The sequence below is a fragment of the Eulemur rufifrons genome, chromosome 30 (assembly GCF_041146395.1).
Source record: "Eulemur rufifrons isolate Redbay chromosome 30, OSU_ERuf_1, whole genome shotgun sequence".
Taxonomy (NCBI): Eukaryota; Metazoa; Chordata; class Mammalia; order Primates; family Lemuridae; genus Eulemur; species Eulemur rufifrons.
In genome coordinates, this window is record NC_091012.1 from 14,003,688 (window position 1) to 14,075,776 (window position 72,089).

The following is a 72,089-nucleotide window of genomic DNA, read 5'->3' on the forward strand; positions in this document are numbered from 1 at the left end:
GCTTTGCTCTAAAGTCTGGTTTATCTGATATTAATCTATCCCCTCTTGTTTTCTTTTGATTAATGTTTGCATGTGTATCTTTTTTTAGCATTGACTTTTAGCCTGTGCATGTTTTTATGTTTGAACTGAGTTTATTGTAGACACATCTAGTTGGATAACTTTTTAAGTCCATTCTGCCAATCTTTATGATTTGATTAATGCATTTAAACTTAAATTTAATGTAATTAGCAATAATTTAGGGCATATGACTGTCACTTATGTTAGTTTTATGTTTGTTGCCTGTTTTCTTTTCCTGCTTTCCTGCCTACTTGTTTAACTTGTTTTTGTATTGTAATTTCAATTTGAATCATCTATAATGTGTTGGACTATATCTCTTTGTATAGACATTTTTAGTGATGTGTCCAGGTATAACACTATACATACATAACTTATCATAGTTCACCAGTGTTGATATTTACAAGTTTGAGCAAAGTAAAGAAACTTTATCTCTCTTTAAGTCTTTTACCCTTTTTTATTTATAATAAAATAATGTTAAGCATTTCCTCTATATGCATTGAGTACTACATTGAATAATGTTATAATTTATTTTTAAATGTTAAACATAATTTAGAAAATTCATGGGAAGAAGGAAAGTCTATTATTTTACATGTTTTATTCCCTCCTAATATTTCATGGTTGCCTCTTTTTGTTTTGTTTCTGTTCCAAGAACTTTTTAAAGTTATTTCTTTAGTTAGACCAGCTCATGGTAACTTCTCCGTTTTTCTTTATTCAAGATGTCTTTATTTTTTCTTCATTCTTGAAGAATATGTTCTCTGGATACAAAATTCTGGGTTGACAGTTCTGTTCTTTCTACGCTTGAAAATGTTTTGCCAATTCCTTTTTGTTTCCATGATTTCCATAGTTTTCATGGTTTCCATGAAAGCTGTCATTTGATTTTTCTCCTTATGTAAGGTGCCTTTTTTGTTGTTATTGCTGCTTTCAAGATTTTATTTTGTCTTTAGTTTATCAGAAGTTTAATTGTGATGTGTTGTGGTATGGATAAGTCTGGGTTTTTCCTCTAGTTTTGTGGGTAGCTTATGGAATCTATTGGTGTGTGCATATATATATGTGTGTGTGTGTATATGTGTGTATTTTTTTTTTTACTAAACTTGAGAAGTCCATAGTCATTCTTTCTTTGATCACTTTTTACTTTTTCAGCCTTCCCTATTTTTTTTTTTTTTTTTTTTTGCCTTCCCTATTTTTAACTCTCTTTTCGGAACTCTGATAATATGGATATTAGATCTTTTGTTTTAGTTCTATAGACCTCTGAGTCTCTGTTCATTTTTAAAAGTCTATTTTCTGTTTCTCTCTTTTTAGGTGGGTTAATGTCTATTGTTCTATCTTCATGTTCCCTGATTATTTCCTTTATGCTCTCTATTTAGTTGTTTAGCCCATATAATGTTTTATATATATATATGTATATATAAATACATATATATTAAGTGTTGTTAAAATTTTGGGTGTTGCATTTTACACTTCTGATTTTTTTTGAGTCTTGCTCTGTCACCATGGCTAGAGTGCAGGGGCATCATCTTAGCTCACTGCAACCTCAAACCCCTGGGCTCAAGCAATCCTCTTGCCTCAGCCTCCCAAGTCAGTAGCTGTGAGTAGACTACAGGTGTGAACTACCATACCAGACCAATTCTGAAATTTTCATTTAACCTTTCTATCTTCTATTTTGTTCTTGAGATTTTTAAAATTTCTTTGTTGAGGATTTCTTATTCTCATTTATTTCCACTGTGTTTGTAATTGATCCTTGAATCAATTTTGTGATAGCTATTTTAAGATCCTTGTCACATAAATCAAATGCTTGTGTTATGTCAGGGTACACATCTGTTGGTCATGATTTTCAGGTCGTGATTTTCTTGTTTCCTTGTACTCCATGTGATGTATAATTGTATCCTAAGTGTTTAGTTATTGTGTTTTGAAACATTGTATTCTATTAAAATCCTCTGTTTTACCAGATTTTCTCTGGTATCGCACCACTGGAGGAAGAACAGACTGTCCACAAAGAAAGGGAAAATATTTCTGGCACATTGACAAAATAACTTTGTCTAGCATACAGAGAAAATTTTTACAAATTTTGATATAGATACAAACAAAAACATTTTGGCCAAAGATATTGTGAACTAAAATACAATCTTAAGCTCCCCTCCCAACTGAACAGACACACTCTTGGCCAAAGGGACCACAGAAATACCTTAGAACTGATTTCCTGGCCATGAAGGGAAGGGACGTAAAACACTCCTCAGATCATAAGACACTAAATTATTAAAAGAACCTAAGACCATGCAGGGCAAAGATTAAAATTGCCTGTAAGCCATAAATTTCTTTAACAGATCACTTGAATCAGTATAGTATGGCTGGTCTCCGATTAAGGAACTTGCTTATGTTAAATTAAAACATTTCAAGCCTTCAGACAAAGCTTTATTTCTTTAACCAATTACAAATCAAAGAATATTTGAACCTACCTATAACCTGTAAGCTGCACCCCCTACCAAAGCAATGCACACCTTCTATGTATTGATTTAGGATTTTACCTGCAGTATCTGTCTTGTATAAAGCCAAGCTGTAACCCGGCTGCCTGGCCACCTCAGACACATTTTCTCAGGACCTCTTGAGGCTCAGTCACACAGAGTTGTCTTGGAATAAACCTCTTTAAATTATTTTATGGAGTTTGTTTTTTTCCTATTAGCAATATAAAGATACCCCTCATAAAAGAACATATATCAATTATCAATAAACACCTAAGAACGTGTTGAACTTCGTCATTCTTTAGTGAGTTTCAGATTTTAAAATGATAATAGAGCTAGCTACATGCCACTAGAAGGGTTAAAATTAAAAATATTTGCAACACAAAATACAGGTGATGATGAGGAATAATGAGAGCTCTCATACATTGCTGGTGGAGGGTACAATGTACAACTACCATGCTGGAAAACTATCTAGCAATTTGACCTCCAATATAAGCTAGTTATAGGCTCACATAAAGTCAAAACATATTTCCAAAAGACTTGTATGGTAATGTATATGGTGACTTTGTTCATATTGGTCATGATAAAAATAAATAAATTCATTGGAGGCCATTAGTCTGTGGTGGTTTCAATGCCCTAGGTTCTTGTATAAGCAAACTGAAATGCAATTCAGTGTAAATGGTCATATTCTAGGCCATCAGAAACTATGAACTAACTCCTAACTAGGAACTTTCCACTAAGCTTAACAAACCAAAAACTACCAACTAAACTCTAACTAGGAAATTTCACACAAGCAATTGCCCTAATTAACCAATCAAATATTTTCTTGCCTTGCTTCCACATTCACCTTATAAAATCCTCCCTCCCCCTGCCATGTTCCTTCTTTGGAACTCCCAAACTTCTTGTAGTTTGGAGCTGCCCAATCATGAATCACTGAATGCTCAAGTAAACCCTTTAATATTATAATGTGTCTCATTGTAATTTTGAGCAGTTTGGATGTCAGAGAGGTACTCAAAAGAAAACCCTGATGACGACCCCTGGGAGCAATGTGGGACCTCCAAGGCTACCTATTGAGGCCCTTGTGTTCACTGCTTTCTGACTGCACATCTGAAAGTCCCTGCCAGTAGGATGCTCTTGGACCCAAGCTCCACAACTTTTTGCCAGAACTCTTTGCTTCTATTTGAGCATTTAAAAAATCTGTATTAGTTTCAGAGCTGGACTAGTTCAATAGAAACTGGACTGTGTTCATGAAGAGGCCTCAGGTAGGTAAGGTTTTGGGGAGACAGGGAATAATGGCTTCATCTGAATCCAAGGAGTCTAGGATTCTAATGGGAATACCCAGACCCTGTGTTTTTTAGAAAAATGGGTGAACATTACCAAAGACAACAGAATTACAGTGACTACCATGGGGAGGTTTTAACCTAAACAAATTTATACACCAATAGGGCCCATTGGAAATCAAGAAATCCTGAACATGGCAGACACAATCTACTTTTGTAAGGGTCCACTCTCTACACCAGGAAAAGAGGAGGAGTAAATCACCAAGAAATGGAGGAAGTGTTGACTTACATCTACATCACAAAACTTAACCTTTGTTTAAGGTATTTTTTTTAGTCTTCTTATATTAACAGGGCCCTTACCTATACCTTTTGTTTTCTTTTGACAAATGACTACATTTAAGCTTGAAGTTTATGCTCTGTGAGTTTGAGATGTAAATTTTCCATGCTGTCCCCTCTAGGACCTGAGAGATATCTCTTTGATATGCAAATTTGAGAGGAGATGTCTCATCAGAAAAATAGAACAATTTGGAAATTGGGCAAATAAAAAATTGTAAAAGTCTTTTCCACAAATACTATTGAAAAGCTTTTGCCATCTGGGCAGGTAATTTCATCTTCATCCATCTGCCAGAAACATGATTCAGTTGCAAATATTCTTTTATAAATTGCTGAGTTCTTTATTACTCCACCTCGAATGTGGCTAAAAATTTAGAATGAAAACTCTAAGACCTGTTCCTGTTGGTGTGTTCATGTATGTCTATGTATGTATGTACGTATGAGGGCTGTCCAGAAAGTATCCAGCCATTGTTAATATAATGAGAACATATTACATGGCTCCGGACAGCCCTTGTATGCACAATATTTTTTACCTATGGATAATATTTCTAAGATTAAATTTAATAGAACTTTATTTAATTATTTTAAGGAAAAGTAAGTGTTTATATAAATTAAATATTTATAAAACTCTTAGAAAAACAGAAAGTAACTCCAATATTTCTCAAGTTTGCCTGGTCTGAGTAATCTTTGGTCAATAAAAGCTGGTTTAAGTCTGGTAGTTTAATTAAAACAGGCATTCTTCAGAGTTGTCAGCATTAAATATAATGCAGATACACAGCATTTATTCTACCTTGGTTTACTAGTAAAATATGTTCATATTATCTCAACTGGATGCTTAAGATTTATTATAAAACTATGATTTCATCCTAAGAACAAATGAGAGGCTATCCTAAAGGGGAGAATTTTTCTTTAAATAAATAATAATTGGAAGGCCATTAGGCTGAGGTGGCTACAGTGCCTTTGTAACTGTAGGACCACTCAAACTGGCCCTGCTCTTTTGATAATAGAATGTCAACTTATGGTGTAGGTATACCAGAGCCAAAACTGCAAGTCATGTTGCCTGGGCATGTGCAACAGAGAAAGCTTTGGCCTCTAATGACACCCACAACCAATGTTTCCTCCCCACAGAACAAAGAAGACCAGAACATGACTGAACCTTGAACTCTGGAACCCCTTCAGAAGTGAGGAGTCTGTTGACCAGGAACATCTTGTGCTAAAATATCTGCCTCAACATTCCTTACTGTAAATGGTCAAATTTGAAGCCCTGCAATCAGACCCTGCCAAGCCAAAATTCCTAATACTATCCCTTGTTAAAACTTGTCCCAGACCCCCCACTTGAGGAGACAGATTTGAGCTGTGCCTCCTATTTCCTCAATGGTCATCCTTACAACAAAGCTTGCCTTTTCTCAAAAGCAGGTGTCATAGTTATTGGCTTCTAAGCAAGGTGGGCTGTGACCTCATCACTCTATAACACCATGAGTTCCTATGTAAGCAAACTAGAACCCAGCTCAGTATAAATGGTCACATTCTAGGATTATACAAAATCACCAGCAAACCTCTAACTTGGGGCATTCCCAAATAATGCAACTGAACCGCTTTAACCAATCAAATATTTTCTTTGCTTTGATTTTATGTTCACCTTATAAAGCATTCCTCATGCCTCTTTGTTTGAACCCATTACCACTTGACGTCTGGGGCAACCTGATTGATAAATTGTGAATGCTCAAGTAAACTCTTTAATATTTTAATGTGCCACAGTTTGTCTTTTAACAGTCAAACTTGTAAACCATTCAAATGTACTTTAATAAGAGAAGAGATAAATACTATGGAACAATAATACAATGGAATACTACTCTGCAAAAAAGAATAATCAATAGACACACACAATATGCACATATCTTCTAAGATTGCATTTCACGAAAGGAACTGGATGTTAAAAAGCACATATTGTGTGTGTACCTTTCATGTGTTCATTGCTTCAAAGACAGATACATAGATACAGTCAAAAGACAAGATTATAACAAACTTAAAGATGCTTGGCTTTTGTTAGTGATTATAGAATTGAGCAATATCTCATGCTGTAATATAATGTAGAATGGGTGTTCCAATGAGCTAAGAAGTGGAGGTTGGGTTTTAGGCAGAAATTGGCTTTAAAAAGAGAAGAAACAAAGAAAACACAGATTGGTCATTTCAAAGTTTCTTTCCTTCTAAGAGTAAAACAGAGGATACTTCTTCATCATGCTCTCTAAGGTAAACTGGGCCCCTTCTGCTTGGTTGCTATGAATTTCTGTTTGTTTGTTTGTTTAAACTGGACCATGTCAATTTGATGAGTGACTTCATTCTGATTTAGTCTGGTCTGTTGGGGCCTAGTGTAGGAATCTGGTCCATAGTGATGGCCCATCATAAATTTCATTTAACAGTATATACACATACACATATATATATACATGTTTCAAGAACAAGCAAATTAATTTAGATTGAAATAAGAATGATATTTTGGCCAGGCGCAGTGGCTCATGCCTGTAATCCTAGCACTCTGGGAGGCTGAGGCGGGTGGATCACTCGAGGTCAGGAGTTCGATACCAGCCTAAGCAAGAGCGAGACCCTGTCTCTAATAAAAATAGAAAAAAATTAGCGGACCAACTAAAAATATATAGAAAAAATTAGCCAGACATGGTGGCACATGCCTGTATTCCCAGCTACTTGGGAGGCTGAGACAGTAGGATTGCTTGAGCCCAGGAGTTTGAGGTTGCTGTGAGCGAGGCTGATGCCATGGCACTCTACCCCGGGCAACAGAGTGAGACTCTTTCTCCAAAAAAAAAAAAGAATGATATTTCAATATTTTTTTAGTAGGGGTGAAGGATTATCTGGAATGAGACAAAAGAGAATTTTCTGGGGTGATGGATAGATTCTATACCTTTATTAGATTGATAGCTACATGAGTATATAAATTTCTCAAAAGTTACTGAATTACATACTTTTGATTTGTAGATTTTATTATGTAAAATTATTATATAAAAAATTACAGTGCTAAGAACTTACTTGCATTATCGATGTAATATAACCCAATGATAAATGTCTCTTTTTTCTGAAAGTATACAAAAAGACATTCAAATCATGTGAGTTATATGGAAAATATATGAAAAAACTTATAGGGTAAAAAAATACAATAACCTCATTAAAATTGAGCAAAATACATGAACAGAAGTTTTTCAAAAGAAGGTAGACGAAAGGCCAACAAACATATGAAAAAAATGCTCAACATCACTAATCAGGGAATTGCAAATTGAAACCACAATGAGATATCACCCCTGTTAAAAATGTTTTTTATTAAAAAGCCCCACCACAAAAAATAGATGCTGGCATGGATGCAGAGAGAAAGGAATGCTTATATGCTGTTGGTGGAACTGCAAATTAGTACAACCTCTATGGAAAACAACATGGAGATTTCTCAAAGAATTACAAGTAGACCTATCATTCTATCTAGTAATGCTACTACTGGGTAACTATCCAAAGGAAAATAAGTCATTTTATTAAAAAAAAATACACCTGCACTCAAATTTTTATTGCAGCACAATTTGCAATTGCAAAGATGTGGAATCAACCCAAGTGCCCTTCAATGCGTGAGTGGATTAACAAAATGTGCTGTATGTATACCATGGAGTACTATTCAGCCATAAAAAGGGTGAATGAATGCCTTCTGTAGCAATTTAGATGGAACTGGAGACCATTATCCTAAGTGAAGTATCTAAAGAATGGAAAAACAAACACCACATTAACTCTCAAATAAATTGGAACTAATGGATGGGCACACATGTGCACAGAGGGAGGTAAAAGTCACTGGAAATCAAGCAGGGAAAGGGGCAAAAACCTACTTAATGGGTACAATGAACATTATTTGAGTGACAGGTACACTTATAGCCCTGACACAAGCAGTACCAAAGCTATAAATGTAACAAAAATTTTGTATCTCCTTAATATTTCAAAATGAATGAATGAATGAATGAATGTAAAGAGGCTTGGCCCTGGGGCAAGGTAATTCACTTTTCTATGGATTAGTTCACTCATTTGTAAAATGGGGATATTAATATTAATAGCAATTGCCTTATAGTGTTATAAATATTAAATTAGTATTGTAAAACTCTTTAAAGACACTCTGGCACATAATAAGTGCTCAGTAAATATTAGCCATCGTCATCATTATTATTATAAAATAAATAAAATATATGGAAAACCTTATGGGGTTAAAAAAAAATGCACCACTTCTCTTTCTATTGCCAATCACACCTTCATTGCATTTTGCATTATTTAAACTTTGATATACATATAGATAGATAAATAAAGATAGGTATGTATATATATAAATTCATAAATAGACAAATACATTTTGTTAAAAATCAATTAAGAAACATTGCTGGCTGGGCATGGTGTCTCATGCCTGTAATCCTAGCTCTCTGAGAGGCCAAGGCAGGCAGATCGTTTGAGCTCAGAAGTTTGAGACCAACCTGAGCAAGAGCGAGATCCCACCTCTACTAAAAAATAGAAAGAAATTAGCTGGGCAACTAAAAAAATATATATATATTGCCTGTAGTCCCAGTTACTTCAGAGGCTGAGGCAGGAGGATTGCTTGAGCCTGGGAGTTTGAGGTTGCTGTGAGCTAGGCTGACACCATCGCACTTTAGCCCGGGCAACAGAGTGAGACTCTGTCTCAAAAAAGAAAGAAACATTGCTGATCTTGGTTTGCCTAATTTGATCTTCAGAGTCTTGAAGAGACAGTTAGATGCTATTAAATAAAATATTATGTATTAAAATTACTTGGAGAAAAATAGAAAAGTTTATGAAATTTATAAATATTACATAAGGAGACATATAGCCACAATTTAAATGTATAAACATGCACTATTTATCAAATTAAATAACACATGATCATGAAGGTCTGATAAAACAATCCACATTTTTCACTAAACAAATAGTAAAAGCCCTTTACACAATATGTTTAAGGAAATGTTTTCTGTTTTTCTCTGTTATGGGTTCTAACTCTTCTGTTAGTTTTGATTGATCAAGTTCTGCATATGTAAGCCCATCTACTACATCATATGAATAAGGCTGTTCATTTCCATTATATTTGGACCTATTTGAAAACAGTGTTATTTTCCTTGGTTGGCCAGTGGTTATTTTTTACTCTAAAGTGACATGACTTTATTACAGTATTGTTTATAAAAGTTATACTCTGGAATTCTTTGAAATGTGCTGGCTGACTTTGTGCTTAATCACGGACAATGGCTCTTTTGTGATAAGTTTTATAACTCTGATGCAAATGCATGTTGCTCTCTTAGACTACATTCCTCTACAATTAGGGTAGAGGAAAGGGAACTTTGAAATAGGTCTTGCACTTAATGATAAAAGAAAGTAAGCACTACAAAACCAGTGCCTACCTCCAAAGTGAGGTATCACAAGAATGGAAGAATAGGCACCACATGTACTCGCCATCAAACTGACACTGATCAACACTAAGGTGCTCACATGGTAGTAATATTCTTTGGGGGTAGGGAGTTTGGGGGTGAATAAACTCACAACTAATGGATGCAGTGAGCATTGTAGCAGGGAAGGGCACATCTCAAATCATGGTTGGGATGTGGCAGAGTCATAACATGTAACTAAAATGTTTGTACCCCCATAATATCCTGAAATAAAAAAAAACAGTGCCTAATGCAAAGACTGACAGAAAACCTAGAGAATCTAATGTATTCATGGCTTTGTTAATATAATTCATAAGCAAGAAATCTTCATATTAATGTAATGGGTGAAATTGATACTCTTTAAAAGTAAAATTTACCACTGAAACAATATAGTCCATTGCATATCAATGTTACATATGCTTATTTAATGCCAAATTGTAGTTTGTTTATGTTACATCTAAATTTGTTATTTAGTATCTTGATGCTTCTGTTATGAGGCCTTTGAAATGCTATGCATACTTTTCATATGATTGTCCTATTTTACATGTGATTTTTTGAATATTAATTCACCTCAAACCTTATTTGGCAAAATAAGGGAGTAAACTAAGCTTATAAAGATGATATCGGAATGATATATTTTGGTAATTATATGAAGTCAACAGTCAAATGGCAATGGTAGCATACCATCTAGCCTCTAATGACTTTCTCTCTTCTCTTTATTATTTAGTTGTCATTTCAACCACAGCTTCTGTGTCAGTCTCTAAAAGAGATCTCTGATGCCCAGTGTTTGATGCATCCCTTCATATGTGATTATGGGTATTTGATGCTTGCCTGTGTCATTCCTTGCATAGTGTTAATTAAGAGATTAGGCTCTACAGTGTTGACTTCATCAACTGGAGTTTAAATCCTCATTCCATTAGGTTCTCTCTCTGTGTTCTTGGGCAAGTTATTGAAACTATTTCTCAGACTCTATCTTAAAATAATGACATGAATATCCATTCCCTAAGTTTATTTTGAGGAATAATTCAGCAAATATTTGTAAAATATTTAGATTATTATTTCCTAAGCACACATTAAGATTTTAATCATTTTACTTAAATATCATAGTATTGACCATTTCTTTTTCTTAAGTCTGTCACACAAGATTGACCTTTTCAAATATATGACCTTTCACTTAGGTAGCCACAAAATGCAATAAAGCAACACACATAGTAAATACTTAATCATATTTTAAATGAATAAGAACATACATTCTTTCTTAAAGTAATCTAAATTGTAGTACATTAAAAAGTATCTCATAAAAGGTAGTTTTTTTTAAACCAAAGATTTCTATGCATCAATATGGGATTATGGGACTGCAGAGGCAAGAATTGAAAGATTTAGCAATTCTTGAATATTTAAAATATTTTTATGTATATTGACCAATTTTTATGCAAAAAATTAATCTTACCTTTTATACACATGAAAAAATTAAGTACTCATAAAATATTGAATAGATTGAGCATATTTTTAAAGAGTTCTAATTTTGATTTCTTCACAGTAATTGTTTCTCAGTTTTTATGTTTAATGTGAAATTTATCAACTTGGGTTGGATTATAACTTTTGACTGGCAGCCAAAAAGATCATAGATTACCAGGTTTCATGAAAATGGAATAATCTGGGCACTGAAACTTATTCTTAGATGAAAACTTCATAGAATATACAAATGTTTGCCAGTAATGCCTATATAATGTTTTGTTCATATCTTAAGATATTTTATTTTTATTTTTTTTTATTTTTGAGTCAGAGTCTCACTCTGTTGCCCAGGCTAGAGTGCCATGGTGTCAGCCTAGCTCACAGCAACCTCAAACTCCTGGGCTCAAGCAATCCTCCTGCCTCAACCTCCCAAGTAGCTGGGACTACAGGCATGCGCCACCATGCCCGTCTAATTTTTCTATATATATATATAGATAGATAGATTTTTTTAGCTGTCCATGTAATTTCTTTCTATTTTTAGTAGAGGCAGGGTCTCACTCTTGCTCAGGCTGGTCTCAAACTCCTGAGCTCAAACAATCCACTTGCCTTGGCCTCCCAGAGTGCTAGGATTACAGGCGTGAGCCATGGCACTTGTTTTTGGTACCATGGCCTAAAATCATACCATGTTAGAGACAGCCCACTAACTTCATGTTTAGCAACAGCCCTCATCTGCTCTACTGGCTACATATCAGCCCTAGAACCCAAATTAAAATCACAATAACTTTCTTTTCCAGGCCAACAAATCAGATTTAGAGGGTGGAAGAAATTGGCCAGTGAAAAGATGCTATGCTAAAGTCTTACTACAATCCTTAATTATCTTAACTACAGCTCATACCAAGTAGGAGCAAAGAGAAGAAAGATTTCAAGTGCCATCCTACAGCAGTTGCCCACATTTAGGATTATGAAACCACAACTTTGTCAAGACAGCGATTCGCCTTCTATGACTTTTTCTCTCCACCCATTCCCTTTCTAACATTTTCCAACACTAACAGGACAAGAGCCAAAACAAAAATTATCTACTGGGTAAGTCAGATGGTAAATTACTGCTAATGGACCTTGTCATGAGCATAATGGACCTGAATGATCATTATGATTCTAATAAGTAAGGGATCTTTTGCCCAGGTTTTGTTTTTTGGTTTTTTTAAAAAAAATTATTAGGGGTACAAAATAGTTGTATATATTTATGGGGAACATGTGATGTTTTGACACAGCTGATTTTTAAATATCTAGTTGATTTTTAAATACCCAGTCCCTGAGCATGGGTAAAAATCCCACCCAAACGCATCTCCACTAAATATAACTTTCACTATGTGTGAAATTGTGTGCTTGTCTACATTAGAAAGAAAATTTGGGTCAAAGAAATGTCTACCACCTTTAGTGCATGTTCAATTCCATACCACACCAATAAAGCAAAATCACAATAAAGTTTTTCACACAGAGAAAGAGAAAAAAAGAATGTGAAATAGTTTTTATTATTTTATAGAAACAGAAAAGAAAATAGTCTTGTAATTTCTTTCTTATTGTTCCAAATTTCAACTGATGATATTGGTAACATATTTGAAAATTAAATTATAGAATTAAAAAGATACCCAAATATAATTATAACAATGTTTGCTTAATTCATTTGAAAATTTGATGTACCATATGCTGCTGTCTAACTTATCACAGATATTTCCAATTTTTTTAATTTATGTATTTTGGAGATGCCCCCACAGTTTTCTCACCTAATGAAAAATTGTTCAACTTGTTATACAATAAAGAATATTGATAAACCTGAAAAGTGGAGTTCTCCAAGATCAGGTATAAATTTATTCTGTTTTTCTACATTGCATCTTGGCTAAAAAAAAAAAAAAATACATATATATGAAAAGGTAACTTTTATCTTACCAGGCAAAGTTTTCATAAATCCAAGGAATTTAGAATCAGAAAATTTCATATAAGTTCCTCCTCTGGCAATTGGTAAATATACATATTTGGACAGGTCTCTGCTGCACTTTCATAAAAAAATAACTGACAACATTGAGTTTTTCACTATATTAGGTGACAAAATGTACATGAATGTCTACATGCCTGACATGGGGTAGGTCTTCAAATTGACAGGTATCTAAAACAAAGCATAAACAAACAAACAAAAGCAAAAGAACATCTTAATATAAGTATTTAGGGACAAAGGTGTTAGAAAATCCCATGTGAAGAACCCCATCATATGGCACAGATTGGGACCGTCCAGGCTTCTCAATTATCTCTCCATTTTCTTTTTTATTAACTTTTTTTTTTTTTTTTTTTTGAGACAGAGTCTCACTCTGTTGCCCAGGCTAGAGTGAGTGCCATGGTATCAGCCTAGCTCACAGCAACCTCAAACTCCTGAGCTCAAGGGATCCTCCTGTCTCAGCCTCCCGAGTAGCTGGGACTACAGGCATGCACCACCATGCCCGGCTAATTTTTTCTATATATATTTTTAGCTGTCCATAGAATTTATTTCTATTTTTAGTAGAGATGGGGTCTCGCTCTTGCTCAGGCTGGTCTCGAACTCCTGAGCTCAAACGATCTGCCCACCTCGGCCTCCCAGAGTGCTAGGATTACAGGCGTGAGCCACCGCGCCTGGCCTATCTCTCCATTTTCTGATGCATCTGTTGTTCAGCCTGTCTAGTCTACACCCCCGTTTGTCTTTAACTTGTGATCTATATCATGGAGAAAATTAGTCTTGAGGTATTTATCTTTCTCCTTAACTTGAAAATCCATGCACAGATCTTTATTTTGACATATGCTTAGCTTAGGTGACCACTGCCTATCACTGGAAAATGTTACAACTTGTTAACTGGCACCCCTACCTCCAGTCTATTGTCTTCAAATCCCACATCACTAAAATCTAATCTTTGCCCTTGACCAGAGCGGTGTTTCAAAATGCAACTCTGGTCCTATCATTCCCCTTCATAAAACTTTTAATAGTTCTCCATTGCCCTACAAATACAATCCAATCACTTAGCATAATACACAAGCCCTCTATAAATTGTCTTTTACTCTTTTTTCATCTATAACATCTTCTCTCCCTCTATGCAATATATTCAACTAAATAACATGCAGGGACTAGAATGAGTTATGCCGTGTTTCTCTCTCAGCTCAGTGTCTACTCATCCCTTTTGTACATTTTCATCTACTTAACTCTTACTTCTTGTAGGGTTGGCTTAAACATTTTTCCGTTTTTAAAACTGGATTCAGCGTCTCTGATACGTATTATCACAACATCTTCTATCATGCTAGAACATATGCTATACTGCAATAGCCGATTTTCTTTTTTCTACCCTCCAACAGACTATAGAGGTTTTGAAGGCAGACACAGTATTTGATAAGCATTTAGGGCTCAATAAATATTTGTGAATTAGTGAGTTTGGGTTACAGAGAAATATGTACTTGGGCACTACTGTGCTGTTAGTCCTTATGAAAAAACTACTAGCACAGAACCTTCTTCTGAATAAGTTAATTAAGAAGGGTCATATTTGTTTTTGTACGAAATAGGAAAGTATGACTTACTATTTGTTTTTAAGATATATTTTGCAAGAAATATCAAATATCTTACCATTCATATGACAGCTCAGTTTAGCACTATCTGAAATTGCTGTTGAGCAGAGCAAAATTTTAAATGCCATAAAAGTATAAAATGTTGACATATAAATTCTTTATAAACTCATACACAGAATAAGAAAAATGGACTGCTTAGAAAAATAACAATTGCCTGAGAGAGTCCAGTGGATCCACTTCTAATGAGTTAATGTCTATAAGCACCCTGCATAAAAATTGGCTTATATAACTGCTTTATACAATTGAAATATATTTGCAAATGCTCTAACTAGCAGTTGTAAAGTGTTAGCTTCTTGACCTCTTTAAAAATAAAATTGATTTTGTTTTATAATTTTACTTTGGCTCAAAGCATCTAAAATTTTTCTTTGGTGTTTTGTTTTTCTGATAAATTTCACAATAAAACATATACATATTTCAATATGTTTGTATAGGAGTGTATATATATGTTAAACTATGTATATGCAGTGTATGTGCATATACATATAAAGTTAGTTTTTAGAATTAATAAAATTTGTTGACATCTTAATAATTTGACATTAAAATGTTTCTTGCAAAAGAAACTGACAAAGAAGTAAAATATAAATTTTGAGAACAAATATTAAACTTCTAATCTACTTGAAAGGCAACCAAATTATACAACATTAAACACTTGGGATAAAATTTAGGAGCAAAATGTAGAAAACACAACCAACAGGGACTTATAGAGGACTAATTTCCCATCCCCCCAACAAGAAACTCAAAGGAAGGTGAATCCTTGAATTAGTTTTCTAGTTCAATAAAGTCAGAATGAATGATTTCCCTTGCCTTTTCCTCATGATAACATGTTCTTGTCTGCAGACAAAACATTCATCTTGAAGATCAGAGTGAAGTGATAAGCATTCAGTGAAGACATCTGGTCCTTTAGCTGAGGAAGTAAAATCTTTCAGAGGGTCCCAAGATATCCCGATGCATCTCATTGATAAGGATTGTTTCTTAGGTCATAGCTAGATGCAAATGAGATAAGAAAAGTCAGCATTTTTAACTTTTTTCAAGAGAATGTCTTTCAGCACAATTGCAGTATTTTAACCTTCTATATTCTCTCTCATGTTTTGCTTGATAAATAAATAGTACAAAATCCTGGTGAACCAAAAGATGACTGGTGGAGACTATTGAACACATGAGACATGAGGAGAGGCAATGCCTGCTGCTGAGGCAGCCACCACTGGGGAAACAGGATGAGCCTCGGGTGAATGCACCCCCTCCCCACTGGCTATTACATTCCAAGTTGCTCACAGTAATCTGGTAGGGCTGGATGTCAGACTGCGGAGTTGAGTAGATTTTAAGATACATAACAAGGGACACCCTTGCTCCTCCCTTGGTAAGATTATGAGCTGCTGTGCCATACTGTAACTCACTGCCAGCTTAGTTTTTATGGTTGATGGTAGCACCTATCCCTCCTTTGATGGAGGGGCTGAAATACAAGAACTTTGGATAGACTAAGTCAGTAATAAAATTCTCCACATCAACAATCATTGTTGGGAAAGCAACAGTCCTTCCAGGATATATCAAAGACCTTGGATCTAAATCTTGCAGTTGACCAAGATTGGTTGTCTAAAGGGCTGAGCAATAATTTGTTTCAGTAGAGTGTTGCAGGAGGCCAATCTTCTTCTGAGAGGCCAGGGTGCAGGGGATAAGTTAATTTTAAAGGAAACAATAAAACAATTTAAACATTATATTTTTAAATGTCAGTTTTCTAAAAAAAATACTTTAACTGATTTTAATTATATTACTGTACACCAAACATGAATACTGGTACATATAAAAGGTTTTGTGTTAAAATTGCTCAAAATTTCATCTGTTTTGATAAAATTTTTAAAATGTATTGCAGAAATGCATAAAAATTATACTTCTGGTTTCTATGAAAGTTAAAAGCTTGTATATTGGAGAAATGAAATAAATCATGCTACATTGAGAAAATGTAAAAGAGAAAAGGAAAGTAACATTTTGTTATACAGCATTAGTTTAGAATTAAAGTCATCTTCCTTTACTGAGACACCAATATATTTTAATTTATGGTATGCATTTTATATCACTATTATTATGATTAGTTATCAAATAATCACTATCATAACTATCTAACTAGTTACTAAAAACTAACTTTTAAAATGTTATTAAAATGGTTGTTCTCCTATAATTTAACTAGTTCCTAATAATGTTTGTGTCAATCTTAATTCAAGTCTCCAGTTACTCCTTGAAACTTTAACAAAAGTATATATAATTAATTCTGGTTTTGCATATACATTACAAGAAGCATTAAATTTCAGTGACATTCCCTAGAGAAATATGATCTTTATTATCTTAGCGTAAATCAAAATGGCCACTAAAGAAGCACCGTTAGTCATTACCTCCTATATTTAATAACTTGAGGAGATGTAACTACAATTTTTAGTTCAGGATGTAATGCTGACATGTCAAGCATTATTTCCTCAGAAATTTTTTATTTTTAATTGCATAATAGTATATTATCAAACTTTATTGCTTTTCCTAAATCATCTTTTTCAGTCAATAATCACCGATACAAAAATGTGATATTTTGATTACTGTCCTCTTAGCTGCCCCATGTGAAGCCCATAGCTGATCCTGGCTGTGACAGAAGACTCACATCATTCCTACCAGAGCATTTGGTCTGATCTCAATAATTAGTTTGTTTCCTTTGTTGATTAATTCCTCCTTTTTCCTGAAGTGGAATTAGAAAAGAAAATTGAACTATGAAAGGACTGGTTTATAAAAATGGTGTCTTTCCTACTATCTGATCTGAAAGCTGTGTGCATCACTATTGAGGTGGTATCATTTAAAATATAATGTCTTGAGCCCAGAAAGCTAAGGGAGAGGACCCTTAGTTCCGTCAACTCACCAAGGCAACTGATATTGTTTAAAGTCTCTTAGTTGCCAAATTGTCACAAACTCACTAATGTTTCTTCTTCAAAAATGCATTACCCAGTTACCTTTTTTTTTTTGCTCTATGGTGACAATAATCCAAAATGATCTACCACCAAGTCATTGTAGATCCTTGAAATTGTAGTTTTATCTCTGTATGTTTCTGTTTCCACTTCCAGCAAAAGAAAACAAATAAAAAATTAAAACACTTGGATATGCTCTTTAAAAAAAAAAACTAAATCATATTTTTACCTTTAAAATTCTTGAATGATAAAAAATTTATTATTTTAACCATTCTTCAGTGTATTTTTTTTTTTTTTGAGACAGAGTCTCACTTTGTTGCCTAGGCTAGAGTGAGTGCCGTGGCGTCAGCCTGGCTCACAGCAACCTCAAACTCCTGAGCTCAAACGATCCGCCCACCTCGGCCTCCCAGAGTGCTAGGATTACAGGCGTGAGCCACCACGCCCGGCCTTCTTCAGTGTATTTTAAGTGCATTTACATAGTTGTACAAATATTATCACCATCAATCTCCTGGGCATTTTTTATCTTTTCAAATGGAAACTTGGTCCCATTAAACAATAATTCCCATTCACTCCTTATTATAGCCTCTGGTAACCAACCACTAATCTACTTTCTGTCTCTATTAATTTGTTCTACATAAGCGAAATCATGTAATAATTGCCTTTTTGTTTGTGCCTTATTTCACTTAGCATAATGCTTCCAAAGTTCATCTATATTGTAGAATGTGTCAGAATTTTATTTCTTTTAAAGGCTGAGTAAAATTCCATTGTATCTGTATATTGCACCACATCTTGTTTATCCATTCATATGTTGATGGACACTTGGGTTGCTAGAAGTTTTTAATTTTAGTTATGTCCAACTTATTTTTTTTCTGTAATGAATAGTGCCATTTATGCTGCATTTAAGATGTTATTGAGAATCCAAGATCATCTAGATTTTCCCTCATGTTATCTTCTAGGATTTATAGTTTTATTTGTTTTATATTTATTTCTATCATCTATCTTGAGTTCATTTTTGAAGGGTATAAAGTGTTTGTCCACATTTTTTTTGCATGTGGATGTCCAGTTGTTCCAGTATTACATTTTGAAAAGTCTATCCTTTCTCTATTGAATTGCCTTTGCTCCTCTGTGGAAGATCAGTTGACTATAGTTATTTAGGTCTATTTCTGGGCCTTCTATTCTCTCCCACTGATTTATTTGTCTATTCTTTTGCCAACACCACACTGTCTTAATTATTGTAGTTTTATAGTAAGTCTTCGCATTCAGTGTTGTCAGACATCTTTGTTCTTCTTCAATATGTGTTTTCTATCCTGGCTTTTTTGCCTCTCCATATAAACTTTAGAATCAATTTGTCGATATACACAAAATAACTTGCTGTGGTTTTGATTGAGATTGTGTTGTACTCTAGAACAATTTGCTAAGAATTGACATTTTAACGATGTTAAATCATCCTATCCATGAACATGAAATGTATCTTTTGTTTAGTTCTTTGATTTCTTTTTCTCAGAGTTTTGTAGTGTTTCTTACATAGATCTTGACATATTTTGTTGATTTATACCAAGCATTTAAATTTTTAGTGCTTATGTAAATGGCATTGTTTTCATTTCAAACTCTAATTGTTCATTGCTGGTACACAGGTAATGAATTAATTTTTTATATTAATCTTGTACCCTGCAGCCTTGCTATAATCACTTATTAGTTCCAAAAGTTTTTTTTTTTTCTATCAATTCTTTGGAATTTTCTATATAGCCAATCAATCATCTGGGAAATGACAGGTTTTTTTTCTTTCTGCAAAATCTATATATCTTTTATTTCTTTTTCTAATCTTCAACAGTCCCTGGTGGTCTAGTGGTTAGGATTCCGCGCTCTCTCTTTTTCAGATTTTTTTGTATTAACATTAGCTAGAACTTCCAGGGCAATGTTGAATAGGAGTGGTAAAAGGGCATAAACTTCCTTGTTCTGGATATTAGTGGGAAACCATATAGTTTCTTACCATTTAGTATGATGTTAGCTAAAGGATTTTTGTAGATGTTCTTTATCAAATTGAGGAAATTTTACCTCTATTCCTAATTTGATAAAAGTTTTTTCATGAATGGGTGTTTTATATTGTCAAAGGATTTTTCTGCATCTATTAGTGTTACTGTGTGATTTTTCTTATTTAGCCTGATGGTGTGATGAATTACATTAATTGATTTTCCAATACTGAACCAGCGTTGTATATCTGGAACAAATCCATTTATTCATGACTTATAATTCTTTTTATGCATTGTTAGATTTGAATTGCAAAGTTTTCTTAAAGATTTTTGCACCTACATATATGAGAAATATTGCCCTTTTGTAGTTTTCCTTTCTTGTGAAGTTTTTCTCTGATTTTGGTGTTAGGATAATGCTGGCATCATAGAATGAGTTCTGGAAGAGATTATAAAGTATTAGTATAATTTATTCCTTAAATGTTTGATAGAATACATCAGATAACCTATCTGGTTCTGGTGCTTTCTGTTTTAAAAGGTCAATAATTATTGATTTTATTTATTTAATAGATATAGGTACATTCTAATTATTTATTTCTTCTTGTATGAATTTTGGCTGATTGTACCTTAAAAGAAATTGATCCATTTTTATCTATTAATAGATTATCAATTTGCTAAGGATGAAGTTGTTCATAATATATATGTTTTTAGTGTCCACAAGATCAGTAGTGATGGTCCTCCTTTAATTTTTATACATGTCCACTCTCTTTTTTTCTTAGTCAGTCTGGCTAGAAATGTATCAATTTCACAGATCTTTTCAAAGAACTAGCTTTTGATTTCATTAATTTTCTCTATGAAATTACTGTTTTCAGATTTATTATTTTTTTTCCTGTGGGGTTGTTTTTAGATGTTTGCACTATTCTATTTCTTAACTTGGTGATTGTATAAATTTATTAAACTAGCCAATTAGTTTGCATGCACTTTTCTATATACATGTCATATTCCCAAGAAAAATTGTTAAAAATAATATGGCCTGATACTGGCATAAGTGCAGGGACACAGACCAGTGGAACAAAACAGAAAATCCAAATATAAAACCATCCTTATATACACACTTAATTTTTGACAAAGCAGGAAAGAGCATACTCTGGGGACAAGAATCCCCATTCAATAAATGGTGCTGGGAGAATTGGTTAGCCACATGTAGAAGACTGAAACAGGACCCACAGCTTTCACCTCTCACAAAAATCAAATCACGGTGGATAACAGACTTAAACCTTAGGTGTGAAATGATTAGAATTCTAGAAGAAAACGTAGGAAAAACTCTTACAGATATTGGCCTAGGCAAAGAATTTATGAAGAAGACCCCTAAGACAATCACAGCAGCAACAAAAATAAATGAATGGGACATGATCCAATTAAAAAGCTTCTGCACAGCCAAAGAAACAGTCAGGAGAATAAACAGACCACCTACAGAATGGGAAAAAATTTTTGCATACTACACATCAGATAAAGGACTGATAACAAGAATCTATTTAGAACTCAGGAAAATCAGCAAGAAAAAATCAAACAACCCTATCAAAAAGTGGGCAAATGACATGAATAGAAATTTCTCGAAAGAAGATATAAGAATGGCTAACAAACATATGAAAAAATGCTCAACATCCCTAATCATCAGGGAAATGCAAATCAAAACCACAACGAGATATCACTTAACCCCAGTGAGAATGGCCTTTATCAAAAAATCCCAAAACAACACAAGTTGGCGTGGATGTGGAGAGACAGGAACACTCATACACTGCTGGTGGGACTGCAAACTAGTGCAACCCCTGTAGAAAGCATTATGGAGATATCTTAAACAGATTCAAGTAGACCTGCCATTCGATCCAGCAATCCCATTATTGGGCATATACCCAAAGGAAAAAAGGTCATTCTGTAACAAAGACACATGTACCCGAATGTTTATAGCAGCACAACTCACAATTGCAAAGATGTGGAAACAACCCAAATGCCCATCAATACATGAATGGATTAGTAAACTGTGGTATATGTAAATCATGGAATATTACTCAGGTATAAGAAATAATGAAGATACGACATCTCTATGGTTCTCCTGGAGAGAGTTGGAACCCATTATATTAAGTGAAGTATCGCAAGAATGGAAAAACAAGCATCAGATGTACTCACTAGAAAATTGGTTTCCCTGATCATCACCTAAATACACATCTGGGAACGATACCAACCGATATCAGACTGAGGTGGGGATGGGGGGAGGGGATGGGTGTATTCCTACATAATGAGTGCATTGCACACCGTTTGGGGAATGGTCACACTTGAAGATGCTGACTTGGGAAGAGGGGGTGGGGAGGGGAGGGATATATACCTACATGATGGGTGCAACGCGCACTGTCTGGGGAACGGACACTCCTGGAGCTTTGACTTGGGGGGACAGGCGGTACATGGGCAATGTATGTAACCTGAAATTCTGTATCCCCCATAATAAGATGAAATAAATTAAAAAATTGTATATTGAAAAAAAATATGGCTGAAGACGTGATAACTTAGCAGCGCCACAGAGATTAACAACTGTCATCAGATGGGTATTCAAGTAAGAAGCAGGGCGGCAAGGGGCTTGGGCTATGGCATAGCAGGCGATGGCTGAGAGGCCTTGGTGAACCCGGACAGGGCACACGGGGTGGAGGCGGCCGCTGAGCCCGGTGGAGCCGTCTGGGGCCTGGTGAACACAGCCCTGTGCACTGTCCTCCATGCGTTGTATAATTATTTGGGGGCAGCGAAGAGCCCAGCTTTCCAAACGCGTTTTTTCGCTGGGCTGGGCAGCATGCCCGCCTACATCCCGGCCGCCCAGAGCGCCGTAGCCGCCGTCCCCACCTCCGCCTCGGCTTCCAGCCCAGCTGCCACTGCAGTCCACGAGGCTGCTGCGCTCCACAGCCCAGGAGGCCGCCGCTTCCGAGCGCCACTCGCCTCCCGGGGGCCTCCAGCCCGCCCAGGCACCTGCCTGCCGGCCTTGGGGAGCCAGGGAGGCGTCTGCTCGGGAGGAGCCAAGGCGGAGCCCTGTGCAGGCTGCTCTTGGCCATGGAGTGGGACCAGTTCCAGGACCTGCGGAAGTACTAGGACCTGGAGAAGACTCACCTGCTGCCCATTCTCTACTTGAACAGCGTCGTGGGACCTCGCAGCACGCTGAGGCCTCCACCTACAAGTGCTCCACCTATAGCGTCCTGGCCACCATGTACTCAGGCTCGGGGAGCAGCAGCTCCCTCAGCAGTCTGGGCACCACAGGGAAGGCGCCGTCCCCACCCCAGCCCCTCACTGTCCTGCAGTTGAACGAGAAGGTAAAAAACTTCCCATCCAGCTTCCCCTGTGACCCAAGAGAGAAGAAGGAGCTGCACAAGTCCCTGCCTTCGCAACGCACGGGCGGCCTTCGACAAAAGGTCCGTCGCAGGCTGAATCCCCACTAGGAGAGGGTGAGGATCCAGTGCACACTGGTGCCCGCAGAACCAGCGCACCAACGCCCTGAATGGAGAGGTGCAAGGAGGTGGCCAAGGAGACCGACTTCTACCACACACTCTGCAGCCGGCCACTGAGTGCTGAGACCCAGCTGAAAGATGACACTGCGGGAGCGTGGCCTGCTGCAGCAGTCGCAGGAGGACAAGGAGGGACTCCGCGAGGAGGATCAGGAGACTGGAGACCTCTGGGCCCAGCAGCGGGTGTTGAAGCACAGTGGGTCATCCGAGATCCTCAGCAAGCTATGGCCATGGACAAGCGGGAGGTAGTTAAGAAGGACTATGGTCCCCTGTGGAAGAAGTACGGAAGACAGCCGAAAAAGTCGCCATCTACAACTCAGACCTGAGCCGCTTGGAACAGCTGGGGGAGGAGAACCAGCGCCTGCTGACCTTGACCCAGCAGAGGGACACGGCCCTCCAGATGCAGCACCAGTAGCGCCCTCTTCCTGAGGAGGTTGGAGGCATCCACCATGAGCTGAACGAGGCCCCGGCCCAGAACAAGGGCCTGTAATGGGAGATGGAGCTGACAGAGCTGAGGACCACACAGGTGAAGACCCCAAGGAGTCAGAGAAATACGGGGAGGAGCGGGATGCCGTGTACAGCAAGCACAAGCTCATGATGAGCCAGGGGGACCAGGTGATCTCTGAGCTGGGCAAGCTGGAGACGTGGAGTTGGCTGAGTTCAAGCCAAAGAGAAGCACGTCTGAGATGGTCAGCAAGGAGATGTAGGCACTGTGTCAGGTAACAGTGCACTGAATAATGGCACTTTCATACAAAGGGTGCAAGACTTTTCCAGAACATCGAGGTGAAAGCTAATGTGAAGAGGAATATTTACTTTGATGACTTTTTTTTCTATCTCCTAAGTGTTAACTCAAGCTTTGATGAAATTTTTGAAAAGACTATCATGTGAATACATGTATAATAAGTAATGATAATGCATTAGATATTGTAATTATCCTAGAAAAACCACCAACTCATTTTCACATCCTGGTATCTGACCACATAATTGTTGGAGGAAAATGACATCAAATAAGGAAAAGAAAATGAAGAAAAAACTTTGAAAATGACTGAGTTGGTAACTACCCTAAAATGTCACAGAATGTCAGATACATGAAGGTGAGTCTGGGATAGGACAGAGCACTTGTACAGAGGGTTTTTTTTTTTTTTTTTTTTTGAGATTTTCGAAGTTAACTGTGAAAACTGTATAGAAATGTGGAAAGCACAGAGAAGGACGAAGAACACCTGAATTCTCCAGCGATAAGATGCTGAGGTCTCATGTCTAACAGCAGCTGAACACCCCTCCTGGCACTGAGGCGTGCCCTTCAGCCTGAGGACTGGTTCTGGCCTCTGTAGGAGATTTTGGCTGAGCATGAAGTCCACCTGTCAACTGAGGCAGGAATTTCTTCCAGGCACTGTTCCGAGTCAGCAGGCAGGAGAGAGGAAACCCGCCCCACCCCCTTGCAGTATCCAGAAATGAATTTTGGGTTTTAGTATTGTATTTGGTTGTTATAATTGGCTGTAAATTAGTGACAACAGTGCAGCTTTAGGAACAGGAACAAACTGCCCTAAAAGTTCTACAACTATGGACAGGGTGCCATCAACAAACTTTATGCTAGATTGATTCTCCAAGTTATATTTGATAAGAGATATTCTTAATCATATGATGACAGTTTTACATGTTCCTAAGAATCTGTGTCACAGTAGTCTTCTCAGGTGAGGCCTCTCCTGAGAGAGCTTTCCTGACTCCTGTCCCACAGCCCTTGTCCTCTTCACCAGAGCCTTCCCACCTTTGCAGAGATTTACTTATTTATATACCATTAAGGGCAAAAGTTCCATGAGAATGAGATTCCCATACCCACGCCTGGCCCTAGGCACTTAATGAATATTTATAGAAAGGGTGAGAAAACAATCTGAAAAGTAGATGATATTACCTTCCCATTTCAGGGGAAGTTCTTGAGATTTTACTCCTGCATGGGTCTCATCTTGTGTGAGTTCTTTTTGAGTTTTCTGAGACTCACATACCCCAGCATGTAGGGGTGTGGCCTTTGCTACAGCACCTACCTGGAGAGAAGAGTGATTGGATAGATTGTGCACCCATTTCTGATGCTGAGGAGACATCATTTGTGCTTCAGCAATCTCCATCTTCTTCATCAAGGGGACCCTGTCATTCTTCAGGGTCATAGAATGCTCCAAAGCCTTTCCCTGTGACCACCAGGAAGCAGACCAGTTGCAGCTTAATTCATGAAATGTCTGAGAAGGGGATCACAGCATCAGACTCCTTGGCATCCTGAGGCCAACTGTGACCTGAGAAGGACACATGGGGACCTGCTACCAGGAAGGCACTTTGCAGAGAGGTCTGAACCCTAGGGCTCATGATTGCAGGAGGGCTCTCCTCCCCATAACAGTCATTAAGCCACTTCCAGGAAGGCATTTTTTGAGAAATTTAAATGAGGACCAAGATGTTCATCCCAACATTTTTAAAATCATAAGGAATTGGAAAAACAGAAATGTCCAATAATAGGGGAGTGCATGCCCTGGAACTTTTTCTCATGCATAATAACATTGCTAACATTTTCTGTTTAAAAATAGATTTGACTGTGACCTAGTGTTTTGAAACCTGCTTTTCCCCCTTCACAAACCCTCTACAAAGTCAATGTCATTTGTGGACTTCGTAATGTTTAGTGGCTGCCTATTTGTTAATCTAGGACCCTATGTGATGCATTAAAGTAATGCCTTTTTGATGACCACAAAGGTTGTTGAAATCACCTGGTTCTCTCTGAATCACTGCACAGACAAAACACGATCTTGAAAGAAACACACAGACTCATACTATATTCTTCCTTTAAAGTTCCGTATTGCTTATTTAAAAGGAATTTTCATTCCTAATTAGAGCTTTAAGTAACATTCTTTGAGAACTTTTGGAAATTATAAAAATACAAAGAAACCAAAGAAATAAATTTTTCACATAATCCCTATAAGGAACACCCCATTCTTAATGTTTGGCATAGTTCCTCTAGGTCACTTTTTATGGACTGTAAATTTTGAGCTCATACTGTACAACATTGGCTATAATTTTTAAGTTATCAATATAATTGCTATTTTAATAGTATATCATCTCACATAAGCATTTCCTCATGTTTATTAATCTAATTTTTAATAAATGCCTAAGATTCCAATGAAGGGGCATACATCATTTATTCAACCAATCCTCTATTACTGGACCATTCTCTTTTAAGAACAGAAATTATAAAGAAGATTAAATTAGTTTTAGCTGGAAAAAAGAAAAAAATATATAAGTAACCAAGGGAAAAGATAAAAAACACAATAGAAATAGAAAATGGAATTATTTACAGTCACTGCTATCTCTGTCCTGTCCCAGGGGGCCCTGCTGGCTTGGGCCTTGTACATCAAATTATGTCCTCCCTTCCTTCCTCCCTTCTTTCTTTCTTTCATAGATCACCCGAGTAGTGATCCACCTTCCATGTTCAGAGATGGGTGGGAGGCCATAGACAGGAAAAATGCCTTTACCTCTTTTTCCTGCCCCTTAGTGTCATCTATAATATTAACCTCCTCATTATTCACCTTGAAAATGCCTTTGACTGGAACCTCATTTTTCTCCTTTGCTTACCTCAAGCCAGTACCCATAACCACAAAGCCCGTAGACAAAAGAAAAACAGGAAACAACTTAACAGGTAATATTTATTGAGAAGATTAATCCCTTCTGAAACTATGAGAAGGGAACCATAATTAACACATTTTGCAGTTGAGAAAACTGAAGCTCAAAAATGTGGCCCAGATCTCTGAGATAGAAAGTGGTGAGATCCAGGATATAAATCTGGGCGTCATAATTCCAGAATCTTGAGCAAACCTCTATTTATACTGGCCTTGAAACTAACTGGGAAAAAAAATGGATCCAATTTAGTATATATGTGTCTTGAAGCATAGCATGTATGCCTAAATTTATGGGAATGGCAAGGACAGGTTGAGCATCCCTAAACCAAAAATTTGAAACTTGAAATGTTCCAAAAGCCAAAACTTTTTCAGAGCCAACATGACACATGTGGAAAGTTTCAAATCTGACCTAATGTGATAAGTCACAGTCATAATACAATTGCACAAGACACAGCTTATTCCATATCCCCAAGGGCAAAAAAAAAAAAAAAAAAAAAACCCTCTCAGTCCCCTTCAGCTGCAATAGCTCTTTTCTGTGCACACCCATATTTCCCCATGCAAGCAGGCCTGCAAAGGGCAATACTTAATAAAATGGCATGTGTGCAGGCTAGAGGCAGCAATGGCACGTTCCCCATGGTGCCCCACATAGTTTCAAGACCTACATGTATTGCTTACTGTGTTTTTTGCTTATTCTCTGCTTTGTGGTATAAAGATATGTTAAATTGTCAATTCTTACAGATACTCCTATGGGTAACAATGATAAGAAAAGCAGGAAGCATTTACATTTATCTATAGCACAAAAAGTCAGTCTACTAGAGAAACCAGACAGTGGCATAAGTGTAAAACATGTTACAGAAGAGTATAGTGTTGAAATTATCAACATATATGACCTGAAGAAATGGATAAAAAGTTAAAATTCTATGCTAAAAGTAGCAGACAGAAGTTAATGAACACTGCATAAAGCTAAAAATGAAGATCTTGATTGTGTATCGCAAAAGTAAATTGAGAGTCACAGTGAACACATGCCACTTAATTGTATGTTGATCATAAAACAAGAAAAGATCACAATAGATTAAACATTAAAGAGAACTGTAAGTATTCCAAAGGCTGTCTGCAAGAATTTAAGAAGACATCACATTACATTTTTAAAGATCTATAGTGATAAAATGTGCTAATCATGAAGCAGTGGAGAAATTTATTGATGCGTTTACTAAAATCACTGCTGGTAAAAATTTCATGCCAGAATGAGTCTACAATGCTGATAAAACATCACTGTTTTGATGTTATTGCCCCAGAAAGAAACTCACTACAGCTGACAAGACAGCCTCTGCAGGAATTAATGATGCCAAAGACAGAATAACTGTGCTGGAATATGTAATGCAGCAGGTATGCATAAGTGTAAACTTGCTGTGATAGGCAAATGTGTGTTTCCTTGCTGTTTTCAAGGAGTGAACATTTTACCAGTCAAGTGTTATGCTTTAAAAAGGCATGGATTTCTAAGGATGTCTTTTCTAATTGGTTGAACATACATTTTGTAACAGAGACTTATGCTCACCACACGGAAACTGGACTGGAAAATAACTGCAAGACTTTGTTATTTCTTTTTATTTCTCCAAATATGATGTTGATACAGATGATTTTTTTATTTCTTTACAACAATTTTGCTTGTCTTCCAGCTAAAATTTTCATTAAAAGTAATGTTTATGCCATGTGCTTTCCCCCAACATAACTTCATTAATTTAATCATGTGACCAGGATATTCTTATATCAATAAATAGTAAATATAAAAACACTTTCTTGAAGAGCATGCTAGCAGCAGCGAACACAGGTGTGAGTGTGGAAAGTTTTATAAAGGAGTTTAGCATGAAGGGATGCCAATAGCTGTTGCCAACACTTGGAACACAGTTACTAAAGATACAATTATGCATGCCTTGAACAAGCTCCGGCCTGAGACTATTTTTAGTGGTAATGGTGAATAAGTTGATGACATTGAAGTTAGGCATATCAAAAGAAAAAAAAAGTCTGAGCTCCTTACACATGCAAAGCATTTACCTTGGGAGACCATCAGTAAACTGGACAAAGTGGATATTAAAGAAGTTTATAACACTGATAATGAAGCTCCAGTTGTTTATTCACTGACATATGGTGAAGTAGCCAAAATGGCTCTGAATAAAAGTAATCATGATAATAGCAAAGATGAAGATGTTGTTAACAAAAGTTAACAACCTATAGGTGACATGGTGAAACGTGTGGCTGGATTACTGAAGGACTCAGAGTATTTTGCATTCTTACAAAACAAGAAATAATGATGGTTTACAAAATCAAAGAGACTACTGAGATGATAATCACTGTTAATGAGGCAAATGACTCTGGAGGAAACATGTTAGGTGTTCAGCAGAATGCCCTCTCATTTCTAGAGGACCCACTTACTGGCGGTGCCTCAATTGCTTTGATTCTTCTTCTCAAATAAAAAGGAAAAGAAAAGAAAGTGTGCAGTAATCTTTTAATGAAATCACAGATCATATGTAAAAACTGCAAGCCTGCCATTATTTGTTGTTGCTGTTGTTTAAAAGCTGAAACAGATATTCTGGTGATGCTACTGTGCTACGTAGCTACCCTGAACATATATATATATATATTTTTTTTTACTTCATTAATGGTATATACTTTTCTTTAACTACAAATGTATAAGAAAATTATTGATTATTAGTAGACAATTAGGAATGATGGTGACTCTGTACAACCACAGATTGCCCACATGGATAGTTGAGATACTGACATTTTTGCTTTCTTATGATTTTAATGTACAAAAATTTTACTTCATGAAAAAAATTATTTAAACATATTCTATAAAATTACATTCAGGCCATGTGTATAAGGTATGCATAAAACATAAATAAATTTTATGTTTAGACTTGTGTCCCAATCCCAAGATATCTTATTGCAAATATGCAGATGTGCAAATATTCCAAAATTTTAAAAATCTAAAATTTGAACCACCTCTGGTCCCAAGCATTTTGGATAAGACATACTCAACTGGAACATACTAATGAAGTATCTGACAGGAGCACACCCAGCTACCAGTGGCCACAAGAAAAAAAAATATTACAAGCGCTCCATGAGATCCCTCATATTATAATCCCAAATCCATACTTTCTTCCTCAATGGTAAAAAAAAAAATCAAACTTCTGAATTTGGTTTGCTTATTAGCTTTTAATCAAATAAAATAATACAGAATGTACTGTTTTATGCTAGTCTAATTTCATGATATTTGCAAGTTTCATACATATTTTTAAAATGGCTATAAATAATTTTTATATGCATATCACTTTTGAAAAGATATAAAATCTATTTTTATTAATTATTTCTACTATTAAAGCAGAGTTGAGTTGTTTTGGATAGTCCGGTTTGGAACCTGAGAATATCTTTTGCCTGGTGCCTGATTGTTCAATTTGGAGACCTGACCCCATATATGCTTGGCAAGCAGAAAGCTGGGATTGCATTCACATCAGCACATTTTGCCAGAGGTTGAGGAAGTGGCCAGGACAAATGTCTTGGTGGCATTTGAGGAACATCATGAGCAAACATCAGGCCTGTTTACTGTTATCTTGGCAATGAATGTTTAGTCCTGGCCAAAATGCTTGGATACAGCATGGGCCCATGGAAAAATCCACCTCTCATCCTTTATCTGTTCATGAGGTGAGAGGGAGCCCAGTTCTTGTCTTGATGGGAGGCTCTGCCAGGGCCATGGATCACAACTCAGGTTTCTTTACAGCTGGCTCATTTGTGAGACCAGATCCAGGTCAGATCTATTCTTGAATGTATAGACAGGAATCAGCTTCCTAGGATGATGTGAGAGGGACAGCATTCAAATAAAATATGTTAGGAACCCCTGACAATAAAGAGTAAAAACACAAATACAAAAAAAAAAAAAAACAGATGCAAGAGCTATGAAAACATTTCACAGCAAAAAAAAAAAAAAGTGCAAATGGTCATTTCCCACACAAAGAAGCATCCAACTTCAATGGTGGTTGGAAAAAATAAATTAAATTAAAAATATATGTGTGTGTGTGACCACACACACAAAAAATATGTTTTGTGTGACCATCAGATTTTAAAATTAAGTGGTTCCTAATCCTATATCTTTTTCTGATCAGTAGTTTGTACATGCTTATACAGAGTATAAAGGACCAAAGAACTTTTGAAGAATAATTAAGGAATATGTGTCAAAACTTAAAAGATGCGTGCTTTTGCATATAGGATTCTACATCCTGGAAGGCATCTGATAAGAACACTTGAACATCTGCACCAAAGTGCCCACACTAGCCTGCTGTTGGTGGACATGTAAATAATAGCAAAAAAGGAAAAGGAGGAGGAGGAGGAGAAAGAGGAAGAGAGAACATATGTGAGGAATCCTCTTGGTCATCATGGGTTTTTTTTTTTATTTCATCTTATTGTTATGGGGGATACAGAATTGCAGGTTACATACGTTGCCCATGTACCACCTTTCCCCCCAAGTCAGAGCTCCAGGCGTGTCTGTTCTCCAAATAGTGTGCGTTGCACCCATCATGTAGGTATATATCCCTCCCTTCCTCACCCCCCCTTCCCGAGTCAGCACCTTCAAGCATGACCATTCTCCAAACAGTGCGCAATGCACTCATTGTGTAGGCATACACCCATCCCCACCCCCACCCCCCATCTCAGTCTGATATCCCTATTCAATAAATGGTGTTGGGAGAATTGGTTAGCCACTTGTAGAAGACTGAAACAGGACCCACAGCTTTCACCTCTCACAAAAATCAAATCACGGTGGATAACAGACTTAAACCTTAGGAGTGATACAATCAGAATTCTAGAAGAAAATGTAGGAAAGACTCTTACAGACATTGGCCTAGGTAAAGAATTTATGATGAAGACCCCCAAGGCAATCACAGCAGCAACAAAAATTAATGAATGGGACATGATTAAATTAAAAAGCTTCTGGACAGCCAAAGATACAGTCACGAGAATAAACAGACCACCTACAGAATGGGAAAAAAATTTTGCATACTACACATCAGATAAAGGACTGATAACAAGAATCTATTTAGAACTCAGGAAAATCAACAAGAAAAAATCAAACAACCCTATCAAAAAGTGGGCAAATGACATGAATAGAAACTTCTCGAAAGAAGATATAAGAATGGCTAACAAACATATGAAAAAATGCTCAACATCCCTAATCATCAGAGAAATGCAAATCAAAACCACAATGAGATATCACTTAACCCCAGTGAGAATGGCCTTTGTCAAAAAATCCCAAAACAACACATGTTGGCGTGGATGTGGAGAGACAGGAACACTCATACACTGCTGGTGGGACTGCAAACATCATGGGTTTTTAAGATAAGCCACACCCCAGAAGGTCACAGAAATAAAACAAATCAGGGAACCCATGAGGACCAAACGAGCAGGGAACTAGAGGGAAAAAACACCCTCAGAGTGCATTTCCTTTCAGTTTGCTGATGCTTCGGTTGAAGTCTCCTGGGAATCTTCCACAGTAGGATCTTCCTTTGCAGCTCTTCTTTCCTGTAGAACAATTTATGTTAAGTGTGTGGACACATCTCAACTTACTGTTTCCCTTGGGAGATGGGAAGAAAGAGTAGAGTCCTTGCTCATATTTGAAAGTGAAGGAAGCACTGAAGGTCCTGCAAACTTTGCCAAAGTTTCTCCTACCCTCATATTATATCAGTACCCAACTCCAGGCAGTCCCCAACCCCCATAATGTTCTGATGCACAATCAAGACACACTTTCATTTGGAATCCATTGCTATTCTACCTGCCATACACAGTTTCAAGATATCCCCATATCCCGTCCAAAATGATCCTCCAGGTGTAGCATGTGCTCCTGAGTGAGGAATTCTGGAATATACTGTGCTCTTTGTTTATTTCTGCTGAGTTCCTCTACCCATGCTTAGAGAAGGCTGTAAACACACAGTAAATGGGAGACACTGGGAGGTCCAAGGATGATTTCAGTCCTTCAGATGTCTCACCTTTGCTGTTGTTTCTTCTCTCAGTCATGGTGTAGAGGCCCAGAGTCTGGAGTTGCTGGGGCTCCTTTGGCTGCATATTCACCTTATTTTTCTTATTTGCACCCAAGGGTTGTGGGACAGGGCCCCACCTCACTCTTCACTGAGCACCTCCACATCTTTATCATGTGCCCTAAAACCTGATAATCCTTCCACAGTCTCTGTGGGTTGAGAAGTAGGGAGGTCAGTAAGTCAGCATCCATCACAGGCAACTCTCAAAGGTTAATTTTGGGACAGGCTTTTTGGATTTGTGTATTTTTTTTTTTTTAGGACAAGACACAGACAAGGGGCCCATTAGGTCTCTGAAAACTCATAATGCAGTAGTCATATCCACACCCATTATGAATAGAAACACAAGGAAAATGTGCCAAAAGGTGTAAGAATGATAATAATCCAGCTGAATTTATCGGCTCAGATTACAGATGCTGAATAAATTCTACAGAACACAGTGGAACCCCAGGATGACTGAGGTAAGGTAGAGGGGAGGTTCCCCTTTCCAGCTGCACTCCTTGCTTCCTCTAGAATTAGCAGTCACTTAGGTTAGCATTTTTTGTTTGTTTGTTTTGTTTGTTTGTTTGTTTGAGGCAGAGTCTCACTCTGTTGCCCGGGCTAGAGTGCCATGACATCAGCATAGCTCACAGCAACCTCAAACTCCTGGGCTCAAACAATCCTCCTGCCTCAGCCTCCCAAGTAGCTGGGACTACAGGCATATACCACTATGTCTGGCTAATTTTTTTATATTTTTAGTTGCCTGGCCAAATTTCTTTCTATTTTTTAGTAGAGACAAGGTCTCACTCTTGCTCAGGCTGATTTTGAACTCCTGAGCTCAAGCAACCTTCCCACCTCGGCCTCCCAGAGTGCTAGTATTACAGGCATGAGCCACCGCGCCCAGCCCTAGAAATGGTTCTAATCAATTCTAAACAATCACATTTGATCTAATCATCTCTCTCACTTTCAAGATAGGAAAGTATATTTTATTTTGTTTTGACTTTTTCTCTACATTGTCATTTTATAACATATGTGTGTATCTAATACAATCTAATATATTTAACATTAGTCATTCCTAAGTATCTGAGAAATTATAAGATCTATGTATATAATTTTAAAACTATATATTATTTTCTTCATGTGCAAAAGGTATACATGTGTCAACATGTGGTCTGTTTAATTCTGGATCTTGAAATATGGGCAATGTCTTAAATACTTCTGCATGGGAATTGAGCCAGAAATCATATGGAGATGAGTCTCCTGCATTCCTGTCCCTGTGACCCCTGGCTTTGATATCCTGCTTTACAACACAATGACAAGACCCCCTAAAGCATCTCCCCTTATCTGTTTCTAAGTCCCCAGTGCAATCACAACCTCAAACATTCCTTACTGAGGCTATGATGAGTGGCAGAAAGGAGAAATATCTTCAGCCACACCTGCTTATAAAAGGAAGATCCAGCAGAACAACACACACTCTGAATCTGGACATGTAAGAGAGGGGACTTTTCACTTGAGCTTCAACATGGATTTGAGAACTGAAGACCCAGACCCCTATTCCACCTCTATCCAATGCCCCACTGACCAGCCCCTTTCCAACAGATCTGCTTTACAGAAAAAGGCCCAGAGAAAGAGGAGAAATCATTTAAATAGATAAGACACTCAATTTCCATTCCAGTGAGAACCACATCCCAAGGCAAGGCAAGGCCTTGGGCTGTTCATATGGAGGCTGGAAAGAAGGGTAAAGTTAGGAATAATGAGTGTGTGTCTTTTGTAGCATTTTATTCTGAGATTGGAGATGGGAAATGGCTTGTAGCCATCAAGGGGCTTTGATAAATGTAGCCATGATCCCCCGATCTGTATTTTTCCTCTTCTCTTTTGACACTGGCTGAGCAGCCTCAGTTGAGAGAATGTCCCACAAATATGCATCACAGATAGACTATGGGACTCTGCGCTTCATGACAGCTGAGTCACCTAATCTTCCTTTTGCTCCAAGATCAAAGCCCAATGCAAATGAAAAGAAGAATTCCAAGGAAAACAAGCTCAGAGCCGGAAACAGCACTGCTAGATCAGGTAAGTGTTGACTCTTCCAGATGAGGACGGACAGGGGACAGATTAACAGTCTCCCCTGGAAAGGGAATTGGGAGCACTTTGGCAGCCAGGGCCTCTCAGATCCTGGACTCTGGAGAATGGAGGAGAACCAAGTTCTGGTGACTCCTTCAGCTCCTGATTACCCAGGAGGTACTAGGGCTTCTAAGGTGTTTGGTTGGTTGGAGGCACTCACTCAAACTCTCATTTTATCCACAGAATCACGGTCTAGTTCATGTGGGGAAACTCCAAGAAGAGGAAAATTAATTGCAAGGACAGCTGCCAAGATAGAGCAGTGGGTAGAATTTTGCTTTTTTGCCCCAAAGGGCAAATAAGCAGGTAGCTTATTCAGGACTTGGACAGAAAGAGGGTTTCTCAGTGGCCGAGAGGATTTTAGCACCCCACATTTAGAGAGCACTCAGAAGAGGTTCAGCTTTGTGTCATTAGGGAGAATGAGTGGTCAGGAAGCAGGAGGAGTGACCATCGGGGTTCACCTGAAGGTGCGTGGGGAGGCTCCAGAATGAGCATCCTTGGGCACTGTTCTGCTGAGTCTGTCACTCACATGTTTCCTGCACAGAGAAGATGAGCACAGCTTGGCTTTGGAAAAGAAAGCAAAGGCATTAAGTGATCTACAGATTGAATGCAATTCCTATTAAACTACCAACATCATTCTTCACAGACGTAGAGAAAATAATTATACACTTTGTATGGAATCAGAGAAGACCCCGTATAGTAAAAGCAATTTTAAGCAATAAAAACAAAATGGGAGGTATTGATTTGCCAGACTTCAAACTACACTACAAGGCTGTGGTTCTTAAAACAGCCTGGTACTGGCACAAGTGCAGGGACACAGACCACTGGAACACAACAGAAAATCCAAATATAAAACCATCCTTATATAGACACCTAATTTTTGACAAAGCAGGAAAGAGCATACTCTGGGGACAAGAATCCCTATTCAATAAATGGTGCTGGGAAAATTGGTTACCCACATGTAGAAGACTGAAACAGGACCCACAGCTTTCACCTCTCACAAAAATCAAATCACGGTGGATAACAGACTTAAACCTTAGGTGTGAAATGATTAGAATTCTAGAAGAAAATGTAGGAAAGACTCTTACAGACATTGGCCTAGGCAAAGAATTTATGAAGAAGACCCCTAAGGCAATCACAGCAGCAACAAAAATTAATGAATCGGACATGATTAAATTAAAAAGCTTCTGGACAGCCAAAGATACAGTGATGAGAATAAACAGACCACCTACAGAATGGGAAAAAATTTTTGCATACTACACATCAGATAAAGGACTGATAACAAGAATCTATTTAGAACTCAGGAAAATCAGCAAGAAAAAATCAAACAACCCTATCAAAAAGTGGGCAAATGACATGAATAGAAATTTCTCGAAAGAAGATATAAGAATGGCTAACAAACATATGAAAAAATGCTCAACATCCCTAATCATCAGGGAAATGCAAATCAAAACCACAACGAGATATCACTTAACCCCAGTGAGAATAGCCTTTATCAAAAAATCCCAAAACAACACATGTTGGCGTGGATGTGGAGAGACAGGAATACTCATACACTGCTGGTGGGACTGCAAACTAGTGCAACCCCTGTAGAAAGCATTATGGAGATATCTTAAACAGATTCAAGTAGACCTGCCATTCGATCCAGCAATCCCATTATTGGGCATATACCCAAAGGAAAAAAGGTCATTCTATAACAAAGACACATGTACCCGAATGTTTATAGCAGCACAACTCACAATTGCAAAGATGTGGAAACAACCCAAATGCCCATCAATACATGACTGCATTAGTAAAGTTTGGTATATGTATACCATGGAATATTACTCATCTATAAGAAATAATAAAGATTCAACATCTCTATGGTTCTCCAGGAGAGAGTTGGAACCCATTACATTAAGTGAAGTATCCCAAGAATGGAAAAACAAGCATCAGATGTACTCACTAGAAAATTGGTTTCCCTGATCATCACCTAAATACACATCTGGGAGCGATACCAATCGATATCAGACTGAGGTGGGGGGAGGGGGGAGGGGATGGGTGTATGCCCACATAATGAGTGCATTGCTCACTGTTTGGGAAATGGTCACTCTTAAAGGTGCTGACTCGGGGAGGGGGGTGGGGAGGAGAGGGATATATACCTACATGATGGGTGCAACTCACACTGTCTGGGGAACGGACACTCCTGGAGCTTTGACTTGGGGGGACAGGCGGTACATGGGCAACGTATGTAACCTGAAATTCTGTATCCCCATAATAAGATGAAATAAAAAAAAAATAAACCAAAGGCCTCTGACATTGCACACAGCAGGGAAATTGAGGAGACCTGTGATCCTGTGGTAGGGGTCCACAGAGGGTGCATCAAGTGGCCCAAATCTCAGTTCCCAGATCACCTGCTGCCACTTCAAAAAAGACTGGTCACCTCCCTCCATTCTATGTCTGAGGCCATTTATCAGGACTTAGCTTTGGTGTGGACATGACAAGCACATTTTCCACTTATGTGGGAGCAGCTCTCTGAGCCCACCTGGGTGCAGGGGCCTGAGAGCACAGCAGTGCAGACCTAAGCCATGGCCACCCAGGTGGCCTTTATACTCCCTGCTGAGGGCTGACTCACTACACTGCCTGATCCTAGGGATCCAGCCCTGGGTGGAGAAGCTCACAGCTCCTCCTAGCAGGGAGATGAACTCACCCCTTCTGTTGGGGTAGCCTAGTAATTTAGGGTGGCTTAGGATATTGCTGGCCTAGCAACCCCTGTGGACGTGACAGTCTGCATGAGTGTGGCTAGTTTCCAAATATTAAGGACATTCCAAGGGCAGGAGGAACTGAAAACAATACCTCACCTGGGGCAGAAAACTGCTCCAGGACTATTAGAAATGTCCAACCTTCTAGAAAACTAGCCTGGCCAGAATCCTAAATTTATGTTCCTATTTAGTTTTAGGCTAGAAATAGCTTTGCTGAGATCAATGTGTATCTAGGTATTTTAATCTATATAGTAATCTTTATAGCCTGATTGTATGACTTATACCCGAATGTTGTAATCATTATGGAAATCTTTAGAACTTGTTTGCTTATGGAATATCTTTAGAACATGTTTAATTGTATGATGCTTGATGATCTTTTGTTCTTGAGATGAATAAATATGAGTGAGGAATTAGTCTCAAGACTCCTGGTCTGCAAAGCCTTGAGTCCCCTGACCCCACTCTTTTCTCCTCTATTGTCTCTTTTCTTATTCCTGCACGACACCCTGTCTTTGATGCCCTGTCTTTGACCCTGTCAGCTGGGGAATTCCTGGCACCCTTCCCAGGATAAGAGATCATAGCCTGTCAGCGGATCAGATGAGGCTTGAACTGGGGGCTCCCTTACCCTATTGAGCAGAGGATGCAGCTCTGGGAGCAGGACGAAAAACCTGCTGCTTCTCAGATTCTTCCAAATGTCCAGCAGTAACAATTTTGGACACACTGTTAGTAAATTACAAGATCAGGGGAGGTCCTAGTAAAGGAACTTGAACAATATAATCAGAATGTTTAACTCGGAGTTTCCTTGATGGCTAAGATTACTGACAAGTTTTATAACTCATGTAATATGGCTGATGTCTTTTGGATGTTTTATGACATTCAATTCTTTATAATTAGAAACATATTAGAGTTTAATTATTCATATGTGTTTTTATATTATAAAGAGTATCAAAAGGAATATATATTGATATTCTTTTTTAATTCAGAAAAAAATGTAGATCTTCACTTTCCCAGTCCCAGTCAATGGAGGACTGATATCCACTAACTTTTAATAGCATTCTCTAGGGAGAAATGTTTACATTTTTTTCAGTTTGATGAAATCATGGTGAAATATCCATGTCATTGTGGTTTCCTTTTCATTTTCTTTATATAAAATCTCAGACAAGGTATGTAAAATGCTTACTGATAATATGTACTTTCTCTATGCTTTTCATATTGGTCACTAACAAAAAGGAAAAAATATTTATTCTCTACCTAGCTCATGTTCTTTGCCTAATTTTAACCTTTCTTCCATTTTATGTTTCAATTGATCTTATGTTATTGTAGGATATTAATTCTAATATAGTGTTGAGCCTAAGAATATTGAGTTATAGAAATGCTCCCTGTATTTCTGGAGACAGTATTTGATTTCAGAAGTCAAGGCTTTGCCTTAAAGAAAAAATAAATGTGTTAGTTCAAAAGCTGCCTCGTCTCAGGAGGGCATCTCCTTGGTCAGTAATAGCTGCACTTCAAAGAGACAGCTGTAAACTGGGCCTATGGTTCTCACCTGTTTTCAAAGACAAGGCAGGCCTCCCTTAGAACCAAAAGGTTGCCTGAGCTGACAGGCAAGGACCCCCAGAGATGAGAGCTGATGAGATAGATATGCTAATGCCCAAGCTGGGCCCAGAAGGAACCATGTGGTTAAAGTAATTAACACAAAGCACAGCTCATGTTGACTTCTGAGATCATCTCTGTCTCCAAGAACACAATCATCGGAGCCAAGATGTCTCTGTTTTTTGCTAAAGTAATAGCCTTATCATAAAACTTAGAAGTTTGCCCCAAGAAGAATTTATAACTCATTGTTCCCCTAGTTAGAGTTAGTTAAAGGATCTGTAGTAGCCTTTTAGGAGACTTTGACCCTAAAGCAAACTGCCTGTTAGTATGAAAATCCCGTTGCCCTTGGCAACTGGAGCCTGTATCTACCCTATATAATACCTGTGTGGAGTTTCAGTTGAGGATATATTTTATGCGGGTAAAAATATATCTGTCCGGATACCCTCCTTTATCTATTTTCATAAACCTTTACTTTATAAACTATATCTTTGGCTCTGTGTATTATTATTGCCATTACTTTATTTTTTATTTCTGTTTCCTACTATTTTTTTCATCCTTTGCGATGACCCCTGCCTGAGAGACCTGATCAGAAGAAAAAACCTCTTTACAGGGAGCGTAGCTAACTCCCTGCAAACTGGTGTAGTCAACTTAGAGATCTGATCAGAAAAAAGAGAAAAAAACTTCTTTGCAGGGAGCATTGCTAACTCCCAGCACCCTTTCAGTATTTACATTCTCTAAAATACATTAAATCAATCAAAAGACATATTTTGTCTGAGTAAGTTGAAGAAATATGATCTAACTCTATGTTTTCTACAAAAGACCTACTTTTTTGTGGTGGGGGACAGAGTCTCACTCTGTTGCCTGGCTTAAAATGCCATGGCATCAGCCTAGCTCACAGCAACCTCAAACTCCTGGGCTCAAGTAATCCTCCTGCCTCAGCCTCCCGAGTAGCTGGGACTACAGGCATGTGCCACCATGCCCAGCTGATTTTTTCTATATATTTCTAGTTATTCATCTAATTTCTTTCTATTTTTAGTAGAGACAGGGTCTCGCTCTTGCTCAGGCTGGTATCAAACTCCTGAGCTCAAACAATCCACCCTCCTTGGCCTCCCAGAGTGCTAGGATTACAGGAGTAAGCCACCACACCCAGCAAAAGGTTTACTTTAGATGTAAGGGCACAGAGGATTGTAAGTAGAAGAATTGAAAAAAGTTATTGAATGCAATGTCAAATACTCCCACATTGACAAAATATATGTTACATCAAAAATTGTCATAGGGGACAGCAAAAGACATTATATAATGATCAAAGAATCTATTGATCAGGAAGCTATCACAAGTATTAATCCGTATGCATCTACCATTACAGCTCCCAAATATATGAAGCAACTTTTTACAGAATTGAAGCAAGAATCAGACAATATCACAAGAACAGTAGTATAATTTGATACCACCCTTTCAATAATGAAAAGAAGTCAAGAGACAACAGAACAAAATGAAACAGAAGATGTGAACACTATAGATTACACCTAAAAGTCTTATACTGAACTCTCCACTCTACACACTATTTTTAAGCAAACATAGCACATTATAGCAGATAGACAACCTGCTAAGCCACAAAACAAGTCTCAACAAATTTAAGCACATAAAAATCACACAAAGTATTGTTTCTGACTACAATAGAATAAAACTAGAAGTAAAAATCAAAAGGAAAGTGATATGTCCACAACTATGTGGAAATTAAACAAAAAACTACTGAAAACATTTTTTTTCAAAAGCTAAAAGATTTAATATTATTAATATGTCAATGCTACCCAAAGTGATCTACAGATTTGATGAAATCTCTGTCAAAATACCAATGCAAATTTTTACAGAAGTGTTAAAATATTCTAAAATTTCTATGGGATCTCAAAAGATTAAAAAAAAAAAAACAGAAGAAACAATATCGTAATAGAAAAACACAGAAGCAACAGATTTTCTGATTTCAAAACATATTACAAAGCTATGTTATTCAAAACAGTGTGGTGCTGGCATAAAGACAGACAAATAGATGATTAAATAGATTTAAAAGCCCAGAAATAAACACTCATGTATAATAAATATATTGACAACTTATTCTCAGCAATTCTCACCAGAACTTCACAGTGAGGAAAGGACAGTCTCTTCAATAAATAAGGTTAGGAATACTGGAAATCCAAACTGGACAAATTAAAGTTGGACCTTACCTTGTACTATACACATACAAGAACTCAAAATAGAGTGACTTATTTTTTGTAGCCTTTCTAAACTGAATTTTAACATTTCTATTTTAGTTTACTGTTAGTGTAGAGAAGTACTATTAGTTTTTATGTTGATTTTGTATTCTGTAACTTTACTGGTTTTTTTAAGAGTTCTAACAATTTTGGGGGTGTGTGTAGTTTTTTAGGTTATTTTTTTAAATATAAGATCACTTTGTCTGCAAACAGGGACAATTTGTCTTCTCACTTTCCAGTTTAAATGATTTTAATTCTTTCTCCTCTTTTTCTCACAATGGCTTCCAATACTATGTTGAATAGGACTGGTGAAAACAGGTATCCTTGTCTTGTTGGAAATCTCAGAGAAAAAGCTTGCAGCATTTCCCTGCTCATTATGTTATCATTTTTTTATATATATGGCCTTTATTGTGTTGCTATACATACCTTGTATATCTAATTTGTTTAGTGTTTTTATTATAAAGGAATGTTGTCAAATGCTTTTTCTGCATCTACAATAGCTGTAAAAAATTAAGATATATAGCAATAAACTTAAAAAGCTGAAAGATGTAGATACTAAAAACTATAAAATAGGGATGAAGAAATTGAAATACTCATGAATAAATGGAAAGTTACCTTTTTTTAATGGATTTGAAAAATAATTTTTAAATGGCCATACTACTCAAAGTGATGTACAACTTCAATGTAATTTCTATCAAAACACCAATGACATTCATCACAGAAATTTTAAAAAATTCCTAAAAATGTATATGAAACTAGAAAATATCCTAAATAGTGAAAGCAATCCTGAGCAAAAAGAACAAATGTGAAGTCACAGTATATGACTTCAAAATTTACTAAAAAGCTATAATAACCAAACAGCATGGTACTGGCATACAAACATGGATGGATCTGAAGGACATAATGTTAAGTGGAATAAGCCAGAAACAAAAAGACAAATACTGTATGATTGTACTCATGTGTGGTATGTTTGAAAAAAAGTTGAGATCATAGAAGCAGAAAGTAGAACAATGGTTACCAGAGACTAAGGGAAGGGGACGATGAGGTGAGGTTGGTTAACAGGTACAAAATTACAATTAGAAAGAAGAAACAAGTTTTGGTTTTCTATTGCATAGTAAGATGAAAATGGTTAAGAGTAAGGTATTGTATATTACAAAATAGTTAGAAGACCAGCTTGTGGATATTTTCACCACGAAGAAATAATAAATGCATGAGGTAATGAATACACTAAATATCATGATTTCATTATTATACAACATATATATGTGAAACATCAAATTGTATCCTGTAAATATGCACAATTATAAGTGTGAGTTAAAAACATAGGCAAAGAATTAAATGTAAGACCTAAACTCCTAGAAGCATATATAAAAGGAAAGCTTCATTACAATTACCCTTTGTAATGATTTCTTGGATATAATATCAAAGTTATCACACAACAAAAGCAAGAATACAGACATGGTACTACATCAGTGTATCCAAAATATCTCAAACTTATTCAAAGCAAAACATGGAATAGATATTTGCACATTTGCAAACATTGCAGCATTATTTACTAAAGACAATACCTGGAAACAAACAAAATGTCCCTTTATCAATGAGTAAATAAAGAAATGTGGCATATACATGTAATGGAATATTATTTAGCCTTAAAAATGTTCATCTTGACACATATTACAGCAAGGACAAAATGTTGAGGATAATATGTTAAGTAAAACAAAGCAGTCAGAAAGAAACAGTCACTGTATTATTATATTATTATATTATATTATTATATTATTATTATTATAAAGTATGTGAAGTAGTCAAACTCACGGAAAGAGAAAGTAAAGTGATGTTTTTCAGGAGCTAGAGAGAGGTAGAAAGAATCATTTCTTGTTTAATGGCTATTCACTTTTTGTTTAATAAGATAAAAATGATTTAGAAATATGCTGAAAAACTAAGTGAATATACTTAACACTACTAAACTGTATACTTAAAAATGTTTGATATAACAATTTTATGTATTTTACCACAATTAAAAATTTGGCTACCTAAAGAGATAATTAGAAAACTTTTCAAAAATCACCTTCAAATAACAAAATTGTTTCTCTCATAAAATAATATAAATTCAAACAATAAATACATTGTGAATTTAAGACTATTTCCTTCACCACTCACATAGATAGGATAAAGCAATCACTGATAACAAACCAGCACACGCACGCACACACATACACACACACGATAAGTCCTGAACAAGCATGGACAATGTAAGTCCTGAACCATGTATGAGCAATTTTTATAAAGTCAAAAAACATACAGATATTTTATAGGCAACATACATATGCCCAATGCATATAGAAATCATGTACCACATTATTTTAAGTGTACAGAGCTGAACATTATCATCCATTTCATAATATTCAAGCTCAAAATAAAAAATACAATGCACTCATCTGAGAAAACATACACTCAAAAGAAACACAGTAATATGGACTTGAAAACAAGAATAAGAGAAATTTTGATACATAAAATACTGAAGATAACATAGATATACTATTTAAAAATAATTCTTTTGTCTTTTCTCTCTGTACTTTAATGGATGCAAATAAAAATAATTCTTTAGCAATAAATTAAGACCCTGTCTCAAAAAGAAGTAATACTTTCGATATCTACAATTTTTAATTGCATGCTGCCATGAAGATTGGTGCTAGTTTTACATAAAATATAGAAGCAATAATACAGCCTTTTGAAGTTAAGAAATGCTTGGCATTTCCAAATGAACAACATAAATGTTGTAAAATATGGTATAAATTACTGAAATAAAAAGTAAAATTTTGGGATTAAATTATGCCATCATTTAAATATAGGCTGAGAAAATGGATATTAATTTTAATGATTTCTTCTTGCCTACAATAAACTTGAACTTAAATCCAAACATTTTAATAAATATTTGGTGCCCACTAGTAATCTAATTTGCTTCTTACATAACAGGTAAATTTAGCACTTTATTTCAAAACTTTTGAGTCTAAGAACCATGAACAAATTTGACATATATTTCAGAAAGTGAAACATATAGCAGAGTAACATAAGAGAGATGACAGAATAGGAGGTCTCCCAGTCATATCCCCACAGCATAATGTGATAGCCATGCTCAAACAAAGCAGCCTTGATTGGAGTTTTGTACTCCAGGTCAGAGTTTTTGATACCCTGGTTGAGCCCAAGTTTGAGGAGGGCCATTTTGAGAAAGCCAGACCATGACCAGGTGGCAGACTTGCCAATGAGAGTCCTGGCAAGAGAATAAAAATGACCACATCGCACTTTAACCTAAGCTATAGCCCATTTGACCTTGATCTTGCCACTAGCACCATCCGTCAAGATACACAGGAGGATTCATATCCACCTGTGTCTCAGGTGAACAGGCCTGCAGATGTTGGTCCTATCTTTGGTCACTGAATCAGTCTAAAACCCACCTTTTTCACCTCTCAGCCATGATATGGGAAAAATCCTGCCCACATAGGAACACTCAGGGAAAACACTCATCTGTGCTCCTGAATATAGAACCACTAAGAGAAAAAAAATAATAACGTTACCTTTGGGGCCGTGCTGACTTCTTAAAATACTATTGAAAAACTGCTGTTTCGCTCCTCATCACAAACACCCATTCCTGCACCCTCTGCTTTTGTCTTTACCTCAACAACTCAATGCCAAAAAGCCAAGTCAGACCTGGAAATTATTGTGGGAAAGAATAAACGGTGCAGACAAACCCAGGTGGCCTCGACCCTCTGTGAAGAAAAACCACAAGATCAGCCCCCAATATTCAAGTGAAGTCAGGCAGGATTTACCTCCGCCTGCCAGGGAGATTTCAGTTCAGGAACATTCAGCCATTTTTCATTTTGTTGCTCTTGGAATCTTAAACGTTTTAAAAGAACTATTATTATTTTTCAAAGGTGGCAAAAAATGAGTCCTAAAGGACTGGCTTTCTCTAAACCTTAGAGAACCAAGGCAGATCTTTAGGAAGGTCCAGGAGTCTCCGCACAAGGGGCCCCTAAAAGCCCAACTAGCCGACAGTGGGTAGTGGGGAAAGAGCTGGCCCTGGCCCCTCCCTGTGCCCCAGGCTTTCTTGCTGACCCTGACAGGCCATAAAACTCCATCCCCAGGGTGGCTCCTCTGTGGTCCTTCACACCTCCCCAGTGAGGAGGAGGAGGAGGAAGACCACCCCCCATCCCATTTGTTGCAGGCTTCCCCCACTCCCCACAGGCAGTGGCCCTGGGAGCAGGACTGCAAAGGAGATGGGGACACGTGAATGATGAGCAGGATTGACTTTTTTAAAAATATGCTCATGCACTAAAAAAAGTGAGACATGAATTTTACATGTTGTGCGCACAGAAAGGAAGCAGCAGATAGGCACTTTCAACACGTCTGGAAACAAGAACATGAAATGCTGAGACAATGCACTGGACCAGACACCTGAACCTGAGAAGGCCAAAGGTTCACAGAGCCCCCAAGAAGCAAGTGTGCACAAGAGCGTGTGCCTGTGCGTTTACACGTGCGTGTGCGCAGTAGCTGTTACCATCCACTAGCGCCTGTCATTTGGCGGATACAGACACATTAGGAAGAATAGTAAGATTGTGATTCTGTTAATTAAAAAAAATATCTCTTTTCTTCTGATAGGTCATAAGCCATGGTAAATTTTCAATTCAACCCTCCAGAAAAATTAGAATCCTAGCAGGCTAACACAAATCACCTCTAAGTGGGATGTCAGGGAACTTCACCCAAATCATTTCAATTCCTTTTATGTCCCCATAACGCTGGTGCCTGCAGACCTCGTATTCTGTCCTCTTCTCACAACAGAGAGAAAAACAAGTATCAAAATGCCTACAATCTCTATTCCTGCAGCTTGCAGAGAAATTAGCAGAAGATGGCTTTACCTTTGTCTATTTCTGAGGGATCTTAGTGTTTTCTCTTTTAATTTCTCTTAGTGTGGTCAGTGGCTGATTACATTTTTATGATAATATTTATAGTTGAACTGTGAATGTCCTGAAGAATGTTTTCTATTTTAAATTTCCTGTGCAGCAAGGATGTAGATCCAATTTTTAGGAATGTCTCCCTTCGTATTTTGGTTAAACAAGTAACACACGTTGACCAGGTGCAGTGCCCCGTGTGCCAGCAGATGATGCCACCGCGCACATCAACTCGCACCTGGACCGCTGTCTGCTGCTCCACCCCGTGGGGCACGCGGAGCCCGCAGCCGACCTGCACAGCGCCAGGGAGCGGGCCAAGGGGCCCTGGCCGCCAGCACCAAGAGGCGGCAGCTGTCGGAGAGCTCCGCGCTGAAGCAGCTGGCCACCCCGACAGTGGCTGAGAGCAGCGAGGGCAGGGGCGAGGAGGGCGACGACGGCGAGACCCAGAGCAGGGAGAGCTACGACGCGCCGCCCACGCCCAGCGGCACCCGTCCTGTCCCCGACTTCCAGGTGGCCCGCTCCAGCAGCCCCGGGAGGAAGGGGTCCGGAAAGGGGCCGGCGGCGGCCACTGCTGTGGGCAGCTGGGACAAGGCTGAGGCGCAGAAGGAGGAGGAGGCGGTGGGCGACAACGATGGCGATGGAGAAGCGGACGCAGACAGCAAGAATGACCCGGGGCACTGGGATGTGGAGGATGCCACCGCCGCCGCCGCCGCCACCTGTGGGGCCAGCGGTGGGGGCCGTCTGCACCCCCCCGCGGTGGCCGGGGAGGAGATCCGGCAGATGCTGGAGGGCAAGCCACTGGCCAAGATGCGTCCTGACTCGCTGCAGGACTACCTGGGGCAGAGCAGGGCTGTGGGGCAGGAGACCTTGTTCCGCTCGCTCTTGGAGACCAACGAAATTCCCTCGCTCATCCTTTGGGGGCCACCGGGCTGCGGCAACACCACTCTGGCTCACATCATAGCCAACAACAGCAAGAAGCATAGCACAAGGTTTGTGACATTGTCTGCAACAAATGCCAAGACAAATCATGTGCGAGATGTCATAAAACAAGCTTAAAATGAAAAGAGCTTTTTCAAAAGGAAAACCATCCTTTTTATTGATGAGATTTATCGGTTCAATAAATCTCAGCAGGACACTTCCTTCCTCACGTGGAATGTGGGACGATCACCCTGATCGGGGCAACCACTGAGAGCCCTTCCTTCCAGGTCAATGCTGCTCTTCTGAGCTGCTGTTGGGTGATTGTTCTTGAGAAATATCCAGTAGAGGCAATGGTGACTATTTTAATGCGAATGATCAACTCACTGGGAATCCACGTCCTAGACTCTAGCCGTCCCACTGACCCTCTGGGCCACAGCAGCAACAGCAGCTCTGAGCCCTCCGTGATCACAGAGGACAAAGCAGTAGACAGTCTGGCTTACCTCAATGACGGGGACGCCAGGGCTGGGTTGAATGGACTGCAGCTGGCTGTGCTGGCCAGGCTAAGCTCCAGGAAGATGTTCTGTAAGAAGAGTGGGCAAACCTATTCTCCCAGCAGAGTTCTGATCACTGAGAATGACCTGAAGGAAGGCCTGCAGCGATCCCACATTATGCATAACCGTGCAGGAGAGGAGCACTACAACTGCATCTCCGCCCTGCACAAGTCCATGCAGGGCTCTGACCAGAACGCCTCCTTCTACTGGCTGGCTCACATGCTCGAGGGAGGAGAGGACCCACTCTATGTAGCAAGGAGGCTCCTGAGGTTCGCCTGCGAGGACATAGGTCTGGCAGACCCATCTGCGTTAACACAAGCAGTTGCTGCCTACCAAGGCTGTCATTTTATAGGCATGCCTGAATGCGAGGTGCTTCTGGCCCAGTGTGTAGTCTATTTTGCCAGAGCCCCAAAGTCCATTGAGGTATTCAGCGCCTACAGTAACGTCAAAACCTGCCTGAGGAACCACCAGGGCCCTCCGCCCCCGGTGCCTCAGGGCCTTCTGCACCTGAGGAATGCGCCAACCAGGCTGATGAAGGATTTGGGCTACTGCAAAGGCTATAAGTACAACCCCCTGTACAGCGAGCCTGTGGAGCAGGAAGACCTGCCTGAAGAGTTGAGAGGAGTTGATATTTTCAAGCAAAGGAGGTGCTGACTCTTTCAGGTTATGACAGCAGAAGGATGTTTCTTTTTTTAGGAAGGGCCAGAAAGAAGGAGTAACTGGACTGTGAAGTTGGTTACCTGGTAGAAGTTAAAACAGACCAACATTTTGTGCCAGAAATTTAAGAGCTCTGTAGGTGGACGCACAGTTACTTCAACTAAATGTGTGACATTGAAATTGTGTTCATTTGCACTCTGTGCAATGGTTATGCTTATGAAAATATCTGGCAGCTTTGTGCAATGAATTAATGTTATAAGGAATTATCTGTTTTGTCATAATATTTAAGTCATAATGTCATTTCAGAATTCAGTTCTGTAGGATTTTTTTTTCTTTAAAAAATGTATATTCTGGGTAGTTTTAATTGGTAAAAAAATGTAATTGTGATTTAATACTGCATAGTGTTTTGGATTTTTTTTATATGCAAAGGTCTTACAAGCCAATAAAACTATTTCAAATTAAAAAAAAAAAAACAAGTAACACACGATAACTTGGGTGGAAAATAATTGAAAAAATAGAGATGAGAAATAAGAAAAAAAAAGATAATAAAAAGTCAACATCCCACCCTCTAGAGGTAATCACTGTCAACATTTTGTGTATGGCCTTGGGGACTATGCATATGCGGGGGTCTGTACATGTGCACACACACAAAATAGCACGTGCACTGCAACACTGTGCCCAGGACTTTGTATACGATGCCCTATTTTCTGCATACAAAACCCCAAGGCTAGGAAGGAGCACAAGGCAACGAAGCTGGGTCTCTGTCAAGTTCATAACAGAAGGACTTGAGGACCCAGTGTGACTGCGGGCAGTCTCCTGATGTCACCATCCCCTCTGCTCCTGAGAAAAGATCAGGGGACACTTCCTAGAATTTCCTTCCCCATGTGGTCCAGGAAGGAGTCTGCCAGAGAAGCACTGGGGCAGTTGGGAAGAACAGTCTTCATCCTCCATCAGCCCTTGCATGTAGCTGACCACCCCATGACGGCATGATTTCTGGGTCTTTTCTCTTCGTGGTGTGTCCTAGCTGAGATTCGCAGCCGGCAAACCCGGGGCTAGTAAGTGATGGGGCAGAGGCCAGAGGTGGGAAGGAAGGTGGGCGGGACAGACCCCTTGCCCATACAGGAGCGCAGGGCCCTCCACGCACTGTTTCATGGGAGTCCCCTCACACGTGTAGAACCCGGCTTTGTGGATGGCAAAGCTGTGAGCATGTGGAATCGGCCCAGGGCCACACACGGAGCCAATCCATGTCAGAGTGAGGACTCAAGCCCATCGCTCTGGCTCCAAAGCGCACTGGGCCCCGGGAGGCTGCCCTTACACAGAAGGCACCAGTGGGCCTCACGGTGTGGAGGGGAGAGAGACGGCTGCAGAGTTTCAGGGTGAGATGGAACAGCAGTCAGGAGGAATGCAAGGGGAAGAATGCAAGCCTGCAGAAGAGGCAGTCATGGGGGGTGGGGGGGGAGAGTGACCAAAACAATTTCTAAGGCCAGTTCCAGAAGCACAGGGACAAGATACCGGGTCAGGGAGCCTCCACCACAAAGGGCCCCGATGCCAGAGGGAGAGCCAGCCCTCCTGGAGCTTGCCTTGACTCGGTCCCTCTGCATAGGGGAGACCTAGATACTCAGTACCTAGGTCTGACGCCGGGTCCCAAGGAGCCGTATTCCAGCAGGATGTTCCAGGAGGTCTGGCTGAGCCTCACACTGTCCTAGACTTACTGCTCTCTCAGTGTGTTCCTTTGAATTTGAATATTCATGTGCCTGAACTTTTTTCTTCATTTTTGTAGTTCTGTAATAATTTGAGTCTTTGACTTGTAAAATTAGCTTCTGAGTCATTTTTTCCCCTCAGTGACATCTCAGCATTTCTCATCTCCTAGCTGTGCAGCAAATGCTGATTCCTGTCCTAGACCAAAGGCCACAGGGGGAAAGTTCTGACGAGGGACTGAATCAGTCTCCCGAAAGATGGAGCAAGTACCAACAGGAACTTGATCTTTATATCCATGAAAAGGCAACCTGATTTTTGAAATCCCTATTGCCAGGATCCCAGAAGATGCAAGATGGGGATGAGGCGCCCTTGCATGTGACACTGACTATACGTGCTGTGTCTGCATCAACCGAAGGGTCTGTACGTCCACCGGCTCCTCCCTCTGCACACGTCTCCATTCGGTGGGCTGTGTTCCTCTCTCTATTACCCTTCTCCTTTCCCTTTTATCTGGTCATGTTCCATCACTGGAGTACAGATTTATGAATTTTAGCTTGGTCTTTGTTCCCCATTCTTTAATTTAAATTTACAATGACTAGAGCACTTAATTTGCTTTATTAAAAAGCTAACAAAAGGAAGTAGCTTTTTATTAAATAACACTAATTGATTTTTCCCGCAGTGGAAAAGAAGCTCTCCTGCCCTGGTCACATGGCCTGTGATGAAGATGAGGAGGCCTGTTGTCATCTGTGGCTCTGCACAACCTGGGTCAAGGGTACCTTTCCAAAGAAGGGCATCCTGGAGGCACGCCAAGGCCTGAGTCCTCCAGAAGATGAGAGAACTGATCCCATTTTCCAGGTAACTGGCAGGGACACAGATGATCTGGGTTTATAAAGAAAATAGGAGATGCAGAGAATCCTGTTCTCTGACACTGTGATCCATTAAAAGAGATTTCTGAGTTCTGTGTGCAGAAATGGTTATCACTTCTGGTGGCAGAAAAGAATAAATACAAGCCAATTTAACAAGATGCCCTGAGGCCATTGACAATGCAGAAAGATTATAAATCAATAGATTTTTTGTGCTTATACACCTTCCAACAATCTCATTACAAATACTTGTTTTTTGATGTAGAGGTTTATTGATATCAATTTCTCTCTTAGTACTGCTTTTCATTGTATCCCATAGATTTTGGTGTGTTGTATTTCCATTTGCATTTGTTTTTAGCAATATAAATCTTCTTTAAAATTATTTTGTCTAGTTTTATATCAAGGATATATTGGTTTTTTTGTTTATTTTTTTATTTTTTTTTTTAAATTTAATTTTACAGAATCAAAGAGTCTAACAGTATATCTTGTTAGATACAGTATGTCCTCATAATGTATACATTATTTCTTGTACAATGATATGAAATAATATGGGAAATATTCATGATAAATTATTAAGTGAACAGTGCAAGTTAAAAACAATAGTTTCATATTTTTTTCCCCACCCCCCCTTTCCCGAGTCAGCACCTTCAAGTGTTACCACTCCCCAAACGGTGTGCAATGCACTCATTGTGTAGGCATACCCCCATCCCCTCCCCCACCCCCCACCTCAGTCTGATGTCCAATTGGTGTCGTTCCCAGATTTGTATTTAGGTGATGATCAGGGAAACCAATTTTCTGGTGAGTACATGTGATGCTTGTTTTTCCATTCTTGGGATACTTCACTTAATATAATGGGTTCCAACTCTCTCCAGGAGAACCATAGAGATGTCGTATCTTCATCATTCCTTATAGCTGAGTAATATTCCATGGTATACATATACCACAGTTTACTAATCCAATCATGTATTGATGGGCATTTGGGTTGTTTCCACATCTTTGCTATTGTGAATTGTGCTGCTATAAACATTTGGGTACACGTGCCTTTGTTACAGAATGACCTTTTTTCCTTTGGGTATATGCCCAGTAATGGGATTGCTGGGTCAAATGGCAGGTCTACTTGAATCTGTTTAAGATACCTCCATAATGCTTTCCACAGGGGTTGCACTAGTTTGCAGTCCCACCAGCAGTGTATTAGTGTTCCTGTCTCTCCACACCCACGCCAACATGTGTTGTTTTGGGTTTTTTTGATAAAGGCCATTCTCACTGGGGTTAAGTGATATCTCATTGTGGTTTTGATTTGCATTTCCCTGATGATTAGAGATGTTGAACACTTTTTCATATGTTTGTTAGCCATTTTTATATCTTCTTTTGAAAAATTTCTATTCATGTCCTTTGCCCACTTTTTGATAGGGTTGCTTGATTTTTTCTTGCTGATTTTCCTGAGTTCTAAATAGATTCTTGTTATCAGTCCTTTATCTGATGTGTAGTATGCAAAAATTTTTTCCCATTCTGTAGGTGGTCTGTTTATTCTCTGGACTGTTTCTTTGGCTGTGCAGAAGCTTTTTAATTTAATCATGTCCCATTCATTTATTTTTGTTGCTGCTGTGATTGCCTTGGGGGTCTTCTTCATAAATTCTTTGCCTAGGCCAATGTCTGTAAGAGTCTTTCCTACATTTTCTTCTAGAATTCTGATTGTATCACGCCTAAGGTTTAAGTCTGTTATCCACCGTGATTTGATTTTTGTGAGAGGTGAAAGCTGTGGGTCCTGTTTCAGTCTTCTACAAGTGGCTAACCAATTCTCCCAGCACCATTTGTTGAATAGGGATTCCTGTCCCCAGAGTATATTCTTTCCCGCTTTGTCAAAAATTAGGTGACTATATGAGGATGGTTCTATATTTGGATTTTCTGTTGTGTTCCACTGGTCTGTGTCCCTGTACTTGTGCCAGTACCAGGCTGTTTTAAGAACCACGGCCTTGTAGTATAGATTGAGGTCTGGCAAATTAATACCTCCCATTTTGTTTTTATTGCTTAAAATTGCTTTTGCTATACGGGGTCTTCTTTGATTCCATACAAAGTGTATAATTATTTTCTCTATGTCTGTAAAGAATGATGTTGGTAATTTAATAGGGATTGCATTGAATTTGTAGATCACTTTGGGTAGTATAGACATTTTAACAATGTTGATTCTTCCGATCCACGAGCATGGTATATTTTTCCATCTATTTGCAAGTTCTGCTATTTCTTTTCTCAGTGTTTCATAGTTTTCCTTATAGAGGTCCTTTACCTCTTTAGTTAGATATATACCTAGATATTTTATTTTCTTTGTTGCTATTTTGAAGGGTATTGAGTCTTTAATTTGGTTTTCCGATTGACTGTTATTGGCATATATAAATGCCTCTGATTTGTGTATATTAATTTTGTAGCCTGAGACTTTGCTGTATTCATTAATCAATTCCAGGAGTCTCTTGGTTGAATCCTGGGGGTTTTCCAGATATAACATCATATCATCAGCAAAAAGTGAGAGTTTGATCTCTTCCTTCCCTATTTGGACTCCCTTGATTCTGCTCTCTTGCCTGATAGCTCTCGCAAGGACTTCCAATACTATGTTGAAAAGTAATGGAGACAATGGGCAGCCCTGTCTGGTTCCAGTTCTAAGTGGGAGTGCTTTCAGTTTTTCCCCATTCAGTATGATGTTGGCTGTGGGTTTGTCATATATGGCTTGTATCATTTTTAGGTAGGTTCCATCAATGCCTATTTCGTTAAGCGTTTTTATCATAAAAGGGTGTTGAATTTTGTCAGATGCTTTTTCTGCATCTAATGAGAGTATCATATGATTTTTGTTTTTGCTTCTATTTATGTGGTGAATTACATTTATAGATTTACGTATGTTGAACCACCCCTGCATCTCGGGGATGAAGCCCACTTGGTCGTGGTGGATTACTTTTTTGATAAGTACTTGGATTCGATTTGCTAGTATTTTATTGAAAATTTTTGCATCTATATTCATGAGGGAAATTGGTCTGTAGTTCTCTATTATAGGACATTCTACCCAAAGTCCACAGAATATACATTCTTCTCATCAGCTCACAGGACATTCTCTAAGATTGACCATGTCCTAGGACATAAATCATGTCTTCAAAAATTCAAAAAAATAGAAATTATACCATGCATCTTCTCAGATCACAGCGGAATAAAAGTAACAATGATCACAAACAGAAACCCTCACTCTTACTCAAAGTCATGGAAGCTAAATAACCTTCTCCTGAATAATTATTCTATAAAAGAAGAAATCAAGATGGAAATCAAAAATTTCTTTGAATTAAATGACAATGGAGATACAACTTATCAACATCTATGGGATGCAGCTAAAGCAGTCCTGAGAGGAAAATTCATATCCATAAATGCCTATATCAAAAAGACAGAAAACATGCAAATAGACAACCTAACGAATAGACTCAAAGAGCTGGAGAAAGAAGAACAGAACGATCCCAAACCCAGCAGAAGGCGAGAAATTACTAAGATCAAATCAGAACTAAATGAAAAGGACAACAAAGAAACTATAAGGGAAATTAATAAAACAAAAAGTTGGTTCTTTGAAAAGATAAACAAAATAGACACACCTCTGGCTAGACTAACTAAGAGCACAAAAGTAAAATCTCTAATAACCTCCATTAGGAACATGAAAGGAGAAATCAAAACCGATGCTACAGAGATACAAGATATCATCTATGAATTCTACAAAAATCTTTATGCACACAAACTGGAGAATGTGGAGGAAATGGACAAATTTTTAGAAACACATAGTCTTCCCAGGCTCAACCAGGAAGAAATAGAGTACCTGAACAGACCAATATCAAGAACTGAAATCGAAACAGCAATAAAAAACCTTCCCAAAAAGAAAAGCCCTGGTCCAGATGGGTTCACACCTGAATTTTACCATACATACAAAGAAGAACTGGTGCCCATCCTACATAAACTATTGTCCAATATTGAGAAGGATGGAGTTCTCCCCAACACGTTCTACCAAGCCAATATAACATTAATACCAAAGCCTGGAAAGGACACAACAAAAATAAGGATATATTGTTATAAAATGATTTGGGGAGAATTTCTTCTTTCTTGTCTTCTGAAAGAGTTTGTGTAAGGGTGGAAATTATTTATTTATTTATTTATTTATTTATTTTTTGAGACAGGGTTTTGCTCTGTTTCCCAGGCTGGTGTGTACTGGAGTCACCATAGCTCACTGCAGCCTCCAACTCCTGGGCTCAAGCCATCCTCCTACTGCAGCCTCCCAAGTAGCTGGGACTACAAGTATGAGCCACGATGTCCAGCTAATTTTTCTATTTTTTGTAGAGACAGGGTCTCATTCCTGCTCAGGCTGTTGTTGAACTCCTAGACTTAAGCAATGTTCAACCTCAGCTTCTCAAAGTGCTAGGATTATAGGTGTGAGCTGCTGTGCCTGGCTGTGGAATTCTTGATTCATTAAATATTTGCTAGAATTTACTCACAAAGCCCACATGAAATGGCTTATTCTTTATGCAGAAATATGTTTACAACTAATTCAATATCTTTAATAGTTATATGATAATTTAGATTTGTTCATTTTTTATTGAGTCAGCTTTGGTGGTTTATATTTTTCTAAGAATTTGTTCACTTTTTCCTGTTTTTGACTATATTGGCATAAATTTGTTTATAACTTAATATGACTATTTTTTCAATATTCCCTCCATCTCTAATTGTGCCTCCTTTTCACATCTATTCTTATTTATTTGTGGCTTATTTTTTTTTTAATTGATGAATTTTGTCAGGGATTTGTCACCTATCTTTGTCTTTTCAAAGAATCATCTTTTGTCTAGTTTGATCCTCTATTTCCACTCATTTTATTATTTCCTCTTCTTTGATTTGTTTAAATTTTTTTTTCTAATTTAAGTTGGATACTTAGCTAATTTTATTTTAGCCTATCTTCTTTAATAATATAAGTTCTAAAACTTATGAATGTCCCATTTAATGTTTTACTACATTCTACATGTTCAAAACATTAATATTTTATTATCATGCAGCCCTAAATATTTTCTACTATAATTTATATTGACCATAAATTATTTATGAGTGCTGTAATTTGTCCTCGATTTCTAACTTCTTTGAACTTAGGTTAGAAAATGTGTTCCATAGAATATTGATTCTCTAAAATTTGTCTTACTTTCTGGCCCAGCATGTGGTCAATATTCAAATGTATATTTAATTCATATTTAGAATGAATAAACATTCTCTAGTTTTTGAAGGCATCATTTCTTATGTTCATTAGATCAAGTTTTCATTTTATTTATCCTTACGTGTTGCCTAAACACATTTATCCTATGTGTTTCACTTAGTAAAATTACTAAGTGAATTTTATTACAGTTCTGAGTCATTTATCTTCACTCAGAATTTTGAAGATATATTTCTATTGTTGTCTGGTTGCCACTGTTGCTTTTGCGAAGTTACCTAATTATTTTTGTTTTACAGACATATTTTCTCCCTAGTCACTTAAGATCTCCTCTGTGTCTTTGATGTTCTATCATTTTACTGTGGTGTCCCTATTATGAACATCTGTCTACTATACTACTTGGAATGTGTGGGGATTTCTGAATATAAAGATTTGTGTCTTTTCTTAATTTTAGAAAATTGTCAGTCATTCTTTCAATATTGGTTCTCTCACATCTATTTATTATCTTTGCCTAGAACTCTAATGAAATGCATATTAGACGATCTCACTCTACGTCTCTTAACCTCTATTTCATATTTTCTATATGTCTGTCTTTGTGAACTGCATTTTGGGTAATTTATAGAGATCTACTTTCTCAATTAACACTTTTCTTGTGAGCTATTTCAATTTGGGTATTAGTATTATTACATAACTTCTAGAACATCTTAGTATTTAGTATAATTTATCTATAAAACCCATCTGAAACTAGTGTTTTCTTTGTGAGACAGAGTCAATATCTTTTTATCTTTTTTTTTTTTTTTTTGAGGCACTCTTGCTCTGTTGTCTGGGCTAGAGTGTGGTGGCCTCAGCCTAGGTCACAGCAACCTCAAACTCCTGAGCTCAAGCAATCCTCCTGCCTTAACCTCCTGAGTAGCTGGGACTACAGGCACTCCCCACCACATCTGGTTAATTTTTGTTTGTTTGTTTGTTTCTATTTTTAGTTGCCTGGCTAGTTTATTTTTCTATTTTTAATAGAAATGGTGTCTTGCTCTTGTTCAGCCTGGTCTCGAACTCCTGACCTCAAGTGATCCTCCTAGAGTGTTAGGATTATAGGTGTGAGCCACCACGCCCAGCCCCTAATATCTTTAATGGATAGATGACAATTCAAACTATTTTATTTCTTTTTGAGTTGGTTTTGACAATTTGTTTTTCCTTAAAATTTGTTATTTTCTCCAATTGCCAAGTGTGTTGACATAACATTGCAATGTAAATTTTAAAGCTCTTCTTAATTCATACTTTTATTCTTTGTAAACTACACATTTAAACATATTAAACACCTTTATATTAGTTTTTAAGATAATCATTCTAATATCTGCAATTTTTGTGGGATTGATTTTGCATTTTGTTTGTGTTTGTCTCCCAACTCTTGTTCACAATAACACTTTTCCTTATATTTTTTGTAATATTTGATTGTGACTTCAGGGTCTTTGTGAATATATTCATGGAAAATTTTAAGGTGTCTAGAGACACTGTAAACCAAGTGTTTTGCTTTCTTAATTTTTTTTTCTATAGTAGTTGTATGAAATGACACTTTAAGCTCATATAAAGAGAGACTTGTCATTAGGAATTTTTCTTTATTTTCCCTCCACCCGGAGCCCAAATCAAAACAGACAAGTATATTTGCCATCTCTCTTTGTGGGTCTGTCACCTGGTAGGGATCTAGCTTTATCTAAGAATCTTTGACATGACCTCCCTTTTTGAGGTTCCTGTCCTGACAGCCATGAAAGCCCATGGTCTAAGCCACGAGGATTGAGAAATGTCAGAAAATGCAGCTGTAAGAGCCTCTGAAATTCTCTACTGTAAGTTTATCACCTTCTATCCCCTCCAACGATTTCTTACTTTTGTGCTCAGGCAACCACACATTTCAAATATAAGTATATGAATATATATTTTATTTGAGAGTCTCAGGTATTGTACTTCAGGGGCATTTTTCTGTACATGTAAGCCACTTTATTTGGGGGAATGAATTCTTTCTTTACCTATTCTTTACAGGAAGCTGGGCAACACTGGAGCATTTTCCATTCCGTGAGAAGAATGATTCAGCCTCTCAGTGCAACAGTCCTCATTGCACGTCTCCAACAGTCTTCAAAGTCATAATGCACAATTCTGCAAACAGACTGGGATGTCAAGGAAGTAGATGGAAGGGTTTACAATGCTGTTATTTTATTCAACAAGAAATCTAACTACATTTTTAGAAATAGAAATGAAAACACTCATAATTTCACCTCTTTGACACAACTCCTACCTATATTTGTGTAATTTATCATTTTTTTTCTATATACACACATTCTTTTAATACTTATTGCATTGTTTTAAAAAGTATTTTGCATGTATTTGGAACATTAATTATCAGAATTATGAATATAATGAAAGACTTTTTCCTTCTAACGGGCTCTTTTTGCACCACACTGGAAACATAAGATTCCAAGAAGACAGAAACACAATGCCAAGTTAGTGCAGTGTATTGTCTCCTTTTAGGACTAAACCCATTTTTTAATAGCAAACACAAATAATGCTGGGTAATCCCACAACACAAGTAACCATTTGAGTCATGTCAGGTAGGTCTGGTAGACACAGAGAACTAGGACAAAAGAGCCAGAATTGTGCAGAGTGTAGATGCCAATGAGTTCTCCCCCAAAAGTCTTATCTGTGGCCAGTCAAGACTCAGCTATTAAAATTCTCACCCTAACACCAGTGTCCAACACTGAGTAGTCTTTGATTATGTTACTCTTGGTAGGAGCGTCATACCTGTCAACATCATGCCCTGGGAAGGAGACTTGCCTGGGAATGTCAAATTGCTGAGATTTCATCAGCAGCAAAGTAGAAATATAGGCTGTCGGTGTGCAATCCACTGGGACCCCAGCCATAGGGGCGAGAACAGAGCCCCCAGGCTCTCCAAACACAGACGTGATCACCCTCCAGGCTGTACTTATTGAATGAAAGATTAAATGAATGAATAGAATAAAATGGCAAAAAGTGTCCACTTTGAAGTTCTTAACAAGCAAACCCTGGTCTCTGCTCTTTGGAGCAGCTAATTGATAACACACACCAAACTCTCCGGCTGGGCAGATTCTCATTTGGTGTTGTGTTAGCTGCTGCAGGATCCTTCAGGGAAAAGGAACTACTATCCATGTGAAAGGTTTGTTTCTGGAAAATTTTCTAAGGTTGCTAGTATAGTATTAATATTACCCTAAATACCTCCATTTCTTTAATATATACTCTGAATGTGGGTGGAATGTATATAGATTTCTTATGCGTTAGTAGAGCATTGTAACAATTTTGTGGTGTTCCAGGGAGTAGAGCTAGTTCTGAGGGAGACGGATGCCAGAATACAGAAGAAATGTTTAACCATTTAAAATGGACCAATGGCTGTTTACTCCAGCAGATTTTGCTGTAAGATGGGGCAACTACACAGCCCATTTCTCTTTAACCTGTTTTCTTTTTTATTTCATATATCGCAGACATCTCATCATGTCCATATATGCATATCTGCCACATTCTGGATTTGCGTAAGATCCTGTAGTGCGGATATAATATGTAATTGATCCCCTCTTGATGAACATTTAGATAGCTTGCCTTTTATGTTTTTTTTACTTTAAAACCACAGGAAAAAAATGAATCAATAGAAATGTAAAAACAAGCACACACATGTATCTACGTGTGCATGTGTGGAGATAGATAAAGCATTTCAAATTGGAGTGGGGATGAAGAGACCCCATTCTCTACCAATTTCTCTGTAAGTGAAATCATAGAATCATTGAATGACAGGGCTAGATGGGGCCTTAGAAATATCCAGTGGGATGACTTTAAGTTTATAGTGTTGTTTGTTGAAACACCATTCAAAGTAGCCAAAATATGGGATCAGCCAAAATGCCCATCAAAGGATAAACAGATAAATAAAATGTGCAGAGCACTAAACACAAATGGAAACATGTAATTGTTGAATGTTATAAACTTCTACTCTAGGCTTGGCTGGAGGTAGGTGCTCTGCACATGTCACTTCTCCTTACAACTCTCTTCTGAAGCAAGTACCACTAGAGTGACGATGTGCAAATAAGGAAACTGAGGTTGTATTGTTAGCAAGTGGTGCAGTTGACAGTCCAACAAGTAAAACTGAGAAGCCTGAATTATTCTCGTAAAGCACGTATGGGATTGCACAGGCCTACCCGACCTGCTCTACTCTGTACACACACCTCTGGCTTTTCCACTACCCCCGGAAGATTCCCAGACCCAATTGCAAAATCAGTTCTTCAAACTGAAGATGAGGCCCAGAGCCCTTCAGGGATCCAGCCAGCAGTAGGTAGTGGCCAAGGACAGGGACATCATGGACCTGTGGCTTCTCGTAGACTGCTGCCTATGCAGGGAGCAGCCAGGCGGGCCTTCTCTTGGGAGAAGGGGAGGTTTACCCGGGAGAAGCCAGAGCAGATGCTGATGAAATCCCCGAGGTTCTGTGATTCTCTGACAAGGTAGGTGAGGTCTTCACTTCCCTGCCTTTTCTTAATCCTCTTCAAATTGTAGCAGAGTGCAGACACTAAGACACATAATTTATCACCACTATATTCTTCTTCCTAAAATGTTCTCATCATCTAATCACATCACGACTCGAGAATGCAGAGGTGTCACTCTCAGCCTGCAGAAAGGCTGCTCCAGTTGCCCAGGGAGCCTCTGCATCCTCAGAGACAACCTGGGCATCATGGAAGAGGAGTGAAGGTTAGGACACAGCTGACCAGGGAGATCTGGGTTCCCCTGGCCTCTGTTAAATTTGTATTTATTAATTTTTAAATTCCCATACAGTAAAATTCACTTGTTGGGTGCATAGTTCTAGATTTGACCAATGCAGGGGATTGGGTAACCACTATCACAATCAAACACAGAGCAGCTCCATCACCCACAGTGACCTGTGTGCCAACCTCGGCCCTTCCCTGCTCAGTGGTCCTAGGTCTTTTGGCCTTTTCCAGAATGTCAGGTAACTGAATCCACACGGAATGAAGTCTTTGAGTCCAGCTGCTTTCAGTGGGCATAAGGCATCTGAAATTCATACATTCTGTTGCGTTAATCAACAGTGTGGTCCTTTTTACTGCCGAGAGGTATTCCATCGATGGATGAGCCACAGTTTGTTTATCCGTCCACTTACCGAGGACTTCGGTTTAATCAGTTTGCAGTTTGAGGCAATTATGAATAAAGCCACTATAAATATTTACATATTTTACAAATGTAAGCACAGTTTTCCTTGTTTGTTTTTTTAACTTGGGTATATTCCTAGCTGGGATTACTGAAATGGTAAATGAATATTTACCTTTCTAAGAAACTGTCAAACTTTTTGAAAGTGGCTGCACCCCTCTGCATTGCTGCCTGCGATGTGCAAGTTTCAGTTCTACACACTCACCAGGACGTGGTATTTCCGATTTTTAACTTTACCTACTTGTAGCGACATCACCTTGTAAAGGAATTGGCATTTCCCTAATTGCTTGTAATGCTCAGCATCTTTTCACATGCCTTTTGCCATCAGTATATCTTCTTTGATGAAGTGTCATTCAAGTCTTTTGCTCATTTATTTTTAGAGAGGTTTTATATTCACAGAAAAATTGAGTGGAAGGTATAGAATTTCCCATATTCCCCTTCCTCATATATCTAAAAATTTCAAAATTTTACATGTTATGCTTACCTCTATGATTCAGTTTGCATTTATTTTTATATCTTTGCATAGAGTTTTCTGATTATTCTGGCATCATTTTTTTTTGAAAAGATTATCCATTCTCCATTGATTTGTTTTTGCACCTTTGTCAAAAATCAATTGATCACATTTGAGCGAGTCTCCTTCTAACTCTCCACTCTGTCCCATTGATCCAAGTGTCCATTCTTTTGTCAAAGCCAGACTGTCTTGATTACTGTTGCTTTACAGTAAATCTTGAAATTAGATTATATGAGTGCTTCAGATTTTCTTTTTCAAATTTTTTTGGCCATCTCGGCAGCCCTCTTTTAGTTCTGCTTTTACCTGTTTTATCCAATGAAAATCACTGGCCTGCACTGACATCACACGTGATTCTCCAGCCTCCGGCCCAGCTCCCCTTCTCTGGCCACACACTCCCGCCTTGGGCGGTGAGCCTCCCCCAGAAACAGCCTCTGCCCTTCTCCTGCTCATGAACTCTCCCCAACTTACCACCACCCTCACCATGCAATCTCCTCTGACATGTCACATCACAATGCACAAGAACCTTTCCTTCCTGAGGCTTCTAAAGCAATTATTTTGAGATTCTCCTTGATCCCTTAGTGTGGATCTGTGGCCTGGTGACATGAGAATCACACGGGGAGTTATGAAAACCCAGATTCTTCCCTTGCTGACCTGCTGTCCAAGAGCCTCCTTGGTCGTCAGTTGGGCCTGAGATTTTGATGATTTCACATTGGCCAGATGATTCTATGGCAGTCAGGTGTGGGAACCCCTGTTATGACATGTATCCTGAACTACTCGTGTTGATGGTCACTCTATCATGCATCTGTGAAAATGTTTCATGCATAGAGACCTGGTCCTGCAATTCCGTGCTCTCCCCAAGCTCTTTTGTGCTCTTTGAATGTTTAGAATCCATATTTTTAGAGGTGGTTATTGACTGAAGACTTGGTTGCAATCCAAAACTGCACAGCAGAGCTGAGTAGTTGCCAAGGAGACTGCATGGCCCTCCGAGCCAATCACATTCACTATCTGGCTTTTGGCAGGAAAGTGGCTGCTGTTCTAGAAGAAGCAGTGGGTCGCAATCCGGTTGAGCAGCAGAACCCCATGGAAGCTCCCAGAGCTCAGACCTACTGAATCCCCTGCTCTGAGGGACTCAGTTAACTGTGAAAGTTCTCTGGGTGGTCCCGGTGCAGCCCACCCCCTGCAAGAACCACTGAATGTGGGAGGGGCAGAGGCCGTCCTGGCTCTACTCTAACCTGCCTGTCACCTTGGGCAGGTCCTCTTGCCTCCCTGCACTTCAATTTTCTCATCAAGAAAAGAGCTGAGGAAACAAAACATCTCTGAGGGCCTCGCGATGGTAACATTCTATGATCCTGTATTCTCGTAACATTTGTCATAATTAGGCCGTTTAATGGTGAGATGCCTGATACCAGTGGATGTCCACTAGGGGTGCACTTGCTGAGTGCGGGGATCACAGTGATGATTTGGGAATACTATGGCTGAAATGTGCCCCTTCCAAGTTCATGTGTTGAAGCCCCAACCCCCAAGACCTCAGAATGTGACTGTATTTGGATCTTTATATACTGTATTTGGGGTCTCTAAAGAGGCGATTAAGTTAAAATGAGGTCATTAAGGCGGGCCCCTATATGCCTGGAGTCCTTCTAAGAAGAGGAGATTGGGACACAGCACAGAGAGAGGGAGGAGCCCACCCTGCCGACACCCTGATCTCAGAGTCCAGCCCCAGAACTGTGAGTGAGACAGCAGTTTCCGCTGCCTAAGCCGCCCGGTCCGTGGTACTTTCTCATGGCAGCCCTAGGAAACTAACGCTAGCACGGGGCTGTGGCTGAGAGAAAGTGCTAGGTTTAGGGCTGCAGCATGCTGACATCTGGCTCCCAGAGTTAACCAGAATGATTCCTCTTGTGGGACCGCTGAATCCTGGCTTCCACCCGCGGACCTCTCTCTCTCGGGATTGTACAATCCTTTGTCAGTCAGGCCTCAGCGGGGCCAGCCAGGTCTGTTTGAAACGGTAAACAAAAGCTCAGCCCCATACAATAGTGAGATTTACTTCCCTCACGTTCATTCTCAGAATCTTCCATTGCAGCAGGGAACATGTTAGTCAGAGTCCTGTGAAAGCTGATGCAATGTGGGCCTGGAAGTCTCGGAACAAGGCGCGATGGTGCCGGAGCTGGATGCAGCTCAGCGTGCGGGAGCCGGTGCCTGTGCCTTGCCCGCCCCAGGGTCCCCTCCACTCCTTTCAGTGCCCTGACACCAGGAGCTCATTCATGCTGCAAGTGGGCCGGCTGCAGTTCATTCTCACTCCTGCGCTTGTCTGCCAAACGGTTAAGGCTGATGTGACCAGCGTTCACCTCTGTTTGGTATCATGTCTGAGCATCCTTCCTGCTCTGCCCCTGGATTCTGGTGACTGGGACTTGTATTCAAAGCTTTAAGGTGTTTAGGAAATTTCTTAGAACTAGGTCATACTTATCTTGGTCCCTAAAATTCCCTCTATCAAAAATAAGACACAAAGCCCTTGTGCTGTGGAGAAAGAGGCTTGCTTCCTCTAGAAAGTTCTAAGGAGATTTCTTTTTCACACACACACACACGCTCTCCATACTAAGTAACCCCAAGTGATTTATTTCAGGTGCCCGATAAACACCTGTGGTGTGAGCAGGTGGTCACCTGTATTCGGCATCCCCTCTGGCTGTGCCTCTGGTCACTGCCCCCACACGGTGTCCTGGCCCACGGGAACATGGAAAATGCAGAATCTCCCCAAACAATGGTCTGGTTGAGTTTTTTGTCATCTTAAGTCCAGGTAATTAAGGGATGTCTGTGAATATTTAATAGTGACACTAGAAAGAATATAATCTGAGAAAGTGACTTAACTAGACACTAATTTTGCTTTAGGAAAAGCATGACGGCAAAGAGCCAGACAGTGTAAAATCTGTTTTCTGTTTGAAATGACATTATTACAAAGAGCTGCATGATACTAATGAGACCAAAAATAAAAGAGAAATAAGACTAAGCATGCCCCCTGCCTTATTTTAATAAAGTCACCAATAACAGAGAGAGGAACATGGCATGCTATTCTGATTACCAGCATGGATGCTATTCTTAGAAAAATTTATTATTAAGCAGCATAAAGCCTCTTTTTCTTTCCACATGCAGATTCAACTCTTTGGGAGAAACGTTATGAATATCTCAGCTTCCAGAAGGAAACTGGAGCATCTTCTGGTCCCAAAAAGGACCAGTCTCTGAATGGGCAGATTTAGACTCCAGTGACCCCACAGCTCTACAGCATGCCAGCCCCCAAGTATTCTTCTACTTCCTGACAATGGAGAGGTCACCATTAGCGTTTTCTTCTTGCAGGTCACCTTGTCTCAAAGGATGAGCCTTCCAAATGCCTTTGTCAAAATCCTTTGGTGGGGGAGTTGTTGGCAATGCAAATTCTCAGGCCCACTCCTATGGGATCAGACTGTCTGGGAGTAAACTACTAGAATCATTAAAGGAACGAGGGACATGAACAGGAAACTCTGAATCTGTAGATAAATAAGAAGTGAACAAATTCACTCAGTATCCAATATCTTTCCTCCTTTCTTAATCATTAATGACCGAGTCAGTAGAAATTAGTATTATAAAGTATTGAAGGAGATATAGGTCAGTACTTCTCAAAGCACACATGGAAAAGGAATATTTCTGTATATTTATAAACTTCCAAGCCTTTATGGACCAATACCAAGCTATAAAACAACTCAAGCCTCACTCAACCTACCTCACAAATCCAACAATATCTAATTTGGTACATATGTTTGGATGTCATGACCATGTCAGATTACTGAAAACGTTTCTGAACTTTTACTCTCAGTTTCTGCACTTAGGTCTTTTGTACAGAGAGTGGACAGTTCAAGAATCAACACAGGTCCACAGATCATTCTTGGAGAAGTACTTCTGTAAATGACTTAGGCACAAGTCAGGAAACTTCCAGGACATGGACTTAAGAGACCTGACTGAGGCCAGCGGGTGGAGAAGAGCTGGGAAACACTCATCCTCATGGCAACCCCAGGCAGAATGGTGCTCCAGAGAGATCAGCAAGACTGGGAGTCAGGGAGTAAATCCTGGGACCATGTGGCATTGTTCCTGTATCACTGCAATACTGGCCAATGCGAAGATGTCGACTTAGAAAGCAGATACAAAAGCAGCACAAAAAAAGGAGCATGTTTTAGCAGAGGTCAGGTAATTGACACACAATGAAGAGAGTTGAGCATCTTCAATGCCCCAGACCGGCACAATGCACAAATGTGCAAAATGCAAGGAGCCAAAGGTGAAAGGTCAAAGACTAACAGCAGGATTTGTTTATAGTCAAAAACTCTACACAGGAGAATAAAAGACAAATGGAATGTAGATGTTACTAGGGCAGAAACCAAGGGCCAGGTTTGTGTTCTGATATCAGTTAGGTGACCAACGTCCTGGACTTCCTGGATGATTTGAGAACTTCTCTAGGTTTCAAGGGGTTTTATTTCTCACAGAAAAGTAGATGCAATGGTTATTTTTGGGTGTAAATTTGTCTGGGCCATGGGTTGCCAGATGTGTAGTCAAACGTTATTCTGGGTGTTTCTATAAGGGTGAATTTGGCTGAGTTTAACATTCAAATCCACAGACTTGAGTACAACAGGTTGCCCTCCCCGACGGGGGCCTCACCCAATCCGTGGAAGGCCCATGTAGAGCAAAAAGGCTGCCACTGCCCAGATAAGAGGAAATTCCTCCTGCCTGGCTGCCTTTAAACTGTGCCATTGACTTTTTCCTGACTTTGGACTAGAACGATCCTGTTAGGTCTCCTGGTCCTGGCCTTTGGACTCAAACTGGAAACATGTCATCGACCCTGCAGGGACTGCAGCTTGCTGACTGCAGATCTGGGGACGTTTCAGCCTCCACAGCCACGTGAGCCATTCCTTACAACACAGATACAGGTAGAGACATGGTAGAGACAGAGATGGAGACAGTTCTCCTGTTGACTCTGTTTCTCTGGAGAACCCTGACCAATACAGTAAGGATATAAGCGAAAACATAGGGAAAAAAATTTTTTGATGTTGAGTTAGGCTAAGATTTCTTAGACAGGACACAAAAAGCAAGGGAAAATTTTTAAAAAATAAATATTTAACTTTATCAAAATGAAAATCTTATACTCTCCAGAAGATGGTATTAAGGGAATGAAAAGATAAATTATAGACTGGGAAAAAATATTTGCAAAATTACATATTTGATAAGAAAAAACTTGTATCCAGAATATAGAAAGACCCTTGTAATGCAAGAAAAAGAACAGGGAGGTTGTTGAGGAAGAAGAAGAGGAGGGGAGGAGGAGAAGGAGACGTCTTTTTTTTTTTTTTTTTTGAGACAGAGTCTTGCTTTGTTACGCGGGCTAGAGTGAGTGCCGTGGCGTCGGCCTAGCTCAGAGCAACCTCAAACTCCTGGGCTCAAGTGATCCTCCTGTCTCAGCCTCCCGAGTAGATGGGACTACAGGCATGTACCACCATGCCTGGCTAATTTTGTTCTATATATATTTTTAGCTGCCCTGATAATTTCTTTCTATTTTTAGTAGAGACGGGGTCTCACTCTTGCTCAGGCTGGTCTCAATCTCCTGACCTCGAGTGATCCACCCACCTCAGCCTCCTAGAGTGCTAGGATTATAGGTGTGAGCCACCATGCCTGGCCAAGATGCCATTTTTTTTTAGTGGGTAATAGATTTGAAAATTCACTTCACCCCTAAGAAGGCACCAAATATGAAGGAAAATAAATATATGAAAATATGTTCAATATATTTAGTCATTCAAGAAATGCATATTAAACTGCATGAAATGACACTACACATTTGTTGGAATGTATAAAATTTAAAAGACTCACCACACGGTGCCAATGAGGATGTGGGGGAACTGGAACTCTCATATGCTGCTGGTGGGTGTGCAAAATGGTACAACCACTCTAGAAAGTATTCTGACACTTTATTGAAGGTGAAAACTGCATTTACTATTTGACCCAGCAGTCCCTCTCCTAGATATTTGCCCAGGAGAAATGAAAGCCTCTTTCTATCCAAAGGCCCATATGTGAATGTTCATATCAGATTTATTCATAACAGCTCAAAACAGCAAACAATAGAAATGTCCATCAACAGATGAACTCATAGACAAGCTGTGGCATGTGCATGTATACGTGTTTTCCCACCGTGGAATGCTACTCAGCGATGAAAAAGGTAAAGGAAAAGACCACATGCTACCTCTCAAATGCAGCAGGCTAAGCAAAAGCCGCCTGCATGAAAGGCAACATACTGTGTGGTTCCGTTTATGTGCAACTCCAGGAAAGACAAAGTCAAGGTGAAAGGAAGCTGATTGGTGGCCACTATGTGCCAAGGGCCGGGGGCGACTGACGACACAGTGTATGAGGGAAACTGTGGGGATGGTGGGAAAGTTCCCTCTCTCCATTGTAGTGGTGGTTACACAATTATACACACTTGTCAAACTCATCCATCTTTACAATTGAAAAGAGTGAGTTTTAGTGTAGGTCAACACACTTCAATAAATGGACTTAAAAGTTTGGGATTAATTGAATCAAATGACCACCAAGTTCCCCGCAGTGCTGAAGACCCGAGACTCCGCTGCCGGCCCACTCCAGCCTCTGCAGGTGGCACCTGCTACCCGCCCTTCCCCCCGTGGCTGGACGCTTCATTCTTCAGAAATTACACCAAATGCAAGTCACAGTCTTCTGTGTATCTGGTTCAAGACTGTTCTAGAAAATGCTCTCTCTGGCATCTCCCAAACCTTCCCATGGCTCCCTTGGGCTCTCCTAGTCCATGAACACAGTCTCCCCATCATCCCAGCCAGGTTCCCTGTACCTCCCTGTCTCCCTGAAGGACCAGCTGCTGTGGCGCCCCAGCAAGACCCCTCACACTGCGGGGTCTCAGACTGGATGTGCGGACAGTGTCTTCATACTTCCCTCCTGTAGCTCTGGGAATATAACTCTTCCAGCCTCTGGGGGAAAGTCCGTGTGCCCTTGAAGTCCGTGCGCCCTTCTGCTCCCACCGTCAGTTCCTGTCTACCGCCAATCCTTCCTCATCATGGAAGCGGTGGCCAGAGACCTTCACTGCGTGGAACCAGACATGGTCTCCGACTCAGATACTGCTGGGCTCCAGGATGACCTCATGCTGTCACAAACTCGCCGTCCCACACCTCTCAGTCACATGGACTCCTCATTTCTCATCACCTCCACCTCTGCCCCTTTTAGCCTTACTTCATGGCCATACTTAGGCCCTATGGTCACCCAGGAATGTTGAACTCCTGATATCACAAATTAAAACTCCCATTTCTGACCATAATTTCCCATTCTTTCAGGTATTAACTTTTATTATACCTAGTTCCTCAATGTTCTCCAAATGTCCCATCTGTGGGCTGCTGTACTGTCTTCCCCCCAAGGTACACATCTAGAGCCACTCCTCTCCTGGGAGTCCATGTCTTAACCCCCTGTGTCACTGTATGTGGGTCTGTCCTACATGCCTCCCAAGACCCAAACAGGCTCAATTCTCTGACTTCTGCTTATTTCCATAAGCTATGCCACGGTGTCCTAGTCAGCTTGGGCTGCTCTAACAAATTGCCACAGGTTGGGTGGCTTGTAATTAACAGAAATTAATTTCTCACTGTTCTGGAGGCTGGAATTCTGAGATCAGGATGCCACCTGGGTGGGGTTTGGGTGAGGTCCCTCTTCCAGGAGGTAGAAGGCCTCCGTCTCCTTGTATCCTCACATGGTGGAAAGAGGGCAGAGCTCTCTGGGGTCCTTTCTGCAAGGTCACTAATTCCATTCCTGAGGCTCCACTCTCATGACCGAGTCACCTCCCAAAGGTCCCACCTACTAATACCATCCCCTTGGGGGTTAAGATTGCAAGATATACATTTGAAGGGAAACTCAAATATTCACCTTCAATATTCATTGCTCAGAACAGACAGGGTCACAAAAAACTCAAGGTCACCAGCCTCAACTGTAATCCCAAATCTGATCAACTCAAAGAATCTCTCCTCCAAGGCATTGGAGTGAACTGAAGGTTTAAGGAGATAGGGAAGAAGGTCACGTCACAGCAACACAAAGCCCTGAAGCTGGGTGCTGGCATTCCTTGTGGTTCGATGCCCTTTGGGGATCACCTTCAGTGTCCTTCCTTGGCAGTGAGCTGCCCACTCTGTGGCAACGCCTCCTGATCCCTGGTCCCTTCTGTGCAGAGCTGCTCAGTCGCCTGCTGTTTCGGAGTCTTCCTGTCAGATTTGCCCTTAGGATGTCCTGAAGGGCTTACTCTCTCATCGAAAGGGACCATCCACTTCGTTCCCAAATGAAACATACACCGCCCCCCCTCACCACCCCTGTGAGGATCTGTCTAACCACTACACATGGGGTGGGGGGTGGTTTGGGAGAGGAGGGACGATTTCCGCGTCTGCCTCGCCCACCTCTTTCCTGGCACCTGGCTTTGTGCTGTGCACCGGGCAGGCCCTTATGCATATGAAAATGTGTTGGATAAATCAAGAGAGGAACAATGAGTAAATACACCTTTTGTGATGACAGAACTTAAGAAAGAATGGTTTCTAAAGCAAAGTCCTCACAGATGCGGTGTGCTGAAGTGACACCTTCCTTCATGTCTGCCCATTGCCGAGTTCCCGCCCTGTTTCCTCTCACTCAGCGGCGCACACAGAGGAATAGGCACAGCCTTGCTCACGCCGCTCGTCGCTCCCCAGCCAGAGCTGAGAAGCGGTGTTAGCTGTGGTTTTGAGGGGATGCTCCTCGCAGTCTCTCTTCAGTGCTCCTGTGCAGAGGCAGCCGTCCTTGTGGAAACATCTGAGATTAGGAGGTGGTCTCCCTGTCTGACCAGCGTGATCCCCCCTTGCAGACTGCGTTGATCTGCGGGCAGCCAGGCTCCCAGCACTAGCAGGTGGACCTCACCCTGCAGGGAGACCATGTCAGGGCACTTCCCCAGCCAAGCTTCATGGGCAGGAGCTGATCACTGATTTGCATTCACTCCTCTCTCGCTCTCTCAATTTCTTTCATTTCTTCATCACACCACATTTTAACATTTCCTCCTCTTTTATAGATGAAATAGTAACTTCAGCCAGTGATTACCATAAGCATTGCAATCAGGATTAATGATTGACTCCTAACTACTCTGATAATATTAATATTATTAATTAGTATTAATTAATATTAACCTATCTGGGGAGATTAAATACGCCTTACCCTGACACCTCCCAATTGGCACAATTGTAGACAGCTCCACAGAAAAACTAAGAAATGCCTGAGGTTTTCTAAGGAGAAATTAGATGATGAGATCAAACTATTTAGTCTGGAAATAAAGATTATGAGGCCACTCAAGAATCATGAAACCTCATAGCATGGTTTGCATGGAAGGCAGACGGGAGGAAGTGAGCTTACGCGTTAGGCTGACATTGGAGTGGCAGCTCCACATCTTTGCATTTATTAGAATCTCGTGGCAACCGTGTGAGGGAATGTCATTGTTGTCCCATTTTAGAGATGCACTGAATAAAGAAGGAAGAAGAAATTATGTGACTTTCCTGAAGGAACTAGCTAGAAAGTGAAAGAGTGCATTCTAAAGCCAGGGTTTTTCACCACTCTGCTCCATTGGCTTCCTTTATTTCTGTTAATAGTGTGATTACCAGTAGCAAGTACCTAACACGTGTTAAATGCTTCTATGTGCCAAGTGCCATAGTAAGAAGTTGTACATGGATTACCTCAGGGTTGAGTTGGGTATCAGTTTATAAGAAAGGTCTCACTAGTATTTTCATTGTACAGATGACTGAACTAAGGCTTGGATGAGTTAACTCACTTGCTGGGTGCTATAAAGCCAGAAGGTGATGCAGCCAGGAGTCCAAACCCAGCACTGTCCCAGCACTGTCCCCAGAGCCAACTTCAGGTCCTGGAACCTTTAGTTACATGGCAGGTACTTCTCGACACTTGGTCAGCTGCTCTCGTTCATCCCAAG

At 39.2% G+C, this 72,089-nt stretch overlaps 1 protein-coding gene across 1 annotated transcript; it reads left to right on the top strand.

Annotated features, from left to right (window-relative positions):
• Nucleotides 1-23,616: 23,616 nt before the first annotated feature.
• On the top strand, nt 23,617-48,597 carry LOC138378763 (ATPase WRNIP1-like). The gene is given in 9 exon segments (XM_069464134.1): nt 23,617-23,816; nt 26,654-26,797; nt 28,073-28,163; nt 34,765-34,903; nt 45,671-45,812; nt 46,587-46,690; nt 46,693-46,806; nt 46,809-47,606; nt 47,609-48,597. Coding segments are annotated over 9 exon segments (2,721 nt in total).
• The last annotated feature ends 23,492 nt before the right edge of the window (nt 48,598-72,089 follow it).